A 71,263-nucleotide genomic window follows, 5' to 3' on the forward strand; every position below is an offset into this window, starting at 1 on the left:
TTGAGGTGATCATAAATCAGACTGATAGCCCGCTTTGTGGTTGATTTCCAAGTAAAAACTGTATCTAACAGAGAATTGGGAGGGGACATTGGGAAGCAATCCGAGTTTGAGGTTACAAAGTTCCGGAGCTGCAGATACCTATAGAAATGCGATCTGGGGATATTGTACGTCTGCACCAACTGCTCGAAAGAGGAAAAAGTGCCATTAGTGTAGAGATCAGACAGTGAGATCAAACCTCTTCTACACCAAACATCAAAAGAGTCATCCATCACTGATGGGGTAAACATATGGTTTTTTGCAATCGGTGCAGCCTGCGGTATGTCCTTAAGAAGGATCTTCTAAATTGATTCAAAATCTTAATAAGAGTGTATAATAACTGGGTTAGAAGTGAAGTGAGAGAGAGAAACAGTTAAAAAATCTGAATGAATTAAATTTATTTTCTTTATGCACCAGTATTACATTAATTACAGTCTTGATGCATTTGAAGGAACAGCCTAATTATCTGCTACTTCTCTGATGTAGCAGATGTCATGTTCTGGGTATGGGTCTCTGTAAAGCGTCTAGAGACAACTCTGTTGTATTAGACGCTATATAAATAAAATTGAATTGAATTGAATTGATGGCCTGCCATGATAGGATGACACTGGATATGTTATTTACTGAAAAAGGTGTTTTTGCTGTTTAGAGAAGATTGTTCTACATTTATTTTAAATAACTTTTTAATAATATGTCATAGGAGCTCCAGATGCCGTCAATACTGAATTGGCAACTTATAGTACTTTTGAACCTGATTGATAAAGACGGACTTCATTCGGGAATACTAAACATTGAGTGTGATTAATACTTAGAGGTGGAACAAAGAACTATTTTTTTTTTTTTTTTATTAGTTCATGACTGAATTTTTACAAAAACAAATGAAAAAAAATGCAATTTACAATCAATCATTTTGGGTATCGCAATATTGTTGGATAGACAGCTGAATAAATATTTACAAAAAATACTGTAATGATTTCAGAGTTTTTGGATTCAAATTCTTGATGCAACATAACACATTTCACTTTAATATGTTTCTACAGTTTCAGGTCATGAGTGGTGGGATGATTTATAAATTCTGCATTCTGCAAATTGTTTTTCAAAGTAATAAAAAAAATGCTTTGACCTGATGATTATAAAAGACAAATAAGCATGTTAACACCAAAAGACATTGACATTATTTTATAGATTTATTTATAATGCACATTTAATAAAGACATACATCAAAAGAGCTTGAAGTATAAAAGCCATTGGATGAGGAAAAAAACTAGGCCACTGTAACGTGGCCTAGTTTTTCAATGTAATAATGCCCGCAAACGTAATAAACCACAAAACGTAATAAAAATATGCAGCTTTTAATGTAATAATCCTGCAAATGTAATACATTTCCCACAAACGTAATAGTGCCTGCCTACTACAAACGTAACACGCGATTTCCCACAAATGTAATAACTATTACGTTTGTAGAGATTTATTACGTTTGTGGGGAAGTGAAAATCTTCAACTTTAATGTTGTAATAACTTCCCACAAATGTAATAATGCAATGAATAATGGTTGTTGGTATGTATATGTTACGGTTAATGTAGAAAAACGGCTATTTTGCAAACTAGCCGGTGAATGTGTAAATTATAATAAAACCCACTCTCGCAGCCTGCCCTAATGCTGTGGATGTGTCAGACACGACACTTTTTCGGGGAGCGTAACGTTAGGCCAACTGAACTGTAGGCTATTCTGTAGTAACTGGACTATATCTACCAAATGAATTACGTTTGCTTAGTTTGTTTTGGTTTAATCAATTTGTGCAAATGGAGGAGGAGGAGAGACCTCATCTCATCATGCGCTTCGGGTTTGCGCGATTCGGGTTTAGAAGCGCACCTTCCATGACAGAGATGCAACAACTGTTTGTCTGTTTTGGAGGTGGCAAACAAAGAGAAGAATAGATATTTCCTCACAAAGACTGTTACACTGGATATTTGCGAGTACATTACCCAGACCTATGGTGTGCCCAAATTCAGAGCGCACAGAGCGCACAGAGCAGAGAGCGCTTTGCCACCTCGGTGGCAAAGCTGTATTCTGGGGTGCCAATGACGTGATCTGTAGTTTGCATTATTCGTTTTGGAATACTCAATTTAGATATATACTGCATGGGATTTGGACTCAGAATAATGGCTGTACACAAGTATTTACAGCTGATAATGAATCACTGTGAATAGATCAATGTCAGTTACGTGTATTGAATGGATGGATGACAACTAAAAGCGTAATCAGACAAGCTGTTCAGTGTTATTTTGGACATAGACTAACATGACAGCTCGGACATCATTTTTAATCATCTCTCCAGTCTTGATGCTCCGGTCAGCTTGAGACAATTGTCTCGAGCTGACCGTGGCATGCCGTGGCAATTATAGCCATTATTCTGAGTATACATACCAACAACCATTATTCATTGCATTATTACATTTGTGGGAAGTTATTACAACATTGAAAGTTGAAGATTTTCACTTCACCACAAACTTGTCTCTATAAACGTAATAGTTATTACATTTGTGGGAAATCGCGTGTTACGTTTGTAGTAGGCAGCGACTATTACGTTTGTGGGAAATGTATTACATTTGCAGGATTATTAATAATTAATAATTAATTATAATTAATTAATAATTAAAAGCTGTAAAAGCTATTACATTAAAAGCTGCATATTTTTATTACGTTTGTGGTTTATTACGTTTGCAGGCATTATTACATTGGCGGGCGTTACAGGCCACAGAAATGGCCGGTAATAGAAAGAAGCATTTCTCTGAGGTTTTCAGTAAACATAAGTGTGCTTCTGTGCAACAGTTTTTCATATTATCCAACATAGACTGAAACAACTGTTTAAATGAAAACAGAGTAGACCGATATGAGAAAATACATCTCAAAAATTTGAATACAAGCAAAGATAATTTAATGGGAAAAATTTAACCTAATCTGCTAAAGCATTCAATGAAGTTCTCATGAAAAATAAGGTAAGTGGACAGATTGATGGGGGGGGCGGGGGGGGGGGGAGTATTTTAAGCAGTCAAAACTTTGGGAGACACATTCAGAATCCATATCTGATGTGAAACCTCTCCTTGCCTCAAGGAGCTTGAGGCAAGAATAAGAAATGAGACTCATTAGCGCCACAACGGCCGTCGGGGGTACTGCAGCCAACAGCGAAGCCGGCACGGGAGAACGGGGAGAACGCGCATGCAGCGTCATGTGACGTCACATCCGCAGGACAGCGCGGGAAACTCGGGCCCGGAATTGCAGCACATTTTGCAGCACAAAGCCTGTTCAAGGCAACGGAGAGATACGCTAGAGGGCTCATTCGTTTTGGTTTGGAACGCTTCATCTGACATTATTACTAGAAAACTTAAAACATAAACTCAATTTTTTTCATGAATCTGAATTGTATGTGATGGATCTGAACAAAATAGTCTTAAGTTGGTGAAGTGAAATGAGAGAAATATCTATAAAACAATAATTTAAAAAAATAAAACACTTAACATTAGCATGTGCATATGTATTCACCCCCCTAATGTCAGTACTTTGTAGAGCCACCTTTTGCGGCAATTACAGCTGCAAGTCGCTTTTCATAAGTGTCTATGAGCTTGCCACATCTTGCCACTGGGAGTTTTGACCATTCCTCAACACAAAACTTCTCCAGCTCCTTGATGTTGGATGGTTTCCGCTTGTGAACAGCAGTCTTCAGGTCAAACCAGAGATTCTCAATTGGATTGAGGTCTAGGCTTTTTTTTTGTTAAAATTTACATTATTCATTTTTAAGCAGTGGACGCAATAACAACAACCCTTCTCTGCATCTTGAGCCACAGCAGGTTAATATGGGGCAACTTTCTATTTCAAATGCACAGATCTAACATTAAGAAGAATAAATGACCACTTCCAGCATTTAGGGAAAATACCATCAACAAAAGAAACAACTCATCCAACCAATCTATGAATATTAACCATTTCAGCTGTATGACGTGTGGCGTTTCAGATTTATGCCAGTGTTTTCTTCGTACATTTGTTCATGCGAGGACTCGCCAACACACTTGTGGTATTTAAGCTCTGTGTACCAAGCAAAGCTTTTCTTGCACACATCACAACTGTACTTCCGTTCTGCAGTGTGGAGAGTCATGTGAGACTGCAGGCTTGCCTTATTAGTATACTTTTTATCACAAATTTGGCAACTGAAAGGTTTCTCTCCTGTGTGAGTTCTCATGTGAACCTTGAGATTTGAACTGGAAGTAGATTTATGACCACATACAGAACAAAAATACTTTTCTGTGTGCTGTTTCATGTGAATCTTCAAATAAGAGCTGTATCGAAATGCTTTACTGCACTGAATACAGCTATATGGCTTCAAGTCAGTTACATATTTCACTCCAACTTCTGAAACCTCCTGTTTCAATGAGTTTAAACTTGTTTGTGGTTTTCTGTCATCTTTCCAAAAGTCGCTATCAACACTGTCATCACTCTCAGGATGCAGAGACTCTGATGGCCTGTTATCAGAACAGCTAAACGGGTTTCTGCCAGAATCGCTTTCAGAGTGGGAACCTGACTGTGGTTTCCTTTTCTGTTTCCAACAGTCGCTGTCGTCCGTGTCAGGGTCAGAGGAATCTGAAGTCGTGCCATTCTTATCTGGGTCTGGTTCTTCAACGCAATTTCTGTTCTCTTCAGTCTGACGGTGAAGCTCAGAGGGCTTAGGCTTCTCTTCTTCATCTTCAGTCTTCACAGTGAAAGAAATAACTGAGAATTCGGTGATCTCATTTTCTTCAGGTTCCTCTTTAATGTGTGGAGGCTCCGGGTCCTCCTGCTTCACCACCTTCTGTAGCTCTGTATGACTCGGACCCTCTCCGTCTGTCAACTGTTGTATGTTTGACTTCGTTTCACTCTCAAACATTTCATACTTTCCCACAGAGGTAAAATCAGACTGAGGCTCTTTGGTTTCTTCCCAAAAGTCCTGCTCTTCAGTTTTAAAAGGTACAGTCCCCACATCAGTCTCTGCCTTTAAACACGTATCTGGGTTTGATTTGAGCGATTCTGGTCCTGAACAGTCCTCTCCATCAGCTGCCGTTTCTATCAGTCCATTCTCCTGGCTGTGAGAAAACTCTGACGACTGATGAATGGGCTTGTGTTTAGACAACAGATAATACGTATAAAATTCAGCAGCACAAATTCTACACCTGAATACTTTTTTCTTTTTCTTATGCACTTCCATATGTTTTGTCAGATGTCTTCTCCAGGCGAAGTCTTTACCACAAACTGAACAGGTAAACTGTGTTTGTCTTGTGTGGATCCTCATGTGCTGAATTAAAGAGTCTCGGTCAGAACAACATGCGCTACAAACTGAACACCTGAATGTGTCTCCCCTTGTGTGACACCTGAGGTGAACATTTAAATCTTCACAGCTAGAAAATGCTTCACTGCACTGAGAACAGTTAACCTGTTTACTGGTCTGATCGTCAGCTTGGCTTTGATGATCCTGAGAAGTCTCAACAGCACACAGATGACTCCGGAGCTCCGACTCCAAACCAAACGTTCTCTTACAAATGATGCAGCTGAGCAGCTTTTCTCCAGTATGCACAGACGTGTGTAAAGTCAGTAGTCCCCCCGTTACAAATTTTTTCTCACAAAAGAAGCAACTAAAAAGTTTGTCATCGGTGTGATTTCCCGATTCAGTGACAGATAATTCTTTTTTCAGGCTGTTTCTTCCCGACTGCAGTGGATTAGTCCATTTACAGATGTCGTTGCTTTTGTTGGCTGCTATATTAGAGGCCCCGTCTTCCAACTGCTGCTGGAAATCTGAAAAACACAAACATTATGAGGAAAAGAGTTCATGTTTGCATCAGTGTCAGTACACCGCTAAGAATTTTGGGCTGAACGGCTGGAGATGGTGGTAGTGCAGTTTTTAGTGTATAAACATTCAGGGTTCTCACTCTGTCCTGGAAATTATTTTCCAGGACATTTTAAGCCAATATTTTAATTAAAGGTGATCCTCTTCCCTGTGGTCTCTGTGAACATCTCACTCTGTTAACAAATACTTTGATTGGAAATTAATGATGTTAAGTGTACTTGAAAATTCATTGCACGGCACAGCGTCCACGTCACACACAGCGGGCCTGGCCGCAAAGATATACATAATAAAGGCGAATTGACGAATACCTCGTTTAACTTCAAAACCATTTGATGTTTCAAACTGCAAAAAAAAAATGGAACTATTAATATCTTGTTTAACATTTCCATTACGCTACAGAACCTTTCCCCAAAAACATATCCCAGTGTTTTTTTCTATAATGAAGTGATGTTCAACCATGTCAAAAGCTTTGTAAAAGTCAATCTGCCCTTAATCTGTCAGCAATCACGTGTGTAAGCAATTTGTAATCATTGGCTGCGTCCGAAATTCCATCCTTCCACCCTAATGAGTAGCAAAATCAGTATGCGAGATTTGCGTCCGAAACATTAGTACGTACACAATAGTCTGCTCTATCAATATACTCATTCTGGAGAAATGTATTAGTGTGGATTGATGGACACTAGCTGAGCAGAAACTTCCCACAATGCAATGCAGCGGCATTTGGTTGCTAAGTGATACGTATATGTCATAAGTATAATATTAAAAGGAGCTGTATGTAAGAGCAATAATAAAACGAATCATAAAATGACCCCGATATGTCAACAGACATTTAAAAATCATGTTCATTTCAAATACTTATGTCACTGACAACAGCACTCAAGCCAGAATATTCCAGTTTAAAAAGAGGAGTTGCAGCCCTCAACTGATGTTTATGTTGTCATTTTTTGTTTTGGCCTGAAGCTCCACCCTCCACCTATCTCCCAATCACGAAGTCAGTATTGTTTCGGCATCCGGGTTGCCAGCTCGGCTCTAATTATTGCAGCCATGGCAGCCTACGTTCCTGCTGCATTCTGCAGCCTACCTGGCAACCTTTGGTCGGGGGGAGGAGGGGGAGGGTACACGCCGCTCAACAATATTTTGAAAGTGACTGCAGTACCAGTTTTGGCCATTTTCTTACAGACGGCTCCTTTAAAGGAGCTTGAGGCCGGATTGTGGCAGGATTTATGAAAAAACTCCGTATACATTTTAAGTTTTCTAGTAATAATGTCAGATGAAGCGTTCCAAACCCAAAAGAACGAGCCCTCTAGTGTATCTCTCCTTTGCCTTGAACAGGCTGTGTGCTGCAAAATGTGCTGCAATTCGGTCCCAAATTTCCCGCGCTGGGCTGCGGATGTGACGTCACATGACGCTGCATGTGCGTTCTCCCCGTTCTCCCGTGCCGGCTTCACTGTTGGCTGCAGTACCCCCAACAGCCGTCGTGGTGAAGGGTGGCGCTAGAGAGTCTCATTTCTTAAAAGGAGCCTCAAGCTCCTTTAAGTATAATAATATTATTATTATATAATATTAATATTATAATTTTCGTATATAATAATATTATATAATGTAATCTTGTTTCGGCCAGGATAAACGGGAAAGAGCGGAGCGGAGCTGCTACTGCTGCTGTTACCATGGTAACATCTGCTACTGCTGCTGTTACCATGGTAACAGCTGCTACTGCTGATGTGACACGTCACCAGAGACGTTCTATAAACCGAGACAGCCCACTACGGTTGTGTTTTCTGTATCTGTGTCACGTGACTGCCACGCCCCCTTAGGAGACCGGAAGTAGGTCTTGAGTCTATTGAGTCCTATGGGAAAAGTGAACGTGAGCACAGATTATTACCAATTCCTTCGCCCCATAGTAACCTAAGTAAATATGGGACCCAAAATGAACTTTGTTTGAGACCTGTCTCTGTCTGAGCAACACACTCTCACGAGATTTGGCTCTCATTGTTTTCCCAACGGATAAAATGAAGTTTAAAACTAATATAAAACTTGCTTCTTTGGTTAATAATACTGTTATTTTTATTATTTAAGCCTTTTTTGGAAGAAAGTTGTACTGTATCTAGTGTTGTATGTTCCAAAATGATGTGGGGAGAGGGGCGGCCACGCCCACTTAGGAGACCGGAAGTGTATACCATTCCATACCATTGGCAGTAACGGCAATGCGCTATCTTGTGTATAGAGGATCTTTGACGTCACTTCCTCCCAACGGCAGGAAGTGATGTGTGCGCTCTTAATAGTATGTCCGAATTATTGCACACTATTGCGTTTCAGACGCACCGATTGTTCATGATCAAGCAAAACAAAAGGAACCATGTACGATCGCAACTGTTCAAAAAATGTCATTTTTTACCTGAATATGACTTAATCTGTCCCTTGGAAATCAGGGGATAGAGTTGCCATCTTTTGTTGACTTACACTGAATTTCAAAATTACATATTGCATGGTGTAGGTGAAGTATTTATGGATGTTTTAATGTTTTTTCAATAATGTGTTAATAGTTTGAATAATTGCATCTAAAAGGGAGAGAATGCCATTCATCTAAATGACCAAATCTGTTGTTAAAGACTTAAGATATGAAAAAATATCTTTCAAAAGTTGAGTTTTGTTTTGTTTTTAAACATCAACCCACGTCCGCTTGAACTGTGACGCAGTTTCCTGTAAAGATCCCCTGATCTAGAGTCCTGTAGAGACTATAGAGACTATAGGACTCTACCCTGATCTGAGTGAACCATCCTTCATACTGGTGGGCAGGAACGGGGATAAATACTGGAATAAAAACAAGGCTATCCCACTGGAAACAGTGACTTGTCATGGGTTTGTTTACACCTGAAATCTGCCATCACAGTCCACAAAGTACTAATGCTGGTAGTCATTTACCTGCCTTTATTAGCGTACAAGATGCTACACAGATATAATAAAACAAAAGAGTTTAGATATAACGCAGACACCTAATTTTGTCATTTGTAAACAAATATAATTGTACATTTATATCGGGGATGCTTCACGTTAAGACGTCAAGCTAACATAACAATGACTTAGAGGGGGGATTATTTTTGGTAGGAAAAAGACAACAAACCTGGTAAGCCACACTTCAACGGTTCAGAATATCGGTCCATCTTTAAAAAAATACTCCAAACATGAGCTTTTCTCCAGCCATGTTCAAGTGTCCATGAGTGCCACGCACGACACGCTAATAACTACTTCCGGAGATGGGTTTAAAAAATAAAAGTGAATAAGGGTCATCCGGAAATGCAGAGGAACACTTTTTTAGTTTAATCTTATAATAATCTAATCAAAATTAAATAATTTAAGTAACAATGTTTCTTTCATCAATGTAATTCCTTGCATTCACCTTTATGCAGAAACTGTGCAGTGTGAAACGTTGACTCAAGTGGGACTTTTTTATTTTGAAGTACAATTTAAGGCACACGACCCATGCCGCATGCGCAGCGTCCACGTGACGTCACACACAGCGGGCCTGGCCGGCTTTGGGCCTGGCCGCAGAGATGGACATAATAAAGATATACATAATAAAGGCCAATTGACCAATACCTTAACTTCAAAACCATTTGATGTTTCAAACTGCAAAAAAATCGAACTATTAATATCGTTGTTTAACATTTTAATTATGCCACAGAACCTTTCCCCAAAACCAAAATATTCCAGTGTGTTCTTATAATAAAAGGATGTTAAACCATGTCAAAAGCTTTGTAAAAGTCCAAAAATATAATAACCCCATCATCTTCAATTAAATCACTATAAACTAATACATCTAATACCAACCTTATATTGTTATGTATGGTTCTGTCTCTAAGGAAACCAGACTGTGTGTCACTTTTTTAACATATTTTAACAGGTCTGAATTAAACTTCCAATATTTTTTTTTAAATGTAGTCCTACTTTCTGGGTTTAATACAAGATGTATTACACAATGATCAGTTAACGGAGAAATACACACATTTGATACAAATCTAACAATTTCAGAAGTAGCCAACCTTAAATCTATTCTTGATTTCCAACTACCATTAAGTTTAACCCATGAAAATTGTGTAGCTGCTGTATTCCTATCCCTCCAAATATGTATTACATTATTTGAGTAAATAACATGAAATAAAATCTTATTATAATGGTTGGTATTGTATTTCGAGGGGTGTCTATCCTGCCATTCATCAGGCGTCAAATTTAAGTCTCCACCAATCAAAATAAACAGAATGATAAACTTCCTTATATTCAGAAATACATTCTGCCACTTTCAGTAACGGCAGTCTGTTTTGGTTATTGTTATTATATCCATAAATATTTATTAAAATTGGAAAAGATCCTTCAACTTTTAACACAACTGTAAGCCAATGACCATCTTCATCTACTCTGAAAGTCACTACTTCTCCCGGGCATCGATTGAAACATATGGCTACACCACCTGAACAGTTAGAACCTGCTTAATGGGATTTTTAACCCCACTGGTTTGACCACCAGGTGGTATCAATGTGGCACGAATGAGCTTCTTGTAATAAAAAGTACAATGTGCTCTTTTCCCTTTACAAAATAAAAATACAGCCTTCGTCTTCACAATGTCTCTGATACCGCTTGTGTTTAAATTAACTAAAAGATAAACTTGTTTTTAACATCAACAATGAACAAAATGCTGTTAAAACTCAGCAACAACTGCAGCAACAACCAAAATAAAATCTATAAAAGCTTACTGAACTTTCCTTTAAAAGTGAAAGATGTAAACAAGTGAGTGTCCCTCTAACATTAAAATTGACGAACAAAAAAAACACACCCTTGCCTTAAGGCTTGTGATTTTCACCTTCCTCCCATGTCTTTAGCCCTTCTTAACTTTTTTTGTTTGTCATAACTTATTCATCTTTAAAACCTTAAAACTGTGTAATTTATTTAATATATACCTGTACATAATCATCTTGTGTAAATTCTTTCCATCCAGTACATTTGATCTGTATTTTTTTTTTGTAGCCTAAATTTATGAATTATTTCCATCCTGACGCCTTTGTTAATTTTGTACATTTTTTTTACCTGTGCTGTTTATATTTTTATGCCCTCATGACTCTTCCCTGTAAGTGCAAGTAGCTCACACGAGCAGGACACTGTTTAGTTTCAGCAGGTTAGAATTCACAAGAATCTAGCCGTTATTAATGATGACGATGTGTTTTCTGTTAGTGTTCTGCTACCCTTGGTAACGGTCGGTAAAAAACGAGAGACTGGAATAAACAACACAAGTTTTTTTCTTCATCCACAAAAAGCATTTCTCTGCTCTTTTGTTCCCAAACTCCTGGGTTGTTTGGGTATATGTAATGAAGAGAGGTCACCAAGTAATGCTATAATCAGGCTTATGGGGATGCTTATGGGGATGCTGAGGATATTAAAGTCTATTCTAGATGCGTCTTTATATTTAATGTAAAAGGAATAAGGATTAAAAATGTTGACAATAATTCTTATATTTGGATACATTTCACACATTTTTAAGGGTTCCCAAAACCAGTGAGGAGGAGGAAGTGGGAACTTGCCCCAAGAAAGGATGGCTTGGTTGCCTCCGACAGGAAATGGAAATGGTATTAGAGGAAACTATGTTTTTTGTTTTTTATTTAACTTTGTTTCACAAGAGCTTGTAGCTTCATTACTTAGGTGTAGTTTGTGTTGGTTTGAGCTCTCTCCTACTCTGTCATGGCCTTTGTATTTGTATTGTGAAATCTTAAATTGGGTAATTTAATTGTATGTCAGTGTAACTTGGTGGATATACATACATATACAGTATATATATATATATATATATATATATATATATATATATATATATATGTACACATATATATATGGCATCCACCCCTGAAATAAAAACGGTCCAAATCATCCCCCCTGTAAAACTGCCATCCCCCCTTTCCATCCCTTATGTCATTTCATCAATGAATGTGGTTTTACTGCTATTTCAACATTTAGAGTCATCACCAGAAAAATAACACCAGAAAAATAACTTATTTGACAATTTTCACCTGTTTTAAGTACATTTTCACTTGAAATAAGTAGAAAAATCTGCCAGTGGGACAAGATTTATCTTCTCATTACAAGGCCGTTCGTTTACACGAAAACGGAGCTCAAAGTCACCAAAAACGATAATTTCTGAAAACTTCGGCCAAAGTGGAGATTTTCAAAAACTCCGTTTTCACGTTTGCGTCTAAACAGAGGAAAACGGAGATTTAGGCTTCAGAACGTCACATTATGAGACAGAAACGTCACCAGCATCATGTGTGCGACCTGTGTTTACAATTTGTTTGGCCACCGTCAATATTTTCTTGTATTTTACCTGTTTTATATTCTAAAGTCACACTTAAAAGTAACTCAATTTCTCTGTCACTCCAAACGAAAGACTCTCGTTCCGTTTTGGAAGTAACTGGCAGTCGAGGCTGATTTATGGTTCCGCGTTACACCAACGCAGAGCCTACGGCGTACGGTACGCGGCGACGCGCGCCGTACGTAGGCTACGCCGTCGATTTAACGTGGAATCATATTCAGGCTTCACACGTGTCATTTGTTGACGTTTTTTTCCAGGACTCTGATTGGCTAGCATGACTTTACGCTTCTCGTTACACTGCCCCCTGGAGGTTTGGCTGCTCATAGCACCCCTTAACAGCATATTTATGCGGGTTCGTGTAAACGAAGAGATTTTGAAAATTCAATTCAATTCAATTCAATTTTATTTATATAGCGTCTAATACAACAGAGTTGTCTCTAGACGCTTTCCAGAGACCCATACCCAGAACATGACCCCCGAGCAGTTATTACATAAACAATGGCAGGTAAAAACTCCCATAATGGGAGAAAAACCTTAAGCCAAACAGTGGCAAGGAAAAACTCCCCTTTAGGAGGGAAGAAACCTTGAGCAGGACCAGGCTCGTAGGGGGGGACCCTCCTGCCGAGGGCCAGACTGGTGGGTCAGGGACGGCAACAGCACAGCAGGCAGGTGGAAGCAGCAACGGGATGACCAGGGGTGGGGACCGCAGGCCAGCACGCAGCTCCCGAAGCTCCGGCCCAATCATCAGGTCCCAGGTTGGGGTGCAGGGTCGGGGAAGGGTTGAAAAGGGGCAGGGCCAAGGAGAGGAGTCTTGACGGACAAACCTTCTCCCCCGCCTGCCCGGGCTGTTACCCTGCCCCCCTCACTCCCACACTGCAGGTTCCGGTGTCCGGCAAAGGATGCTGCAACATGGACAAAAGAGAGAAAAAGGAGGAGAAGGGGGGGCCAGCACAAGAAACTACAGGAGCGACTCTGACACACTAAAGTTTACACTACCTAGAGATTTACCAACACCAGCTAGAGGTTTACTAAACACTAACTATAGGCTTTACTAAACAGAAATGTTTTAAGTTTATTTTTAAAGGCGGAGGTGGTGTCAGCCTCCTTAACCCAGATGGGAAATTGGTTCCATAGTAGTGGTGCCTGATAGCAGAACGCCCGCCCTCCAAATCTACATTTGGATACTCTAGGAACTACGAGTAAACCTGCACTCTGAGAACGGAGAGCTCTGACAGGAACATAAGGCACTATCAGGTCTTGCAAATAATGCGGAGCTAAGCCGTTTTGGGCTTTATACGCAAGTAATAAAATTTTAAATTGGATTCTGAATTTTACGGGTAACCAATGGAGCGACGCTAACACTGGAGAGACGTGGTCTCTCCTGCTGATTCCTGTCAGCACTCGTGCTGCTGCATTCTGGATCAGCTGGAGCCTATTCAGCAAATTACTTGGACATCCTGCTAACAACACATTACAGTAATCTAGTCTAGAAGATACAAACGCATTAACTAGTTTTTCTGCATCACTCTGCGAGAGGATTTTCCTAATCTTTGCAATATTATGGAGATGGAAAAAGGCTATTTTACAGACCTGATTGACATATGGTTTAAACGACAAATCCTGATCGAAAATAACACCAAGGTTTCTCACAGTTGCACTGGAAGCCATCGCAACACCATCTAATCCCTTCCTAAGATGCTCTGGACCAAGAATGATAACCTCTGTTTTATCTGAATTTAGAAGCAGGAAATTTCTGGACATCCAGTCCTTGATGTCCCTAAGACATGCCTGAAGTTTAACTAACGGTTCTGTTTCATCCGGCTTCATAGACAAGTAGAGCTGCGTATCATCAGCATAACAATGAAAGTGTATGCCGTGATTCTGGATTATACTTCCCAACGGCTGCATGTATAAACTGAACAAGATTGGCCCTAGCACTGAACCCTGCGGAACACCATAGCAGACCCTTGACTGTTCTGAAGAAACCTCATGTACATGAACAAACTGGAACCTGTCAGATAGATATGATTTAAACCAACATAGAGCTGTCCCTTTAATCCCAACAACGTGCTCTAACCTGTGCAGCAAAATGCCATGATCTATAGTGTCAAAAGCAGCACTGAGGTCCAGTAGAACCAGTATGGAAACTAATCCCTTATCTGAGGCCATAAGGAGGTCATTCGTGACTCGAACCAGTGCTGTCTCTGTGCTATGATGCATTCTGAACCCTGACTGAAAGACTTCAAACAGATCATTTCTATACAAATAGTCACATAACTGGCTTGAAACTGCCTTTTCCAGAATTTTAGATACAAATGGAAGGTTGGAAATTGGTCTATAATTAGCTAAGGTGTCTGGGTCAAGAGAAGGTTTTTTAAGTAAAGGTTTAATTACTGCGACTTTGAAAACCTGTGGTACATATCCTAAACTTAGGGATAGGTTAATTTGGTCCAGTATTGTCGTACCAATAAGAGAAAAAATATGTTTGAATAGTCGAGTCGGGATGGGGTCTAACATACATGTGGTTGACTTAGCTCTATTAACGAGTGAAGTCAGCTCAGGGAGGTCTATAGGATCAAAACAGTCTAGAGTCAAGTCAGAGCCTAGGGAAGTCGCTAAAGCTGAAGAAACACCTACAACCGGCTGGTTGATTTCTTCTCTAATTCTCGTGATTTTACTGTTGAAGAAGCTCATAAAGTCCTCACTACTGAGAGCTGCAGGAATGCACGGCTCAACAGAGTTGTGACTCTTTGTCAGCCTGGCTACAGTGCTGAACAGAAAACGTGGGTTACTTTTATTATCCTCTATCAACGTTGAATAATAAGCTGTTCTGACTTTGCAAATGGCTTTTTTATATACTATTAGAATATCTTTCCATTCACGATAAGAGTCTACAGACTTACAAGAGTACCACTTCCTTTCCATTTTACGCACGTTTTGTTTCAACATGCGGATATCTGAATTATACCAGGGAGTTAAGCTCCTGTGGCTAGAAACCCTCCTTTTCAAAGGAGCAACTTCATCTAAAGCTGAATGCAACAAATCAGCAGTGTTACTAGCAAGGAAATCAACATCTGTAGAGGTAGAACCCAGGTCACTGGCCTCGACTACATCAAAACGATCTCGTGTAAACGATGGATTTTTCAAAACGTAGAGGGGGAAATATCCGTTTTTGTAAATACCCGGCTATGTGTAAACGGGGCCGAGAAGCTCCAACACCAGCTCTCAGCCAACGACTCTGCGTCTGTCTGGAAAGTTCTCAGGCAGATCAAGAACCACAAGCCTAAAGCCCCCCACTCCATCAACAACCGACGCCTGGCCAACGACCTGAATAAGCATCATCCCCCACAACACCTCCCAACAGCTCCGATGCATCACCTCCACCCCCTGTCCATCTCTGTGACGACTCTTTCAATCCAGGAGAGGGACGTCAAAAAACTCGTCAGGAGACAGAACCCCCCCCCCCTTATTTGTGAAACACAATGTGGGTTACGCAACTCTCGTTGTTATTCAGCATGGATCCACCAACCCGCTCCATCTCCTGCATCAGCCAACTCTTCTGATAAATAAATGCATAAGTGATGCAATAGAGCAAGAATAAGCAACAAAGACTAAACTAAATAACAAATTGTAACAGTAGGAATATCAAAAGTGAAGTTGGCTATGTTGTTGACTGAGTAAAGTATTGTCATGGATCGCTTCATTGTTGTTAGTGTTAGTGTTGTTAATGTCATAGTTTCCCCTAATATGTCTGCATTTCTGGTGTTTGCAGAAAACAAGCAGCAGGTAGCGATCTAAGGCTCGCCGCTGGTGAGGAAGAGCTGGAGTCTAAGTTTTGACAGAGTGGACCAAAACCCCCCGCAAATTAAAGAGGAACAGAAACCCCAACACATTAAACAGGAACAGGAGACTGATATTAAGCTTTCATTCAGTTCCCTCCCTGTGAAGAGTGAACATGATGACAACAAACCTCTGTCCTTAGAGCTCCATCAAAGCCAAACTGAGGAGCACAAAGACTGGGAGAACCAGAACTAGATCCAGATCCAAGTGCAGAACCAGACACTGAAGACAACACTTCACAGACGTTAGTGATGGAAACTGGGAGGAGAGTTGTGGAAACATAAGAAAATCCACACGGGACAAAAACCGTTCATATGCTCCGTATGTGAAGCAGCCTTTATATGGAAACACGTGTTAGTGCAGCCCATGAGAAGTCCCAACGGAGAGAAACCTTTCGCCTGCTCAACCTGCAAGGAGACTTTCCTCTGGAAGCAAACTCTAAATCTACACATGAGAATCCACGCAGGAGAAAAGCCCTTCAGCTCCGCTGGCTGCAACAAGAGATTTACACTTTACAACATCAGCAGCGCCGTCCAGCCAGCCGCAAGCTGGCGAGCTTACTGTGACGAGACGCGTTTTAAAAACATACCTATTACTACTGTGAGGAATAAAGAAAAAAATCATTAAATAAGCCAAAAAATGCTTTGTTTTATTTTGAAAGTGATAACTAGGGATGGGAATTAATAAGATTTTAAGATTCCAATTTCATTCTCGATTCTGCTTAATGTTTTTTTTCCTTTATCTATTCCCTTATCAATTCTCATTTGGGAAGAAGGGACAACAATGAGGAAAATGGGAATGGGATTGTTATTGCATGCTATTTTGCAACAGTTTTTTGCATGTTGGTAGTATTTTCTCCATTTAATGAAATATCCACTTGGCAAGTATTGCAAGTCGGCCTGTAGTCATCTTTTTTTTACTGAAATGTAACCAGACTTTGGAGCGCCTGTATCGCTTGGGCACCATGTTTACTATTGACTGCTAGCTTATGCAACGTGCGTGATGACGTCATTTGTGCCCACTGGAATCAAAAAGGAAATGGTTTGCAAATTCCAAGAATTCAAACTCTGGGAACCGATTCTGAACAAGAACCGGTTCTCTTTTTTTTTTTTTTTTAATTTACCTTGTCTGCACACATATTAATGATTGATACCATGACGGTAGAAACCAAAAGTATATATATGTGCATTATTACTATATTTAATATATATACATATATATACGCACACATATGCGTACACATACATAAATATACACATACAAACCCAGTGTTGTTTTTTTTTTTTTTTTTTTTTGGGGGGGGGGGTGACGACATCCACTGCCAATCCAGGAAGCAGGAACACACGGAGACACACGTCAAGCACTGGAAATCTGCAACAAAAAACCACAAACAAAGCACGAAACCGGCACGGAGCCAACCAAAACAATAACAGCAATCGACCTAAATCTTGAGATCTGATCGTCGCAGTCTGAGCTAAGCTATCGCTACCTAAACCCAAAAACTAGAGAGCCAGCATGCAGGTGAACAAGCCAGTGTGTATGTCTATGTGTGTGTGTGTGTATGTATATGATCATGCGTGTGTGTGTGTGTGTGTGTATATGCATGTGACTAAGTGACTATATGTGTGTGTGTGTGTGTGTGTGTGTGTGTGTGTGTGTGTGTGTGTGTGTGTGTGTGTGTGTGTGTGTGTGTGTAATAAACCAAACAAAGCTCCACCTGAAGTGTATCTATAGTGGGGGAGGGGGGGGAGCAACCCCGCCACCCGCGAGACCAGAGGCCGACACGGAAGAGCCCGGAACCCAGGCCACCGGCAACCCCACTGAGGGGAGTAGTAGGAGGGAGGCAACCCACCGCCTGCGAGCCCCCGCCCCCCCCCCTCCAACGGCGCGGGAAGAAGCAGCCAGGGATCCTGCGGCGGCGGACCGCGACCCAGGCAATCCCCGGCCACCCGGTCCGGGCCGGACACGCGGCCAGGAGGCCCTCACCCTTCAGGCCAACGACCCCCACCCGGCAGGGGGCCAGCCTGCCCGGAGAGACAGAGCCGCCCCGGCCGCCGATGCGGGCAGGCGCACCCGTCCCCCACGAAAGTGGCCCTCCAAGACCAGAGGGGCGCCCCGCCGCAGAGGCAGCGGGGGGGACCGGAGACGGGCCCGGAGAGGAGGAACCCCCCAACAAGGCGACACCCGTGCAGGCCCGACAACGGAGGGCCCCAGACCCAGGCATCCCATTCATTCATCCATTCAACTATCCGATATCTATACATAATAATAATACTACTACTAATAATAATAATAATAATACTAATAATCCCAGGCCGGTGAGGGAACGCGGGTGATGTGGGACCCCCTCCCGCCCCTGGTGTTGAGTGCATGTGATTAATGCCATAAAAACAGGGAGGGGGGAGGGCCAAGTATCGATTGACACCGACCCCCCCCCCCCCTCCCGAACTACGTGTCCTTGTCAAATGTATTTATTAAGTGTTGATTGTGCAGTGTCTATTTTGCTGTTAAAACCGTGAGGCGGGGAGTGCCGGGCCACGCGGGACAGTGCCCCCCACGACCCGGACCCCCCGCCCTTCGCCTATGTGCGTATGAATTGTGTAGGGGGGGAAAGAGGGGGAGCGGAGGCCGAATCCAGGAAGCAGGACCAGCAAAGCCGGCCCTGATAAGACACCCGCGTCCCCCCACCGGCCATCCAGTAGACGGGGGCCGGCCGGGCCAGGGCCCCACCGTACCTCCACGGGCGCCCCCGGCGCTGCCGGAGCCCCCAGACGGAGGGGGAAACGGTCCAACATCCTCCCATTCATACTGACAACATAAGACATAGATACCTGGGAATGGTGCCACCCCGCCGTCGCGCCCGCCCGTGCACCCCCCGGTCAGGGGAGGCCCGATCCCCGGACCCGGCCCCACCCCCCCCCCCCAAGGCCACCCCGGCGGACACCCCAAGGGTCACGGAGTCCCCACATCCGCAGGGGCACTTGGCCCCCGCCCAGCGACGGAGGACCAAGGCAGCAATGCCCCCCCAGCGCAGACAGCCACCCCCCACCCAGGCAGGGCCGGGCCCTCCGGGTGGGACCCCCACGTCCACGGCCCAGCCCCCCCCGGGAGGCCCGGAGACGCCCAAGCCACAGCCCCTATTTACTAGAATGGTTTTCTTTGCGATACATAAGGCAGTGAGAACCCGGTGTGTCCAATTAGGTTCTATTTGAGTGTCTCCCAGGTGACCTAATATAAGAACCGGTTCTCAATTCCAATCCCTAGTGATGAGTGAGCATGATTAGACTCTTAAATTCACTTGAAAGAGCAAAGAGGTTTATATCTATGAACCCTTGAGGAAATTAAATGAAGCCGTTTCCTGACGTGTGTAGCTTTAAAGTACGGTATGCCTATGCAGCAGAGGAAACAGATCAAGAAATAACACTGGATTACAGGATTTTTCTGGAGTTAAATGTCCAGATGGTGAAGAGTGTGAACTTTTTTAAGGAGCAACATGAGACCATGTGAATCGAAGCAGGTTTGAGTTAGAATGTCTGTGTTTGCAGCATAATGGCGTTAACAAGAGTCAAGGGGCTGAATAGGTGACAGTTACCAGCATGGAACGCTCATACTGATCCAGTTATATGACGCAGCAGACATGAACTCTCTTTACTTTGCATCCGATGACAGCAGCAAATCCTACTTAATGTTGTTGATTAGTATGGGGGTTAAGATGGTGACAATGTTATAATTAATTTTTTTATGTGATAGTGATAGTGTGTGTTGTCAGAGGCTCAATTCAGTTTATTCTGACATCACCAACTTGCCCTCCAGGCAAATGTTATTTGTATTCATTGCATTCAATAACTAGTTAATGTCATAATTAGAAATTTGATGTCCTAACTTGCGACACAGGTACATTTGTGCAGCATGCTTTATTTTTTCTCCTGTCAGGAAGAAAGAATCCAAAACACAGGGATTTTACTTTACCATGATAACATGCTTAAATATAAAAGTAAGTTATGACCAACATAATATGCCTTATACCTCCTGTTTGATTTTTTTTGAGCTTCTTGTATCTTTTCCTTTATTTTGAATTTAAGTTGTATCCATTACTGTTGAATATTTGAAAAGGTCCCAACTGCTTATAAAAGTAACCTGGTTTAATAGAAAAACTCCATAAAACAAGTCCATTCATAATCCACAAACTAACCGCCTTTATTGAAATCAAGGTCACATGATCACATGATTTCTGGGAGAATGATACAAGACAGTAACTGAGTTCCTGCATTTCAGCATTACCTATTTGTCGGAGTGCTTCTGTCTGTGTCAAAGTTTCCACCACAGCTGAGATGCTCCATGACTAGAATAGGGATGGAATTTAATTAAGTACCAGTACTACTCTATTAATCCCCAGTGTGGCAGTTTCCAATCAGAAAGAACAACAGCACAGAAAACCTGAAAAAGCCAGAAAGACGAACTTAAATGCAATTTAAAAGGGTCCACTTTACAGTTATCGTATTTATAGAATTACATAAACTTTTACAAGCATTAATTCAACTCCAAGAGCAGATGAAGATGAATACACCAGCTTTTCATCTTAAAATGACCCTGCCTAAAATACCCCTGGAAGTCAATAAATAACCATCTGTGGGATTTAAAACTCAATGGTCTGAAAGCCAAATACTGATGGGAAAGTTGCTATGATGCATGCCTTACATGTGATTTTATAATATAATTAATTTCTATTTATTTTAATAATAATAATTTTAATAAGGTACCAAAATGCGTTATGTGTGCAGTTCTGAATTCACTTAACAAAATTAGGCAGGAACAAAAAATAGATGAATAGATGGACTGAGACGCTCCTTCCAAAGATCATGCAGCACTTCAGTAAACGCTGCGGCATTGTGGTCCAGTTTTGATGCTTTTAATTTGAAAATCAAATTGCACCGGCCTGCCACCGGAAGTGTTTACTGTTAGCAGCAGCCAGCATTTACTGCATCAACAATCTCTGTGACTGTAATATCCTATCTGAATCATTTGATCAACCATACATGTCACAAACCTGTCCGGGTGCTTGTTGATTTCCCCTGATTCTCAGCTGGTTGGAGCAGACTGGTGGAGCTGAGAGAAAGGAGAGTTTGATGGAGATCAGACTTGGTGCAGAAAAACTACCTGCTCCGAACACAGTAAGACCTTTTCCATAAGATGAGCATCTTGGAGAAGGAAAGACTAAATGCTGCGGACGAACCTGGCGACAGTGCTGGTAGTTGATCATATTCTTCCCCTCTTTCTTTAATTGTTGCTGACATTAAATGTGAAACACAGAAAGCTGCTGTAGTTGTTTACCGTTTACTTTCTAAAAGGCGTGACAACTGTTTTCAAAAGCAAAGGTTTGTTGTGAAGTTGGTAAGTATGTGTTGACAGTTTTTTGGGGATATTATAGGATTTTATAGGACATAAATCTGATGAAGTTTGAAGAGACAGTCCATCAACAACTAGTGATGTTGGAAACAATAAGACTTAAATATGAGCCAAAAAGTATATTTTTCAAAATCAGTGTTACTTTGGTCAACATTAAAAACATGATTATCTACAACTATAATCCACTGACTTTTGAAGCTTTTTCATTTACTGATAACTTCAAGCGGTTGAATTTTCTCCTGTCAATTTTAATCTCAGACAAACTAATAATGACTCCGGCCAACAAGACAAATGGAGGTAGAGTTCATCAAATAATCCCAGAAACACCATCTTGACCTCAATATTACTTGGGAAACCTTGCACATTAGTACAAGTATAGCCAGAATATGTGGCTATATATATATATATATATATATATATATATATATATATATATATATATATATATATATATATATATATATATATATTTTTTTTTTTTTTTTATTTATGGGAGCAATTTTCAATTTTCAATTCAAATTCAATTCAAGTCTTTCTTTTGAACATTATGGCAGTCTAAAGTAACTGATATGCGGAAACATACTAAAACCAGGAATGCAAGAGACATTCTTATTGTAGCAGCAACAGTCTTGATGTGTTCGAAAAGGAGTAGGAAGAAGTACAAAAACTCCTACTGCTAGAACTTAATATTATGTTGTCAGATGGCTGAAATGAAATGACTTCTGCAACAATTGATTTCCGTTTGGGGTTAAATAAAGTAGTCTGTTTATTTGAATTTTTGTAATTGTTGGGAGCCAAAATTTGAACTACGATGAAAATATGACTAATTAAACAACCATAATAATGACAAAAACATTACTTCAAAATATTGTGGCGAAGCTAGAGAATGTTGGAGCAAACAGTTATGTATCAGTAGGACTAAACAAATAATTAATTTATTGATATGGGAAGAAAAGACTGAAATGATATAATAGCACGCTAAAAAAGAGACTTGGCAATATGGCTCGAATTTGTGAATTACTTCATTTTCTCTTGCATGCAAAAGGGTGTAAATGTTAATTTCTTGTTTGAATGCAGGAGTGACACAGAGGGTCTCCAGTACAGCAGGTTTACAGAACAGAGCTGGATGCTCATAATAACACGCCGTTATCACAACAACATATTTGCATCTGTGTAACTGCACAGACACAATGTTGGTCTGGGTTGAGTGGACTCGTGATGAACTCAGAGTGACTGAACATTTTCCATTACAATTATACTATTAATATTAATACATACATCTATACATCTGTTTACAAACAGTCTGCAAGTTTTATGGAAATTAATTTATGCTCAAATCTAAGCCTGTTAAATTGAGCAAAACTCAAGACTTCAGAATGAAAGAATTGAAACCGGAGTCAGATTGTGTTTTTAGTCCGTTTGTGGTAAATCCGTGCGGACTAGACTGTAAAGGAGGTAAATTATGGGGCTTTTCTGGACATTTTCTTTGTTTTACTCAGAACGCCACAGGAACGTAGGTCGGTACACACTACAACAATGTCTTTACGTTTCAGTTCAAACTTAATGATTTTAGTGGGATAAACCAGTACAATCTAGATTTCAAAGGAATCATATTATGTTCCTTTTTTTTGGTAGGCAGCTACATGATGTATGTTTTTATTTGACTCTGCAGATGTCCAGCAGGTGGTGATCAAAGAGGAGCAGAACTGGAGTCTGAATCTGCACCAGGAGGACACAAAACACATTAAAGAGGAAGAGGAGGAGGCCGATATCATCAAGTTCACATTCAACCCTGTTAATGTGAAGAGTGAAGATGATGAAGAGAAACCACAGGCCTGTGAATTTCTCCACAGCCACACTGAGGAGAACAGAAACTCTCCGGGAGGACCAGAATTGGATTCATCTCAGTATTTAGAGTCGGACACAGATGACAAGATGTTGGATTCTTCGGAGACCGACGTGAGTGATGGAACTTGGGAGGCGGGGAGTGAACCCCAGTCGGGTTTAAACTCTGCTGGTAAAAGATGTGACCCTGGTAAGAAGCTGCACATCTGCGGCGACTGCGGTAAGACGTTCAGCCGCCGAGGACGTCTGTTAGGACACCAGAGAATCCACACGGGAGAAAAACCCTTCAGCTGCTCCGTCTGCAATGCAGCCTTTACGTGGAAAAATGCGTACGTGGAACACACACGAATCCACACTGGCGAAAGACCTTTCAGCTGCTCTGTTTGTAACGCCACTTTTAAAAGAAAATACACTTTAGTGCAGCACTCGAGGACCCACACAGGAGAGAAACCTTTCACCTGCTCAGTATGTGGTCAAAGTTACAGGCACAACGTGGGGCTAAGTCGTCATATGAGGAGCCACACGGGGGAAAAGCCCTACATCTGCTCCGTCTGCAAGGCGGCTTTTAAGTGGAAAAACGCGTTTGTGGAACACTCGAGGATCCACACTGGAGAAAAACCCTTCAGCTGCTCTGTGTGCACGGCAGCTTTCAGGAGAAAACAGGATTTTGTCAACCACACAAGAGTCCACAGTGGAGAGAAGGCTTTCAGCTGTTCAGTCTGTGGGCAAGGTTTCAGTAAAACTATATATTTAACTTCTCACATGAGATGTCACGAAGGACAGGAAGCTGTCAGGTGCGCTGTCTGAAAGACTGTCTACTTTAAATTTAATAAAGTTAAAAAGCAGCTGCATCACTGATATCTTTGTTTTATAAAAGCACTGTTAACCCCCCCCGGCCCCCCCTCAAAAAAGCAGATCTGGGTTTGTTTGTACAATGTTATTAAATTATGCAGACTGAGATTTCATGATTTGATGTTTGTGCAACTCACCACAGTGTGATCGCGGGCTCAGAAGAAATCTTTACAGCCTAGACTGTTAAACCCCCCCCCCCCCTCAAAAAAGCAGATCTGGGTTTGTTTGTACAATGTTATTAAATTATGCAGACTGAGATTTTATGATTTGATGTTTGTGCAACTCACCACAGTGTGATCGCGGGCTCAGAAGAAATCTTTACAGCCTAGTGCTCTGTTCGTATGGGACTATCACCCTGGAACCTGTGGTGATTTGTAATAATTACGGAGGATATCTGCGATATTAATCGAGCGGAAATGTGCCATTTGTAAAGTTGAGATTCCTGCACAAATGATCCACCCCATTTCAGCTAACACAGAGATCAAGGGAAACTTGTAATCCCGTGCAAATGCATGTCAATAATTTAGTGATTTGTGGTGGGAGTCACCTTTTCTGCCTCCTTCCTGACATACTGTAATTATGGCAGCTGCAGTGGTTGTAGCGATATAATATGATATGATCCTTTAAATGTGTTTAAAAAAAGATGAAGAAATGAGACCTGTTGAAAGCAGGACTCTCGGAGCCAGCAGACATGACTCTTAGCTGGCTAAAAAACTTTTTATCCTGCAATAAGCTCAAAGCATTTAGGCTACAATGAAATAACCAGTTAGTTAATATTCTGTTTACCGTTACCATGGCAACTTGAGCACGCAGGCTGATGTAATCTCCAGGTTTGGTAACCTGTCAAAATATGACGTGTTTTAACTGAAGTGGAGTGTGATCAGAGCTCGACTCCAATTCAATATCCAGCGTTTATATTAATTAAATAGTAATCAACTTGTTTACTACAGGGCCTTGGGATTAATATCTGTAAATTATAAAAAAAACATGGACTTAATTTATCCCGTGTGAACATGCTGAGCCACGAACCACAGATGTTGGGGTGTCATTTTTGAATTCCTGCATTTTGGGAGGTAATACATTTGAAGAGCATATACCGAGAACCCCGTTAAACTTGTGACGTTTATCGTGACTGTATGTTGGTGTTCGACTTCCAGTGTCTGTGTAAAGGATGAATCTGAAGATCTGATGTGAAACAAGTTTGCGTACTATTAGGTAAACAAATTAATTAATAAAATACACTGGGAGGAGAGAAGGCATCTGCTTCATCTTGTTGGAAACTTTTTGTCTGAAGTGTGACACAAGTCAGAAAGACTTATTTTTCTAAACCCTATTGAAATTTCAAATACAGAAAAGAGATGGCCACCAGCTGTTGTGATTTATGTGCTAAAAGAGTCCTATTTCAGCTTTAAAAATGTCGGATTTCATCAAAATCAATATTTCTGCACAAAAAGAAAAGCACCAAGTCACTTTCTTTCCAAGCCAGGAGAAAACTGGAGCAAAATCATAATCATTTGAACAGATCGATATGGTAATGTTGCTTCTTTTTTGTAACACTGGAGAAGTCAGGAGATGAAAACTGCTATATAATAGTAGAGGTTTCATCGAGGATCGGGTTTGTGGATGCAACAAGTAAAAGACTTGACACTTGATCACAGCAAATGAAAAAAAAAAAAAAGCTTTTTAGTTAAAGGAAAACTTTATTTTATCCAAACGCAAAACAAGAAAAGCAGGTATCAGTCACAGGCCCGCAGAGCACAAGAACCAGCTGGAGTTACAGAGTTACATGTGGAGAGGTTACAACATACACCGGGGTCTGTAGTGGACAGGTAAGGCCAGAGGGGGGCGCTGTTACACTATTAAAACTAACTAAGAGAGTTTTCTTGTAGCTTGTAGTAGAACCACTGCAGTGTTCAGGGCCAATCCCCTCCTTGTGAACACACTCGCTCATAGAGTGGTTTGGTGTCCGTGTGAAAAATAACTTGCTCAGTTATGAATATCCACCGTAGTTGCATTTGTTGGGTGGCCAGGGCTCAGCTGGTGGAGGAGATGCATCTCCAGAATGGAGGCTCAGTGGCTTGATCCACGTAAGCCACACTGCCTTTATTACGTGGGGGATAAAAGTCTTGCATACAAACTATATTTATGTGAATGAGATTTAGCTGGGGTGCAAACAGTGTCCTGTTAAGTGAATAATAAATCTATAATTTCCCAGTGCCACTCGTGTATAGAGAGCAGTAGGGACACAAAACTTTATAAATGTAATGCAAACAGCGTGTAGACACATTTGTGTGTGTGAGGGTGCCATCATGTGGCTGAGATCCAGCTGTAAGGACAGCTCGCTGACTCTCCTGTGTGTGATCCATGTGTCTGCTCATTCCTTCTCCCAGAATAGCTCTTGCTGCAAAGTGAGACACTGACAGGTTCCTCTCCTGCATGGCATCGCACCCTCACAAATACCAGTTTTACTGCAGTCATGTCTTCTAAATATTCTTCTGTCAGCCTGAGCTGTAGAACTGTGTGAAGTTTTACCTTCCGTAACTTGTTGCCTGCTTTTTCTCCATGGAGTGCTGAAGCTCTGCCCTGACATACTGGTGTTTTTGAGCTGATAAACCCAAGTACACCACTTGTCACAAGTCTTGCAGCCAAACCGTTTTTCCCCTGTGTGACCTGCCATGTGATACTTCTCTTTTGCTTTCTGTATTAATCTTTTATTGCCAATCGAGCCGCAGAACGGCCTTTTCCGAGTGTGGAATTTCAAGTGTCTTTAGATTGGAGTTCTGTCTGAATCTTTTGCTGCTCAGATTTGAGGCTTTATTTTCCAAAAAGTGTGAAGCCGACCGAGGTTCTCCAGCAGTGATATCTGACTCTTCCCTCAGTTTCAGAAGAATCTATCATTTTGTTATTAGCATCTGGCTCTGACTGGTGCTCCACGTTTCTTTCCTCCAACAGTGCTGCTGATATATCATGTGACGCGTCAGATTCACTTTCTGTATGAATCTTTTATTGCAAATGGAGCAGGCGAACGGTTTCTCTCCTGTGTGGATTTTCATGTGCGTCTTTAGATTTGAGTTCTGGGTGAATCTTTTTCCACACACAGAGCAGCAATATTGTCTCTCAGTCAGACAGCAGGCTTTATTTTTCATGAAGTTTGAACACGACTGAGGTTTTGTGGATGACTTAGAGTCATCGCTTACTTTTCCCTCAGGTTCAGAAGAATCTAGAATTTTGTTATTATCATCTGGCTCTGACTCTGGAGCTCTTATTTTCTTTCCTCCAACAGTTTTGCTGTGATGTTTCATGTGACGTGTCAGATTCCCTTTCTGTATGAATCTTTTATTGCAAATGGAGCAGCCGAAGGACTTCTCTCCTGTGTGGGTTTTCATGTGTGTCCGAAGATTTGAGTTCTGGCTGAATCTCTTTTCACACACGGAGCAGCAAAATGGTCTCTCGCTCCGATTACAGCTGCCATTTTTCATGAAGTTTGAACGCGACTGAGGTTTTGTGGATGACTTGGAGTTATCGCTTACTTTTCCCTCAGGTTCAGAAGAATCTATCATTTTGTTTTTATCTTCAGAATCTGGTGCTCCACGTTTCTTTCCTCCAACAGGGTTGCTGTGATGTTTCATGTGACGCGTCAGATTCACTTTCTGTGTGAATCTTTTATTGCAAATGGAGCAGCCGAACGGTTTCTCTCCTGTGTGGGTTTTCATGTGCGTCTTTAGATTTGAGTTCTGGGTGAATCTTTTTCCACACACAGAGCAGCAATATTGTCTCTCAGTCAGGCAGCAGGCTTTATTTTTCATGAAGTTTGAACCCGACTGAGGTTCTCCAGTGGATTCACACTGATATATGACTTTATTCTCTGTTTCAAAAAAATCTATAATTTCAGTTTGAGACTCTAGATTAAACTCTGGTGCTCTGCTTTCCTTTCCTTGAGGTTTCTCTTCATCTTCTTCACACTTCACAAGGAGATGATAAAATGCTGTGACTTCAGCCTCCTGCAGGACTTGGATCTGGTCTTGCTCAGCTTTAATATTTGGAGGATTTGAGTCTTCCTGCTTCAGCGGCTCAGACACAATCTCTTCTTTGCTCACAATAAATGTGTTGATGTTGATATCTAAGGGGAAAGTTGATAAACACACATATGCAGATATTACTTTAAATTCTGACAAGTCTTGATGATAATCTTGTAATTTAGTTTTATATTACTACACTTTAGCCTTTTCTGGTTTGCCTTAAGTCCTACATTTTGTAACCAGCGGGGCTTATGTTTGTCACTAATTATATACACCTACGGTTCAGTCGGGGATTTTCTGTTCCTCGAGGAAGCAAAGTTATTATCACAATGTAAAAAAAAAAAAAGTCAACAAAATCAATGGACACCAGAAATCTTTATGCAAAATTTAAGGGGAAACCTTCGAGCATTTACACAGCAGATCCTAATCTTTTAACGTCAGAATAAACTCCACAATAAAATGTATTTAGCCAACTTTTTTTTTCTGGAAAGCAATTACAAAGAAAAAACACATGCTATGAATATTAATACTTAATAAACATAATTGAAGGCTATAAAGTTGTGCTTCTCACTGATTATTTGTTACAGTTCAAGCTTTTATTTTGAAGGCCAGACGAGCTGGACATCCTGCCTCTGCATGCCAGTCGTACTGCACATTATGGCTCATTGTTCATAAATAGACATCTCATTTCTACAGTTGAAACTTCATGTGAGATAAATCCCTAGCATTGAGTTGAGCTGTAACAACATAAAAGGAATCAGAGAAAGAAAACTGACCTGCTTCAGCTCTCTTGGGCGCAGTGCAAGCTTCCAGCAGGCTGTGCTGGTGCTCTTTCTCTGCCTCGTACTCCACCATGGCTCCTTCAAACAGCCTGAAGATCTCCTCTGCAGCAGCCGCCAGTCGCTGCTGCACCACCGCTCTCAGCATCTGCATGTCTGGCATAATCACCCCCTGCCGTCTCTTTCTGCTCGTAGAACTTTGTCATGCGGTGGCTCCAGTCCCTTCCTCTCTGTTGCCTTGAGCTTCCCCTTTCAACAGAATAAAAAAATGACACACTTTCCCTTCACTTCAAAATAAACAAAGCTGTGCACACAGGCATTGTAAGAAAATGTAACCCTGGTGCAGGGCCGTTCCTGACCCATTTGGCGCCCTAGCCAAAATATTTGCTGGCGCCCCCCCACCCCGTTCCCGTCCCTTTACCGTCCCGTCCACTACCACCACACACACACACACACACACACACACACACACACACACACACACACACACACACACACACACACACACACACACACACACACACACAGAGAGAGAAACGGAATGGCAATTTCTTTAGGATGTATTAAATAATTAAATATATAATATGTAATAAATAAGTAATACAACAACTCAGTGCAGCAATTAAATAAAGAAACAAGCGCAAACACAAACAAAATTTCAAATGGTAAAATAGGTCAAGTAAAAGGTATTGCACACAAATAATAACAAGTACTACCAATAATAACTTGCCTTCATGGCAGCAAAAGCGGTCCAACGCTATTTCTAATTATTTCAAAGCGGGATCGATTTTCGAGCAAGCACCACGTCCCCCTTGGAGAATTCTTAACAAAACTCCTCCCTTAGGTCTTTTTTAAAAAACAGGGAGCAAGATACATCCAAATATGCTAAAAAATAAATACATATTTTTAAATGGAGGGGGGTGGGAGGGGGCACTTAACCTTAAGCCATCCACCCTTCTCTCGAGTTTCGCCGGTCTGTTTATCCAGGCGACAGCTGAGTGTCAACTCCGTGAATACCTGTTAAATCGACGCAGAGCCTACGCCGTAGGGTACGGCGCGACGCGCACCGTACGTAAGCGTCGCCGCGTCCCCTACGCCGTAGGGTGTAACGCGCATTGGTGTAACGCGGAACCGTAAATCAGCCTTAATTATGCGTGTTGGTGGCGGAATTCTGCAACGCGCTGCAAACAGCTTCACACAGCCACATAAGGCTACTTCGAGGTCCAAACGACAATCCTAGAGGTTTCTTTCACGTGAAGATATTAAAAAAGTCGTTTTTAATAGCAGCTAACGTTCAAAAAAACTGCACCAAACCGGCGGCTGCGTAAAAGAAAGCCAGCGTGAGCGCTCCTGGCTGTGGAGCCAGGTGCGCTGCGCGAGTTAATTAAAACCAAAAAGTTCAAATTATTTATGTTCCTTTACTTCAGCGTAGTTTCTGCAGGGTAAGAGTTCGTTTTTGGGGGATTGGTGAGACTGGTGGGAACACCAGGCGAACATTCAACAGAAACACCAGCCTCCACTTCGTTAAGTAGACTAAACGCGTCCTGTTTGTTGTGCGTCAGTTTGGACTCGAACTCTCAGCAAAAGCAGCCGTTGAGAGCCGTGTGGTGGAGGGGAAAACACGACTAAACTCACCACACGGAGGATTAGAGGGGAAGGGAGGAAAAAAGAAAATAATAACCTCAATATTTCTACCTAAAACCTCTACCATCCACTGGAGAAGAGAGAACCGCGCCGGAGTTTTTCTCAGGGTACTTATGCATTTAACTTGCTTAAATGCGTAAGTACCCTGACGTGCCCTACTTCATTATTATTTAAAGACTTATGGTTATATGTACTGTTGTTGTTTTTTAGTGTATTCATTTCTAATTTTTCAAAAGTTTATTAAAAAAAAACAAAACAAAACAAAAAAAAAAACAGCTGCCTGCATGACGCCCCCTGGCATGCTGGCGCCCCTAGCATTTGCCTAACCTGCCCTATGGGCGGCACGGCCCTGCCCTGGTGTTTCAAGTTCAGCCCCCGCTATGATCAGCAGACACTGACAGGATATAGTTTATCTTTGATAGGTAAATGTTATGCTATTATCAATCCTGCAATTTGTTTCTTTATTGATTAACATCAATTCCAGACCGAGTTTCAATGCGGAAACAAAGGGTTACACAGGTTTTCTGCCCCAAAGTTTACAAAAAACACTGTGAAACAGACCAGTAACGTAACATATCTGCAGGTTAGGACTGCATTTCCACTCCAACTACAACTACAATTAAAGCTGCAAGGAGCTCATCGCTGCCTGCAGTGCCCTCGCGCGTGCAATTTTCACCAATAAAGGTCAAGGACTCAAAACTAAGTCTGATGACACCACCCATTTCTCTCTATGTCAAACCATTCAAAAGTTATTGCAGAAAATAGGAATCATCACATATCGACCAATCAGAAGAAGGAGCGGGGCTAATTTTCACCAATTATGTTCAAGGACTCAAAACCGAGTCCGATGACACCACCACCCACAAGTCTTTATGTCATACCATTTAAAAGTTATGGCAGAAAGTAGGAATGATCAAATATGGACCAATCAGATGGCGCTTTTTGGCGTCTATCATGTACCATAATACAGGTACCATGCTGCTTCTGTTGAGAAGGAAAAAACTATAAGAAAAACCAGTGGGAAGTTTTTTTAAGTCAAGAAAATATACACGTGTAGCTCTAATCTACTGCTTTAAAAAAATACAATGCCTTGCCTTGCCCTCGCTGGTTCTTTTTTCTCTGTTTATCGCTTGTTTAAATCTGTTTTACAACCTTTTTTGGATACTGTAGATGGCGTCCTTCGGTGCTTGCTTTACCAAACAATTAACTGTATAATGTTCGTTTTCTTGATTCTTTGAACCCCCTGATTTTGATATGTACACATATTTATTACAAATAAAGATAGTTGAAAAAAATATACGGTAACGTACGGAAGCGTAGTGCTGCCCATATAAATACGTATCCGCCCCATGGAGCTGCTGCGATACGTCAACGTCGCCGCCATATTGGATGTTCAAGACTGCGCTGTAAACTAATACAAGTAAATGGACTTATTTTCATAAAGCGTCTTTCTACAAAGAAATTTACGTTTTACGTCTCATTTATTCATTCACACACACACTAATATACTTGGGAAACAGTCAGGCACAAAATATAATATATTTAATTTTCTTAGATGGCAAAAATAAGAACTTTATTGATCCCACATATAAGTAATTAATGTTATATCAGCACAAGAGAACAAGGTAGTGCAGAAAAACAATATATAATTCAAAGTGCTTTATATCAACATTAAAAGCGGAAAGACACAATTAAACAGTAAATAACAAATAACATGAAATAAAATGATAAGAAAAGAGGTAAAATAATAAAAAGCACAAGTTGTTAAAAAGTAAGGGCAGTAGAGTCCAGCAGGTAAGTATTTAATTTAAGAGTACGCTTCATATCAGTAAACAGTAATGTTTTTATCCTGATTTAAAGGATCTACAGTTGGAGCAGACCTCAGGTCTACAGGAAGTTTGTTCCACCGGTGAGGAGCAGAATAACTGAACGCTGCCTCAACTTGCTTGGTTCTGGTTCTGGAACCATAACAAACCAGATCCAGATGAACCTCAGGGGTCTGGGAGCTTCATAGGAACTAACAGATCCAGATGAACCTCAGGGGTGTGGGAGCTTCATAGGAACTAACAGATCCAGATGAACCTCAGGGGTCTGGGAGCTTCATAGGAACTAACAGATCCAGATGAACCTCAGGGGTCTGGGAGCTTCATAGGAACTAACAGATCCAGATGAACCTCAGGGGTCTGGGAGCTTCATAGGAACTAACAGATCCAGATGAACCTCAGGGGTCTGGGAGCTTCATAGGAACTAACAGATCCAGATGAACCTCAGGGGTCTGGGAGCTTCATAGGAACTAACTGATCCAGATGAACCTCAGGGGTCTGGGAGCTTCATAGGAACTAACAGATCCAGATGAACCGCAGGGGTCTGGGAGCTTCATAGGGAACTAACAGATCCAGCATATATTTTGGTCCAAGACCATTCAGGTCTTTGTAGACCAGCAGGAAGATTTTAAACTCTATCCTTTGACTCACTGGAAGCCAGTGTAGTGATTTCATGACCGGTGTAATATGGTACAGTTTTCTGGTGTAATATGGTCCAGTTTCCTGGTGTAATATGGTCCAGTTTCCTGGTGTAATATGGTCCAGTTTCCTGGTGTAATGTGGTCCAGTTTCCTGGTGTAATATGTTCCAGTTTCCTGGTGCAATGTGGTCCAGTTTCCTGGTGTAATATGTTCCAGTTTCCTGGTGCAATGTGGTCCAGTTTCCTGGTGTTTGTAAGGATTCTGCTTTAAAGCTGCTTGTGAAGATAAACATGATGAAACTTCAAATCTGTTGTTTGTTTGTTTTTTAGTTTTCTCATTGCACACTGTTAGCATTTATAATGTAATAATTACCAGTACTTGCCAGATATTTAAGGTATATTTTGTCTTGATAAAAAAAAGGGCAAAACTATTTACACAGACGTATTAATTGAAAAAGAGACGAAAAGGATCAGGCAGCCTTTTATAATTATAGTAGGTAAAGGAAGGCTGTTACCCTTCAGCGAGTACGAGGACAAAAGGACACAACTGACTGAAAACTTGGAGAGGATCAAAGTTAAGCTGCAGTTTACTGAGTTATCTGAAACCATTGGAAAGATAAACATTCAGGCCCACTTCTGGACATCGTTCTCCCAGCTTGGAGGTCACTGCTCCAAGTTATCCAATCTCACCACGGTTGCCTTCACTTTCCACATCTTTTCCATCTCTCCCTTAAGCACTTGGTATTTCTCCAGTTTATCATGCCCTTTTTTTTATCTTACTAACGCTTGGGGTTGCTACGTCTATCACTGAGGTTTTCTTCTGGAGTTTGTTGACCAGCACAATATACAATAATGCTCTTTCGTCCTTTTTTTGTTCTTGTTCATTTTGAGATCTTTTAAAAGCGCTATATAAATAAAATTGATTATTATTATTATTATTTTCCGTGTGCCTGGTTATTTTTATCCAATCATGTTAAGTACAGAGGATTGCACTTCACCCGATCATGTTCCGAGGCTACATCTGCACTCATCCATACTGTATTTGTTAGAAAACACTGTTTCAAAACAGTGTCGGACTGCATTTGCAAGTCAACGTCTTTGTCCACCTGAATTCAAGTCAGGTTAATGTTGCACGTTTAACGCTCGGCTGGACTGAAACATGTTTCCCACAGTTCCCACCCCTGGTTTTTAACTCAGACATTTGGTTTTTGCTGCCATTAAGCTAAACTGAGAGTTTATCTTTTATCTTTTGTTTTTTTGTGTGCATCATAGGTCAGCTGGAAGAACATTTTGCCTTTTTGATAGTAGTTATTAGAGTTTTGCTTCATTTTAAATTCACAAAAACAAAACAATTTCTTGGCTTCAAGATAATGATTTAAATGACTAAAGCTGTCATTCCTCCTGCGATCTGTGTGTTCGCTGCAGTAATTACTGTCTTATCTTCGATTGCTGCATGCTGGAAGCTAAATGCCACCCTGCCTGTGATGCTCATTGATAAGCTGCTTCTGTCTGATCCACGGTTGTATTAAAAGCTTCTATATATCAGCTCAGACTTATTGTGACGCTATAGGTGAGGATCAGCTGAAGCAAGTTTTCTGCATGCTGGGAAAACACAAATGAAGCTGGGAAATAGAAAAAAATACACTGGCATCAATTTATAGCTGCTTAAGTCACATCTGCACTCTTGCACTCATCTGCACTCATCCATACTGTATTTGTTAGAAAACACTGTTTCAAAACAGTGTCGGACTGCATTTGCAAGTCAACGTCTTTGTCCACCTGAATTCAAGTCAGGTTAATGTTGCACGTTTAACGCTCGGCTGGACTGAAACATGTTTCCCACAGTTCCCACCCCTGGTTTTTAACTCAGACATTTGGTTTTTGCTGCCATTAAGCTAAACTGAGAGTTTATCTTTTATCTTTTGTTTTTTTGTGTGCATCATAGGTCAGCTGGAAGAACATTTTGCCTTTTTGATAGTAGTTATTAGAGTTTTGCTTCATTTTAAATTCACAAAAACAAAACAATTTCTTGGCTTCAAGATAATGATTTAAATGACTAAAGCTGTCATTCCTCCTGCGATCTGTGTGTTCGCTGCAGTAATTACTGTCTTATCTTCGATTGCTGCATGCTGGAAGCTAAATGCCACCCTGCCTGTGATGCTCATTGATAAGCTGCTTCTGTCTGATCCACGGTTGTATTAAAAGCTTCTATATATCAGCTCAGACTTATTGTGACGCTATAGGTGAGGATCAGCTGAAGCAAGTTTTCTGCATGCTGGGAAAACACAAATGAAGCTGGGAAATAGAAAAAAATACACTGGCATCAATTTATAGCTGCTTAAGTCACATCGGTTTTGATTTATCTGTTAATGAATCAAATAACAGGCATGACTGACCTGCTATCTTTCTCCCACCAAACTCTTGTAACGGATCTGTTCTTCAGTTTGGTGACAGAAATGCTAATAAATCTAATTAATCTGAAGTTTAGTTTACAGACTTTCTTCCCTGATAGCAAAGAATGTTTTGCTCCAATCTAGTTTTTTTTGGCCCACCTGGGGCTTTGATTGAGTGTATTGACTCAAGGTGAGTGTGTCTGTCTAAATGCGAGCACTCAAGTCCCAGTTTCTTTTCTTTTCTTTTCACCTCAAAGCCCTCACAAGATCTGCTGTAATCCATGTCAGAACTGGCTCATGAAATGTGGGCCACATCTGGCCCCCACAGCCTGCCAGTCTCAGGACTGACATGCCCTGATTAGGCTCAAATGTGTCGGCTACATTGGTTATCAGCCTCATCTGCAAATCAGTTTGTTCACTGATACAGTTGCTTTTCTAATTAACCTCCTAATTACTCCGATACGTTAACTGTTGATCCGATCAAGGTGCTAGATCACCATCACTTGCTAACCCACCTGTTCGTTAATCACCTTTGGACTTAACAGCCCGTCAACTAACCTAACCATCTTGCTAATCAATCTGGTAACTGAGAATAAACAATTCACCGTTGAATTAACTTCATTCGACCTGCTAAATGCCAGCATGCTGAATTTAAGGGATCCTTGCAACAGGTTAATTCAATTCAATTCAATTTTATTTATATAGCGTCTAATACAACAGATGTTGTCTCTAGACGCTTTCCAGAGATCCAGAACATGAACATAAACATAAACATAAACATAAACCCCCGAGCAATTATTATATAAACAATGGCAGGTAAAAACTCCCTTAGTGGGAGAAAAGCCTTAAGCCAAACAGTGGCAAGGAAAAACTCCCCTTTAGGAGGGAAGAAACCTTGAGCAGGACCAGGCTCATAAGGGGGGACCCTCCTGCCGAAGGCCAGACTGGGGGAGTCAGGGACGTCGACAGCACACAGCAGGCAGGTGGAAGCAGCAGCGGGATGACCAGAGGCCAGAACGCAGCTCCTGAGGCTCCGGCCTGCAAACATACACAAAAGAGAAAAAAAGGGGGGCCGGCACAAGAAACTACAGGAACGATGGACAAAAATGATAGCTATGAGATATTTATAATAAATAAAAATGGTAATGGAGAAGAGAGGCAGGGAAAAGGAGAGGAGAAGAAGGGTGAGAGGCACCGCCCAGCGGATCATGTCGGTGCCCCCCTGCAGCATAAGCCTATAGCAGCATATCTACCGCGAAGCTATATTTGAGACTAACTATTATAGTTTTGTTCTATAGCTGCGACTATGACTACTGACTCTAACACACTAAAGTTTACACTACCTAGAGATTTACCAACACCAGCTAGAGGCTTACTAAACACTAACTATAAGCTTTACTAAACAGAAAGGTTTTAAGTTTAGTTTTAAAGGTGGAGGTGGTGTCAGCCTCCTTAACCCAGATTGGAAGTTGGTTCCAAAGTAATGGTGCCTGATAGCAGAACGCCCGCCCTCCAAATCTACATTTAGATACTCTAGGAACTACGAGTAAACCTGCACCCTGGGAGCGGAGAGCTCGGCCAGGAACATAAGGCACTATCAAATCTTGTAAATACTGCGGAGCTAAGCCGTTTTGGGCTTTATATGCAAGTAATAAAATTTTAAATTGAATTCTGAATTTTACAGGTAGCCAATGGAGCGACGCTAACACTGGAGAGACGTGGTCTCTCCTGCTAATTCCTGTCAGTACTCCTGCTGCTGCATTCTGGATCAGCTGGAGCCTATTCAGCAAATTACTTGGACATCCTGCTAACAACACATTACAGTAATCCAGTCTAGAAGATACAAACGCATGAACTAGTTTCTCTGCATCCCTCTGCGAGAGGATTTTCCTAATTTTTGCAATATTACGGAGATGGAAAAACGCTATTTTACAAACCTGATTAACATATGGTTTAAACGACAAATCCTGATCGAAAACAACACCAAGGTTTCTCACAGTTGCACTGGAAGCCATCGCAACACCATCTAATCCCTTCCTAAGATGCTCTGGACCAAGAATGATAACCTCTGTTTTATCTGAATTTAGAAGCAAGAAATTTCTGGACATCCAGTCCTTGATGTCCCTAAGACATGCCTGAAGTTTAACTAACGGTTCTGTTTCATCCGGCTTCATAGACAAGTAGAGCTGCGTATCATCAGCATAACAATGAAAGTGTATGCCGTGATTCTGGATTATACTTCCCAACGGCTGCATGTATAAACTGAACAAGACTGGCCCTAGCACTGAACCCTGCGGAACACCATAACAGACCCTCGACTGTTCTGAAGAAACCTCATGTACATGAACAAACTGGAACCTGTCAGATAGATATGATTTAAACCAACGTAGAGCTGTCCCTTTAATCCCAACAACATGCTCTAACCTGTGCAGTAAAATGCCATGATCAACAGTGTCAAAAGCAGCACTGAGGTCCAGTAAAACCAATATGGACACTAATCCCTTATCTGAGGCCCAGTAGAACCAGTATGAACACTAATCCCTTATCTGAGGTCCAGTAGAACCAGTATGGACACTAATCCCTTATCTGAGGTCCAGTAGAACCAGTATGGACACTAATCCCTGAGGCCATAAGAAGGTCATTCGTAACTCGAACCAGTGCTGTCTCTGTGCTATGATGCATTCTGAACCCTGACTGAAAGACTTCAAACAGATCATTTCTATACAAATAGTCACATAACTGGCTTGAAACTGCCTTTTCCAGAATTTTAGATACAAATGGAAGGTTAGAAATTGGCCTATAATTAGCTAAGGTGTCTGGGTCAAGGGAAGGTTTTTTAAGTAAAGGTTTAATTACTGCCACTTTGAAAACCTGTGGTATATATCCTAAGCTTAGGGATAGGTTAATTTGGTCCAGTATTGTCACACCAATAAGAGAAAAAACATTTTTGAATAGTCGAGTCGGGATGGGGTCTAACATACATGTGGTAGACTTAGCTCTATTAACGAGTGAGGTCAGCTCAGGGAGGTCTATAGGATCAAAACAGTCTAGAGACAAGTCAGAGCCTAGGGAAGTCGCTAAAGCTGAAGAAAAAAAGGTTATTTGATTAAATATTTATTTCTTATTTGGTATCTATGTTTTGTTTTTATCATGCTAACTAATGGGATTGATAATAATTTCACTTGATTGTCCTGCAGCAGCTGATGTAAATTGTTATACATTTCAATGAGAAGTTAGCGGCTGCTGCTGCTGCTGCTAATGTGTCTTTTTTAGAAAGTTTGCGGCAGGTGTCGCGTGATGAGGCCCTTGGGCTAATCGCTCTCATCAGGGGTCTGATTAGGAAGGACTGATCAATCATCCATCATTGACTGGGTTTGTTGTTTCTGCTTGTTTACATCCATCTGCAGCATAAAACATATTTTTAGAATGACGTCACAGAAAACTCTTATAGCGACTCAGTGACCTTTGTTAGGGTTCTGCTGGTCAAGACATCAAACATGATTACATTTTACCTTCGATCAGTTCTTCACCAGATTTGACATAAATGTAATTATACCATTTGAAAGACCCAACTTTAATCTGTGAATTAAGAGTGGTAAGAAATCAATTTTGTGATAAACACCTGCTCAAATACGGTTTGTGCTGCATATCTGCTTCCTTCTTAGTAAAATGAACCAAGCTCACCATTTTGTCTCCAAACAGCCAACTTCACAATCTCAGTGTCATATTTCAGCCCAATTTAGCCTAATTGTCATTGTCTTGATCACCTTTTAATCAAATATTCACCTTGGACTGAATGAACTTTAAAAACATCTATTTTCTGCATCCTCTTCATATGGTTGAGGCCCAGTTCGTTCCCACAGGGGCAACCAGAGACCAAGCAATCATGCATGTTCACCCTCAACTCTATGGACAATCACCAGTTAACCCGACATGCATGTTTTTGGACTTAAAGAAACTATGGTTCCCACAAGCATGGGGAAAACATGCAAACTCAGACTGGCAGGGAATCAGAGATGATAAAGGGCCTTTGGAACCTTAGCTTTGTTGTACAAGGAGCTTTACAACATTTCTCATTCACCATTTCAGTCAGCTGCCATGCAAAGGTCTTGTCTGCCAAGAGAGCAGCAAAGTATTACACGACTGCTTTGAACCTTTGGCCAATCTGATCTTCCAACGTGTTTCTACAAAACACAGAAACTATCACCGGCTATTGCTGAGACTTTTATTTCGTCCCCTCCCGACCGCCAGCGGCAGTAAACAAAGTGGACACGTCTTCTTGCACTCTATGCAGGTACATAGTCACATATGTGACGTGTCGGTTACCGTTGCACTGGCATAATAAATACTGCGTAGTGGCAGTCATCCATGGACCATAGTTTCTTATATAACTTCTGTTATCACCACTCTTCTCAAATATAATCAGATTTGACCGCTGGGAGAGAGTGACCCATTAAAACAATATTATGGTAAGATTATGTTGATTTAACGATGCAAATAAATCACTCAGTACTCTGTTATTGACATCTGATTATTGGGCACGTGGGGTATTTGTGTCTCTAAAGAGGTGCTGTATAAATCATCAATTTCCTGGAGTCACAAAGCTTTGTGGAGAATCTTTATTAACAAAAATAAATGATTCTGAAGGACGGACACGGACACTTAAAAAAAAGACACAGTCATGCAGAGAGACAGCCAAATGTGTGTGATGGTGTGCACCTCTATCCTTGTGAGGACAAACAAAAGTGTGGTCTCTTTAAAACTGAAGACCTGACTTTAGGTTCAGGGCCAGAGTTTTAAGTCCTCATAAATATAGAAGTCCTAATGTGTGTGAGTGTTCAGTAGCAGCGCAGGAAGAAAGTGTTGCAGGCCGTTCCTCTCAGACAGTCACAGAGTCGCCCGATGCGAGGTCCGTGCTTCATCGCACAGCGCTCACCCACGTCACACTGAGAGGACAGAGAGCGGCTTTAGTTCAGAGGGAAAGCATTAGTGTGAAAATCTCACCACAGTAAATTCACAATGTAAATAAAAAACAACATTTTCTTTGTTGTGACACAGGATTTGTCTTCCTGATATCTGCCTTCACTGTTGCTTTGGCTTGACTATTTACTTTCACTTGAACAGAGGGCTTAAGAGATGATTTACTTCCTACCACATCTCTGGAAGCAGCAAAGATGAGGATACAATCTACATGATTACCATGAAAGGTGAGGACAAAGATCACTATAATACTTTGAATGGAGCTGCAGTGGTGTTCCAAACCATGCATCTCTTCTCTTATGTATGAAATTACATCTAGGATTCTTTTCTGATTTAATCAGATGGGGACCTGGATTGTTGCAACTGCATGGAGGCATTTGAATATGGGTCATAAAGAATTACATCTGACCTGAATGGGCTTAAAAAACAAGAACAAAAGAAAAGAAAAGAAAAGAAAAGAAAAGTTAACTGGCTAAACCCAAACAGAAGTTCACATACAATCAATAACATCAGTGATAGAGCGAGTTTGTTAATGGCTATATTGTTTCTGCATCCGCCCTGCCGTGCAGATGAAGGTGTAACATTTTGTTATGTTGCTGTTTTACCTCTTTTATTTCAACAGAATCATAATGGATGCACGATCAATGCTGTGTGAAATGGCAATGTGACTGAACAAAACAGGGTATGAAATCAGTCCATCACAAGGATGGAGGACAGATAGCCGGCGCAGTCAGGCTCACTGTTCCAACGCCTAACCAACTGATGAGCAACCAATACATGCTGCGGGAATAAAATGCTATACGTTTTCCATGATTATAGAGGCCAAGACCAGCTGCAGTGGCTGTAGTTTGAGTCCCCACCCGCTTAAACCCAACCCCAGTCTACCTGTATCAGCTGAGCTGAGACGATCTTATCGTATATCTTTATACAACCCTCTCTGTGGAGAAAGTGTCATTTTAAAACTCTGCTTTTGTCACCTTCCATTAGCAGTACTCGTACTATTACTATCAATACAACTAATATTAGTAGTGGAAGTAATTGCAATCATATTTGATGGCTACGAGCCCGGTTCTCACCCGTGGGATGACGCTGGCTTTCTTCTCCACAGACAGAGCCACTCTGCTGTCGGCCTCGTCCAGCAGACCCTGCAGAGCTTCAGCCTGAACACACAAACACACTAACACAGTCACCCACAAACACACACATGGATGCTGTTTGCACCTGTAATGAATATATGCTCCTTGTGTCATCGGAGGGCAAGAGAACATCTCTTAGTACGTCTGTTTACATGTGGGGCCACATCCTGGGTTTCTTCAGGTCAGCTGGTTTTTCTTACCCAGATAATGGAGACTGTTCTACATCAATGTCACAGCACGTCTGATGATTTATGGTTGTGCTTCTTATCACATGCATGTGTAAGCTACTGATAAATGTGGGAAACCTTCCTCTTTATTCAATCAGATACAATCCAGAATGCTTTAGATGCTCTATGCACTAGACAAAGAACAAATATAAAACATCCACCTAAGAGTTAATTTCCTGTCAGGTTCTTGAATCTTAAATAGACAAAGTTTCAGTTGCACATTCATTTTATTTAGGTTTTAAACTATTTCTTAAAATGTATGTGGATATGATTGTGGAAAAGCAAAAAATATTTGATGCTGTTTTGCAAGAATGAAATTCAGTGCTCCCGTCCACCATCCCAGATCTCCGACGCACTCTCTTAATGCATCTTTTTTGCAGGAGTTTTGGAAAGTTTGAATGAGTGAACTCTCCTGGCAGATAGATTTACCAACAGTTTGTGACATTGTTTCAGTCTCAAAGTCAAAGATTCAACAAGTGTTGCAACTCCAAACAACTTTCAATGGTTTTCTTTTCTACTACTGGCTAAGATGAGCATGTTGAGCATTACAACATCCCCCAGGAGGAGTTCAGGCTGCAGAGCTGCTGTCCAACTCACCACGGACAGGAAAGCTAGAGTATTCAACTGAATTGAATTGAATGCCTTTTATCATCATTATACAATGTACAACAAAATTGTAGAGGTTCTCCTGTGCTCTGTGCAAAACAATTCAAGTAAAAACAACAAGTAAGTAAAAAGTGCAAATATGCAAAATACGCATAAGAATAAAAAGTATAAGGTCTTTAAAAATGTATGGTAACTGCACATCCTGTATCTTGTATTTGTTCAGGATGTTGATGGCTTTTGGAATGAAATGTTTCCTCAGTAGTATAAGTTAAAAACAAACAAACAAACAAAAGCTTCAGTTTTTATACAAATATGAGTCATGACGAAGCAGACGGATTAAGTGTTACATAAAAAACCTGTTTTATCAGATTCTGAAATGTCCTCTAATAAATAGAAATAAAGCTGGACCTTGGTCGGTGTTTCTGTGTTTCTTAGGTTTCCTGCCTCAAGTAATTGGACTTCATTGACCTTTTAATTACATTTTCAAAGCTTCACCTGACCAAGATCGTATTAATATGACGTGAACTTCATTATCATGAAGGATTCTGCTCATTGACATTTCATCAGTGTGATAGTCTAAAAATAATAAACAGTTTTACTTCAATCATCAACTTCTCAGACTTGATGTCTCATCCAGGTTCACTGTTTCCTAAAAGTTACTCTAACTTTCATTTTAATTTCATTTAAATTACTTTCCTTTTTTCCAACAGCATGTTTCAACTTTATTAGTTATAGATTTATCAGTCAATCTTTTTATTAATTATCTTTTTATTAATCTGTAATGAATACATTTAATTAATCTATTTTATCAAATTTTCCCCTCTTTGATATGTTTGATCTGATTTTAAATATTGTATCTGTTTTATTTTGGCAAACTCTCCATTTTGAGGAATATTCACATTTTAATATTTTTAACCTTGACCACATCTTAATTTTTTTAAAGCACAGTTTCTTCAAAAATATTTTAATTTGACAAGCTTTCAGTCTGAGCTTAAAATATTTCCAACCATTCACCATTGAAATTCATATTCTAAAAAAAAAAAGGTTATTAATCCCAGAAGGGAAATTAATTAATATATTAGAATACAATAATGATTAATAATAATATTGATAATAATATATAATAAATATGCTGTAACATTTTAAATTATGACATTTATTTTTAAAAGAAAACATAGCATTGACTTTGAAACACTTGACTCCTTTCATGGTAAAACTGATTTTGTTTTAATATCTTTATCCATTTTATTGTATTAAATGTTTATAATTGACTTAACTTCACATATTTCATTTTTTTATTATAAAAGATTATTCATCCATTAATTTAACATTAATTTATAATTTCATCTCAAGTAGTATAAATTATATATCAATGTGTACAGCCTAATGTAACATTATTAACTTCAGTTTGAAATAGTGTCTTCACGATTTGCTCTTCCGATGTAATAAACATCGGAAGAGCAAAAGCTTGAGGACAATTTCAACTTAATTAAACTGTAAAACATTTTGCTCACAGTTTACACCTTTTCCCCCTAAAATGACTTCACTCAATGGTAACAGCAGATAAATATAATGAAATTGTTTTTGTTTCTGAATAAAGACGTGGGCTCCTGTCAGAGGAGGAAACACTCACCAGTTCGCTGGTGGACAGTCCGATGATCGGATCATCCGGCACAGACTGCAGCTGATTTTCAGATGACCTTTGACCCTGACAAACTGATGTCATCACAGTCAGACAGACAGACAGGTAGACGACTGCTCGTATGCTCTCCATCTCCAAAAACAAAATAACAATAAATCATTATAAAAATTAATTAAACAGACACAGAAACTAAATGCATTAAAAACTGAATCAATTTATTCAAGAACTTACTTGAAATGCTGCAGAAATTACTTCACAAAACTTCTAGATTTGTTTCCCTTTTGTCTTCTTCGTCTTCTTCTTCTTTGGTGTCTGGTTTGTTTCAGCACCTTTTCTCCTGTTTTCCTTTGGGTTTCTTGTTTTTTTCTCGTGTTCTTCATAAGCTGTGGTTTCTCCCCCAGCTGTATTTATACCGCTGCCTCCTCCTCCTCCTGCTCCTCGCCCTCCTCCTGCTGTGATGCTGTTCGCTCCGATTATTCATGCATTCAGCTCATCAGATAAAACATGTGGATGTGATTGATGGTGTGTTTGTGAGTTAATATTAAACAGGCTGTTGCTGAATGTTTATATGGAAACACCTGCTGTGCGGAGGTCAGAGGTCAAACCGAGACTCCCATTTGAAGGTGAGGAGAGATGAGATGAGCGGAGTGAGCAACACTTTGTCTATAATGATCAGAGTGAGATTCAAATCAACAGCTGATGTCTGTGTACATCATGAGATAGTGACGTCAAGGTACTACAAACACACGCATGGAAAACAGAAGATTTAAACCAAGAAGCACAAAAACATTTAAAAAAATTGATTGTTTTGTATCTGAAGGTTGTTGTCTCTCTCTCTCTCTCTCTCTCTCTCTCTCTCTCTCTCTCTCTCTCTCTCTCGGTGCATGCTGGGAGTGTGAGCTGTGAGCAGGTGGAGGTGCGAGTGTTTGAGTGACTTTTTTTCCGTTTTTTCTTATGGTGATGGGTTTTGATTTAACATAGTTTATTTGTATAGTTTCACACCGTTTCACATTTAGTTTCTTTTGAGGGGTTTGGGGTTTTCTTTTCTTTTTTTTGATCCCTTGTTTCGGCGTCTCGCCGTCGGCGTGGCTGACGCCATGGCCGGCGCGGATTTTAAATCCCTGACGCGGAAACATGGGATTAAAATCAGCACTGGGTTCCCCTGCAGCGTGGAGGAGATCGGGTTGGCTGTAGGGGAGAAAGTCGGACACAGCAGTGTGAGATCGGCCGCTCGGATGAACAGCGCGGTGGTCATCTTCCTGGACCAGGTGGAGAAGGTGAACCAAGTCGTTGAGACGGGAATCACGGTGTGTGGGAGTTTGGTGCAGGTGCTCCCGCTGTCGCTGCCCGCAACTAGGGTGGTCCTGAGTAACATCCCACCATTTATTACTGACGAGTTCATAATTCGAGAGCTTTCTAGACACGGCAAGGTGGTTTCACCTGTCAGAAAGATCCTGTCTGGATGTAAGTCTCCGTTGCTGAAACACGTTGTGTCGCACCGCCGACAACTTTATATGATACTTCACAACAGAAACGAAGAGTTAAACCTTCGTTTCCAAGTGAAAGTAGATGATTATGAATACGTGATTTTTGCCACCACGTCAGTAATGAAGTGCTTCGGCTGCGGGAAAGGGGGACACACCGTGAGCTCCTGTCCAGACAAGGGTGATCCGACTCCGCCTGGCCCGGGAGAGACTCCCGCTGCTCGGCCGGGGCCGGAGCGGCGGGGAGCCGCTGCCTGGGGGGCGGCCCCCGTGGCGGCGGACCCCGCGGGGGGGGTCCCCCCCCCCCCGCCCGGAACGCCGGTCCCCGGGACATCGGCGCCCGGGACGCCGCCCCCCCCGGTGGCGGCTGCGGCTTCCGAGCGGCCGAGTACAGCTCCGCGGATGATGACGCGGGGATCCGCTGCTGTGTCCGACCCCGACGGGGTGAGTTCTGTTACACCGGGTGTTTGTGTGAATGATGTGAGTGAGTGTGGAGCACAAGGTGAGAGGGAGACAGCAGGAGAAAAAAAGGTGGAGGAGGCAGGAGGACAGAGTATGGGTGAAATGGGAGGAGGAGAGGTGGAGGAAGTAGCGGGACAGAGTGTGGATGAGACAGGAGGAACAGAGGTGGGAGAAAAGAAAAGAGTGATGAATGGAGAAAGTGTGTGTGGTGAAAATTTAAAAAAAAACAGAAAAAAAGGGTGAGCAGGTGAAGACGACTGGTGAGGAGGAGGGACAGGCAGGTGAAAGACTGGAGGGTGGACACAGTGAAAACAAAGGGTCATGGGCAGAACAGGTGGAAGAGGAAATGGAGGGAGTGGCAGAAGGACTGAATGTAAGGGCAGCAGCAAAGCGAAGGAGAAAGACAAAACATACAATTGAGACGAAAACAAGTAAGGTGGGAAAAACAGAATCCCAGAAAACATGTAGTGATGATGATGATGATGAGGACAGCGAGGAATGGAGTACAGACAGTGAAGCAATAACACTCAGTCAACGAAAGAAGATGTACTCGGCAGGGAAAATAAAAACATTCCTGCAACAAACAAAAAACCAGCACAACGTAAAAGTTGAAGATGGGTTTCCTGACCTTAAATTGTTTTGTTCTTCGGCCAGGCTTCACATGACTAACAAAGATAAGTCTGGACTTACAACTCAGGAAATTTTTAGGTTAAAAAAACTAGTGCTGAAAGCAAAAAAACAAATAAATGATGATGAAAAGAATAAGTGTTTTAATTAATTTATTGGTTTTTACACTTGTTTTTATCATCTCATTTAACATGGATGTTTTTAAAGTGGGGGTTTTAAATGTTAATGGTGCAAGAGAAGCGAAAAAAAGAGCAGTAATTTATGAAACAGCTCGAGCAAAGAAAGTCGATGTCCTCTTTTTACAAGAAACACATAGTGATTTTAGAAATGAGACGGATTGGAGGAGGGAGTGGGAGGGGGAGGCCATTTTAAGTCATAACACTTCTTTAAGTGGAGGAGTGGGCTTCCTCCTCTCCAGGGCTTTTAAACCCAACTCACTGGAGGTCCAGCAGCTCGTTGAGGGGAGATTGCTTTTACTTAAAGCTCAGTTCGACCATTTTAAAGCTGTTTTTATTAATGTGTATGCTCCAACAACCGGTGCAGAGAGGAAGCAGTTTTTACAACACATCGATGGTGTTTTAGATAACTGTGCGTCGGAGGATTTTTTATTCTTGGGTGGGGATTTTAACTGCACGGAAGACGCGACTTTAGATCGCAACCATGCAGAACCTCATCCAGTCTCACAGCACGTCTTAAAGCGGCTGGTCCACTCTCATGGCCTGGTGGACGTTTGGAGAAGGACCCATGCAGACTGCAGGCAGTACACCTGGTCCCACCTCAGAGAGGGCAGGGTTTCTTTAGCCAGGTTAGATCGTATTTATTGTTTTAAACATCATTTTAATGTGTTCAAACAGTGTGATATTTTACCTGTTGGTTTTACTGATCACTCACTGCTTTTATGTAATGTTTTTATAGGAAACATTTCACCCAAAAGTGCATATTGGCATTTTAATTCAGTTTTAACACTTGATAAGAGTTTTAGGGAGGCTTTTATTTTTTTCTGGGATGTTTTTAGACAGAGGAAGGGTGATTTTAGTAGTCTTAAGCAGTGGTGGGACCATGGTAAGACTCAAATCAGACTCCTGTGTCAGCAGCACACCCTCAATGTTACAAGAGACATCACCAGATCTATGAGGGATCTGGAGACCGACATAGTGGACCTAGAACGCTTAAGTGAGTCCACAGGAAATCGAGGTTATATTGAAAACCTCAAAGTAAAAAAAATGGCGTTAGCGGACCTGTTAGACAGGAAAGTACAGGGTGCACTGGTCAGGTCCCGGTTTCAGAACATCAGGGAGATGGATGCTCCCTCTAGCTTTTTCTTCAGCCTGGAGAAAAGGAACGGACAGAAGAAGGTAATCCACACACTGCTATCTGACGCGGGGCAGGAACTCATGGAGCCAAGCCAGATAAAACGCCACGCTGTGAGTTTTTACTCCAGTCTGTACAGAAGTGAGTACAAGGAAGAGCAAGCTCTCCTAGAGGGGTTCTGCAACGGACTGCCTCAGGTCCCCGAAAGGACCAACTCACAGCTGGAAGCCCCCCTGGAAATGAAAGAGCTAACCGCCGCCCTGCAGGGAATGCAGGGACGGCGGGCTCCAGGCATTGATGGACTCACCACGGAGTTCTACAGGGCGTACTGGGACATCCTCGCCGAGGATGTCCTAGCTGTTTTTAACGAGTGTCTGGCCTCTGGCTCCATGCCGGTGTCCTGCAGAAGAGCAGTCCTCACACTGCTGCCAAAGAAGGGGAACCTGCGGGACATCCGGAACTGGCGCCCCGTGTCGTTGCTCTGTGTGGATTACAAGATTCTGTCCAAAGTACTGGCCTCCAGGCTGGGGAGGGCTATGGAGCAGGTCATCCACCGGGACCAGACCTACTGTGTACCCGGCAGGTCCATGGTGGACAATGTCCACCTGATTCGGGATGTTTTGGATGTCTCCAGTTCATTGGGTTTAGATACTGGTCTGATTTCTCTGGATCAGGAGAAGGCTTTTGACCGCGTTGAACACAGCTTCCTCTGGACAGTAATGGAGAAGTTTGGGTTCAGCGCTGGTTTCATAGCTAAGGTCAAGGTGCTGTACAGTGATGCTGAGGGTGTGCTGAAGCTGAACGGCGGTCTGTGTGCTCCTTTTAGGGTGTGTAGAGGTGTCAGACAGGGCTGTGCTCTGTCTGGGATGCTCTATGCACTCTCCCTGGAACCTCTCCTCCATAAGTTACGCTCTAGCCTGCAGGGTTTGGTTTTACCGGGTTTTAATGAGAACATGATTTTATCGGCATATGCAGATGATCTTATTGTTTTTATTGGAGGCCGGAGAGACACAGACCTTTTAGCCGACATTGTGAGGGATTTTAGTACAGCTTCTGCAGCGAGGGTAAACTGGAAGAAAAGTGAAGCCCTCGCTGTAGGTGAATGGCGTGGCGGTCTCCCAGCTCTCCCCCAGAACCTCCAATGGAAGAGAGGAGGTTTAAAATACCTGGGAGTGTTTTTGGGGGATGAGAACAATGTGAAAAAAAACTGGGAGACCGTCACTGAAAAGATAGAAGGAAAAATGGCCAAATGGAAATGGCTACTCCCTCACATGTCTTTTAGAGGAAGAGTGTTGGTTTTAAACAACCTTGTGGCATCCCAGCTGTGGCACAGGTTAAACTGTATAGACCCCCCCTCTGGCCTGCTGACTGAAATCCAGAGGAAGATGGTCGATTTCTTCTGGGGGGGTCTGCACTGGGTGCCACAGGGGGTGCTGTTTTTAGCCAGGGAGGAGGGGGGACAGGGCCTCGTCCACCTGGCCAGCCGGACCGCCACCTTTAGAATCCAGTTTATACAGAGATACCTCACAGGTCCGGCGGATCTGGTGTGGAGAGATGTGACCAGCTGCATCCTCAGACGTGCCAATAACCTGGGGTTGGATGATGTTCTGTTTTTAACTGATTCTAAATTTTTAAAATTAAATGGGTTACCTCCGTTTTATCAAGGTGTTTTTAAGTCTTGGGCTCTTTTTATTAAGAACAGATGTCCCGCAGCCGACTCTCTGCACTGGTTGTTGAGAGAACCACTGATCCACGGAGCCAGACTGGACGTCAGCAACGACGCGACGCCTGGATTGACGGCGGCGCTGGTCCAGTCTGGAACCCGCACTCTGAGGCAGCTGGTGGATGCAGTGGGGCCGGCGCTGAGCGATGCCCGAGCCCTGGGCTCTTTGCTGGGGCTGCAGTCCGGTCGGGTGGCCCAGAGGATCCTGGAGCTGTGGGCAAAAAGGTTTTCGGGAGAAGAGAGGCGTCTCCTGGTGGACTACTGTGCCGAAAAGGAGAAACCTGACCCTGCAGACCCCTTCCCTGACATCATCCTGAGCCCGGGGCTGGGGGAGCTGACCGGCCCCCTACTAAAGACAACCAACGAAAAGAAGATGACGCTGCACAGGGCTGACAAGAAAGCAATATATGCAAACTGTGTGAAAAGCATCCACAAGGTCGGACTGAGCAACAGACCCTCCACTATATGGACACAAAAAATGGACAGAGATGCACAGTGGAGGGTCTTATACAAACCTCCCCTCAAAAAACGAGCTGGTGATCTCCAGTGGAGGATTTTACATGGTGCTGTTGCTTCCAATGCTTTTATCTCTGTTCTTAACCCTACTGTTTCTAACAAGTGTTCTTTCTGTGATTTTAAAGAGACTGTTTTCCATGTTTTTACAGAGTGTTTGAGACTTACTAGTTTCTTCTCTCTTTTAACCATGGTTTTTAGTCTTTTTAATGTGGCTTTTAGTAAAGAGGTTTTTATCATGGGAGCTGGCTACAGGCGGAAGGAAAGGCAGAAGTGGCAGCTCCTAAACTTTTTAATTGGTGAATCAAAGATGGCCATATACATAAGCAGGAAGAACAGGGTTGAGAACAAAGGAGGGCAGGAGGCCAGAGAAGTGTTTTTAACCAATGTCAGAGCCAGGCTCTTTTTAGAATTTAGATATTGCAAAAACATTGGTAATTTGGATGATTTTAGAGATTGTTGGTGTTGGGAGGATGTTTTATGTTCTGTGACGAACAATGAGCTGCTACTTGCACAGTTTTTAAGGGACTAATTTATTTTAATTTATTTTAAACGTTTTATGCATTAACACTTTAATGTGAAACGTCTGTAAGTTTCCGAATGTAAATAAAGTGTTTTTGTAAAAATCAAAAAAAAAAAAAAAATCTCTCTCTCTCTCTCTCTCTCTCTCTCTCTCTCTCTCTAAACTTATTTGTCTCCGTATTCATTTAGTATCTTTATTTAGATGTTCTGTGTTTATGTTTATCTACTTTCTTTAAAGTTGATTTGTTGTTTTCTGTATTACTTTGCAATTATTTTATGTCTGTATCCATTTTTAAGTTTTATGACTGTTGAAATCATCCGTCTTACGCAGTATGTTCTCATGACATTTTAAAAACGAAGAAATTGTCGCATTACAGTTTTTCACAATTGTTTAAACACATTTATTGGAACATCAGACACAATGTGCACAACCTGAAACTCATGTTTCAGGTGGCTAAACCAATCCTGCTGAACTCCAAGCACATTTACTGCTCTAGACTCAAATTCCCATTCCATACCACACATTTCTCACAACACTACACACAATTCCCAATACCCTGCACACTCTTCCTGAATTCCCTCTCTTGCTGTTCACACAGAACACACAGTCAATCACATTTCTAAACTCCAAAGTCTGCTGTGCAATATGCAATCAGCAATTTGCCATTGAATTCATATTCATTGATGAAGCGGGGTTCAACCTTGTAAAAAGAAGGCGCCGAGGGAGGAATATCATTGGCCAGCGTGCCATCACAGAGGTCCCTGGCCAACGTGGAGGGAACATAACAATGTGTGCTGCCATCAATCACCACGGCGTCCTCCATCACCATGCCACCGTTGGCCCCTACAACACTGCACTTCTTCTAGCATTCCTGGACCAGCTCTACAATATCATTGTCCAGCCAGACCAGATGGAGGACACAGAGGTGGTCAGGGTCGTTGTTATCTGGGACAATGTCAGTTTCCATCGGGCTGCTCTGGTCCGTGACTGGTTCAGGGTCCATCCAGAAGTTGATGTCTATAACTCCCTCCATACTCTCCCTTCCTCAACCCAATTGAGGAGTTTTTCTCTGCCTGGAGATAGAAGGTATACGAGAGAATCCTCAGACACGGATCCCACAACTGCAGGCCACGGAGGACGCATGTGGCGATTGTCACTGCTGAGGCCTGTCAAGGCTTCATGCGGCATTCTTCCCTCGCTGAACATCGCCTGCGACGTGGATGAGGTCCTGTGGCCAGCCAGGGATGAAAGGCAGGATGCAGCCCAATACTTTTGTTCTGTTTCTATTTTCTGTCAAGTTTTCATCCCCAGCTTGCTGTGATGTCCAGACGACTGCTCATTTTGAGTCCAAGTACTGTAAAATATTACAGTTTTTCTCGATCGTTTTGGCCCATTTTTCCATTCACAGTTTACTTTTTCAAAACAGCTCACACAAAGCCCTTACTGTAACAGAAGCTGAAATAACCAAAACACTTTATGATGTTTGCAGAATGACACCACTTTCTCAAAACTTGTCACACATCCATCAAAACCAAACTTTTCCATCAAAACCTACAATTTTTTCTCAATTGAACATGTATGTTTTCTCATTTATTTAACAATGGATAACAAAATTGAAACTACAGCTATCAATATCAACTTTTGTTCAACACCCTCATAGTATTGACTATTTTACAACTGAGAACATACTACAATTTGGGTTTTGTATTGAGCACTCTAACTTAGTTATATAACTTAGAAATATACTGTCACAGAGTATTTACAGTAAAATCAGAAAATGTGTATACAGTAAAATATTGTAGATCTGTTTTTGTATTGCTGAAGTACCTGTCAACACCATTGATTTACATTTGTTCTACTGTGTACAAAATGGCAAGATTCTGACCGAAAAATATTTATTGCAGTACTTATCACATGCACATACTGTAAGCAATCAAAATGACAGGGTTCAATATGCACTACAACAAAGGTCAATTCTCAAAGAAAGTACTGTAAATGAAACACAATGAAATGAAACCCTGTAAATATGAAAAAAAATAAAAATACAGGAAAATTATGCATTGTCGACACGGGCCTGACGATCAGGCCACATGTTCTCGTCCACGTCCTCCTCGATCTATGCTTGGTGTCAACTTCAAGCTATTGACCTCTTTGATAGGTTGAGGACTACTTGCTTTGTTTTGCAAAGAGAGTTCACACAGGTGCTGATCATTTTTAGAATTGAGAGAGCAGTTCCAATTGGCTGCTACAAAGTGTCTGCAATGTGTTGCCATGGTAAATCAGTTATGTTTTGTGTCTCTTTGTGAGACGTGTGTTAACTGTTTTGAAAAGTGTATTAAAAGTCAAAGAAAATTGTGTGAAAGCAATGAGAAATAGTTAACTGATTCGCCAGAGAGGACTCTTGCTGTGCAAAGAAGGTGTGAGCATTACCCAGAAGTAACAGAAGAAGTCAGCACAGGGACACTGGACACACAACCTGCTTAGAGATGGACCAGCGTTGTTCATTAGCTTTGACTGGGATGATATCAAGCAGTCCTCAGCTGAATTTTAGGCCCGTTGTGTTTAAAGCATTGTAAGAAGAAAAGGAAAGAACAATTTTTCAGGCTTAATGCCATCAGCCAATTCCATAAGGTTTCTAGCAGCAAAAAATGTGATTATTTATTGTTAGGACGAAGGCATAGCAAGACACGATCTGAAGTCTCAGACACTCCGACAGGTCCGAGGTGAAGAGTTCTGAGGGCTGTTTGTTTGTCACGTGAATGGTATATATTGACAACGTCACCTTTTGCACCTCACCTGCAGGGTATTTGTTCTGATGCGGCTGACCTCACGTCAGGCCCGAGCTTAGTGGTGACGCAGGACTAAAAGGACTGTGCCCTTTCCCTCGTCTGATTTTCATCGTGCTGGGACCTGCAGCTCGCTTCATTGGCTCTGCTTTCATCCCAACTCTCATTAACGTCTAAATGTCAGAGCGCTGAAAAGTCGCTATCTCCACACCAGCTCAGCTGAGGCTGTTTTCACATCTGACGGAGTCTCTCTTTGGACGGCTTCCAAATCTGGAACATGCACCTTCTTCAACGTACATCCAGAAAACTAATGAGAAAGAAAATCGTCACGTTCTTATGATGCCAGTAATCTCATTTGTGCATGAAGCGTTGCTGATTCACTGAATTAGGCCAAATTAATACTTTGGTGTGTTGATCCGTTGCTGGGAAACATCTGTAGCGCCGTTCAATCAAAAGTAATAAAGTCTTTGATCACCAAGTAAATGAAACATTTACCAACATAAATAACAAGAAGGAAATACATTTTCCAAAAAACTTAATTAAGAACGAATACAATTATTCCCTCATCAGCCTGGGGTTGGGGTGGTCGCGGTGTTGCCTGGGGAGGCTACCTGGTGGTGCTGGACCCCCCCGGGGAGTGGGAAATGGAGAGTGAATGAGTGTCTATGTCTTTGTCGGTGAGTGTGGGTATGAAAGGGTCCTGCGATGGAAGATGCACAAAATTTTGGGCCTCCATCAGCAGGACAAAAAAAATGATAATTTATTATTATTATTATTATATATATATATATATATATATATATATATATATATATATATATATATATATATATATATATATATATATATATATATATATATATATATATATATATATATATATATATATATATATATATATATATATATATTTATATATATATATATATATATATGCTTTAGGTTTTTACCAACATGGTATTAACCATTAATTTATATGCAGACAAGGTAAAAAAAAAACAAATACAACTTTTCAAATCAAAAACCATTTTTTAGGCTAATCAGGCAAGATTATTATTATTTGTACATCTTTCAGAGATGAAAAAGAAAGAGAAAAAAGAACTTGGAGGCAGTTGAAGAAGAAAGGAAAAATAAAGAAACAAGGAAACAATCAAGAAGGAGGTTCGATGAGGACATGGAAACCTTCACTACACAATAACAGTGGAAAATCCTGAATTCCCTTACTCACAGAAGTCTGAGCAGATGTACAGTACAATAAAAAAATATTATTGTAAATCATAAATTACATCGATTTCGAAATCATGTAGGTTACCCTAGATTTGTTTGAAGTTCTTCAGTGGGTTTGTGGCCATAGAAAGAGCTGCTGTAGAGATTCTAGAGACTGCTTTAAAAGAAATCTCATCAAATATGTAAAAGACAGACAGACAGGCCGGTTCCTCACACCTACCTGTACCTGCCACACAAAGCCACTGAAGTGAAGAAAGACCTGGGAATGTTTGTAATATATGGGCAGATATCATCATGTACGCACACACACACACACACACACTCACACACATACACACACACACACACGCACACGCACACGCACACGCACACGCACACGCACACGCACACGCACACGCACACACACACACACACACACACACACATACACACGTGGACAAAACCCATTTAATTAAAAAAAATTAAAATAAACTGAAATAGCTTGAAACTGACAAAAGTAATAAGAAATGATAGATGGCTGAGCACTGACGAAAGAAAATCAAACATTGTTTTTCATTATCTCATCTTATCTTGTTTCAGTATCTTATACACGCTTCTCTGGGATTGTCTTCTGGTCTCTTACAGTTTTTTCTGAAAGCTTAGGCGCTAATTATGTTCTTGTAGCACAATTTCTAAAACTATTAACACACATAGCAAAACCACTCACTGAGTTAGCCAAACTAAAAGCACAAATACTGCTTTGCACTCAGTTTGTAATTTTGTAACACACACTTTTCAAAACTGTAGGCACAATTCGCTGCTTACACTCAATTGCCAAATTTCCAAAACACTCCTAGCAAAATTATACACATGTATGGCTATTATTTACACTATTTTGCCAACTGTCTGGCACACTTTCACATGTGAAAACAATTTTAAAGAATTAGTTCACTTTGAAATCAGCCTAAGCACTATAAATAAGCCACAGGTAAGCTGTCTGTGTGGAGTACAATGGAAGGAGCAAGAAGAGCAAGAATCAGAGGAGGCCGAGGAAGAGGACGTGGAGGTGAAGGAGTTGGAGGAAGAGGACGTGGAGGTGAAGGAGTTGGAGGAAGAGGATGTGGAGGTGAAGGAGTTGGAGGAAGAGGACGTGGAGGTGAAGGAGTTGGAGGAAGAGGACGTGGAGGTGAAGGAGTTGGAGGAAGAGGACGTGGAGGTGAAGGAGTTGGAGGAAGAGGACGTGGAGGTGAAGAAGCGAGAGGTTTAGAGGAAGTTAGAGGAAGAGGACAAGGAGCAGCAAGAGGAGGACGAGGAGGGGTAAGAAGAAGGGCCAGAGCAGACCTGATATGTCATCATATGGGACAATGTTAGTTTCCATAGGGCTGCTTTGGTCCACAACTGGTTTACCGATCACCCACTCTTCATGGCACTCAACCTCCCCCCATACTCTCCATTCTTACTGTAAATCCGATTGAAGAGTTCTTTTCTGCCCGGCGCTGGAAAGTCCACGACCGCCTTCCCCATCAACACGCAGCCCTTTTACAAGCAATGGAGGACGCATGTGGAGATATTGAGCAGGCATCATGTCAGGCCTGGATACGGCATGCAAGGAGGTATTTTCCCCGGTGCCTTGGACTGGAGGACATCGCATGCGATGTGGATGAGATTTTGTGGCCGGACCCAGAGAGACGGCATGATGTAGGCTGATTGTCTTTTTTTTGTGAATGTATTATTTTGTGTTCTGTGCTGTGTCTTTGCTTTGACGAGTGTGAATAAACACCAATACTTGAAGTTTGGATCCCTGTGTGTTTACAGAACTATGACAAAAGTATGACCTCAAACTGACCTAGCCTACCTTGTGCACAGAAAAAGAAAAAAGCCAGATGTGTTTTGTATTCATACCATCAGTGTGTAGTTGGCACATTATGTGCTTAGTAAATGATGGCATGTGTTTACTGTCTGATATGAAAACACCATTTTTACTAAGGTGTGTAGAGTTAATCAAACTGTGTTTGCTTTTGCAAGAGAACTATAAAGTTTTGATAATTTGGTGAAAGGTTTTCTCATTTGTGTGTAGAGTTTAGCAAAAATAGCCAATGTTGCAAAAAATGTACTTAAGGATTCAGAAAAAACTGTAACTCTCTCCTTTGCTTTCTCTGGTCCACGTTCAAAGTGACACCATGATACCAATGATACCAAACAATTCTTAGGGGTACCAATTACTTTGTCCAGACTAGATTAGTTCATTTGGTTGGTGATAAATGTCTAACTTTCCTTAATCGATGCTCAGAAACAATGTGTTTATTATTCATTATCTTAATATTATTAAAATGTGTATTTATTATTACTTCTGTCAGTTTCAAAAAAATTCTGACAATTGGGTTTTTTTCTTTTCTTAATGAAAGGGTATGAACACATTTGTGTAAGTGCGCACAAACGTGGTACACGTCATTGGTCATTGTTCACAGACCTCCAAAATGTGCGTCATATGATTGAGGACCTGACCAAATGAAACCCACTTTCATTAAGAGGAAGAAGAGGAGGGTGAAAAACCTGCTCTAGTGAGCATCAGAGAGAAAGTTACCATGGTAACTGCTGCACGTAAAAGTTTCTGAAACGTGTTTAAGTTAATCCTGTCTCTCAGATTGAAGTTCTCTTGCTCTCTTAAACTGAAAACGTAATTTCAGCTGTAACATACCTGCTTTCTAAAACAGCCCGCTGGAAAACTTGTCACCGAGTCAAAAATGAACCGCTCTGTTGTTCCTGGATTAGGCTACATTATAACTACTGATTTTTATTTATTGTTCATTTTCTTTCTTTTTTTTAATTTATATTTATATATTATTTAATATCATGCCTTTTATTTGTGTGATGTTTTAATGTCTCTGTAAAGCACTTTGAATCCCCTTGTTGAATCGTGCTATATAGATAAACCTGTCTCATCTGCGCGACAGATTTTGATGTAAAAGTTCTCAGGCACAAGTGAAATAGAGTACAGAAAATAATATACATACTGTATTTCACTGCCATCATTAAGGGAGGTTCTACACACTGTTATGTGTCTACACAGAACTCAAGTTCCTAATACAGTTAATTATAAGAGCGGTGTGTTGCATTCAATGTAAATCATGTTCAATACCCATTACGGTAGTTTAATTACGTCATGTTTGATGATGTTTTTTGGGGCTCGACAGAACCATCCTGCTTGAAGTTATCTCTCCTCTGTCTTGGTAATGAAACAGCACGCTCAATCCTGCGCGTTATGTTGAAAATTGCCTCCTTCTGATCTTTTCAATTTCCTTAATAGGCTGTTTTTATTTTATTTTTTATTTTTTTTACTTTCTATATGTCATCTACTGAAAAATGATCAATAAATATGCTAATATTATTCTTCTTTATTCAGTCCAGTTTGACCTTACATAGTATTACAATATTATTGGTTTGTTTGTTACAGTCATCTGAGTTTCATCTGCGTCAGAAATGGTGCAAACCTGCAGTCAACGATAAATCTCTGCTTGGCAGTCGAGGCTGAAGCTGACGTCACAAACGTACTGTTTATTCAGAAAGAGCAGAACACAGAGGATAAGATGACCTCCAGCCTCAGTGCTGCAGCTTTAACCTTCAGGAGAAAAATGAGCAACAACGGCTGGTCCAGAATAAATCAAACCACAGCCTTCCGCATTTACAAATACTAAAAACTAGAAGAAGAAAAACCCCAACCCGTGTCTTTTTTTATTTATTTAGATTTACTTAGAGGTGTTACTCAGTTCTTTGAGCTGTTTGGGTTCATTTCATTTTTGTGCTGTAGGATGCAGATCTGAGGGTGGAAGATACTGGAAGGAGGATCTACTTGTTCATCTACTTGTTACCAACATACTGAAGTTATTACATCATGGTCGTTTCACCATCATCTTTTTGCCTGTCCTACTCCAAGGCCTCTCACCGATATCAGATGTGATCTCAGAGACATCCTGAGATCACAGTCACAGACTGAATGGAGTCTTGTGTTCATCCATCCATCCATCATCTTTCCCCACTTTGTCAAGTGCAGGGTCACGAGGAGCTCCTGGAGCCTCTCCCAGCTCGCTTTGGGAAAATCTTGTATTATCTATAGTCTTTATGTTTTGCAGAGGATTAAGTTGTTTTTTCCTCTTTGAGTCAGTAAAGTTTGATGCATTGATCCTCAGACGGGCTGCTTAGATCTTATCCACCTGATTCTAGTTTGTAAATAAAGTGTTTTCAGGGTGTTTCGGAAGATCAAGTGTCACCTCGCTGCAAAATTTCTCATAGATTTCTTTCAAAGTTTTGCAGAAAATGGTTGAATTTTGATGATTATCTTTTAAACTCTTCAGGATTTACATACAAATATGACAAAAACATCTTGTTCTCCCGGACTCTTGGATCTCTGTATGGTATGATCTGCAGCTCCCAGCTTTGAAAACCCTGTGTTTCTGTGTTTGTTGCCATTCTTCATCATCTTCTTCTGGATAATTTGTACTTGCAGAGGCGTATTGCATCTTTCAGTTTTGATGCATTGAAGCCTTGATGCTGATGTAGTGTCTAAGTTTAACCTGCTGACACTGAAAGTCACTGAAGGTCACTTACAACCAGAACATCAAAAACACCTTTCATCCTCTCTCTCTCTCTCTCTCTCTCTCTCTCTCTCTCTCTCTCTCTCTCTCTCTCTCTCTCTCTCTCTCTCTCTCTCTCTCTCTCTCTCTCTCTCTCTCTCTCTCTCTCTCTCTCTCTCCACTGAGAAAGGTCCTTTGCTTAGACTTATGTATCCTCACAACTGAAATATTCTATAATGAGATAATAAAAACTATAAATCCAAATTAAAAATCTGGCATTTACCATCAGATAAGTGTGGGATGTGTACTGTTGTGCAAATTCCTGCCTCACTGAAATAACTGCTTTCCCTGAGGCGTCCATCACCTCCTCCTTTCAGTTTTTATCAACACTGGCTGCAGATTGTGACACTGATGGACTGGTTCTCGTTAACAGACACCTTCGATCACGATCAAACCTTTGTCATATGACAACTGTATCCAGCACAGACACCATAAATAAATCCCTAATGTGTGAAGCTGCAGGCCTCATGCAGACACTAAGAAGAAGTCGAGGTTTCTTTATAACATGCAAAAAAGTAAAAGTTTGTCAGAGTTCAGCTCTGGATCTGCTCTTGTTCAGAACTCATCAATAATGACGAGGACAGATTTTGATGAGGATCTATTTATTACTTTAGAGAAATTCACAAGAATACATGTTGGCTTTAGTTCTTTTCCAATGTTTAGATTCAGTTTATAAAGATCAGTACAATACATATATAATATATATATATATATATATATATATATATATATATATATATATATATATATATATATATATATATATATATATACAGATATATATATATATATATTATAACAATTAATATCAATTTACCAAGTCACCTAGAAAAAGAAAAACAATTTAATTTCTGTATTGTTTGGAGTTACGAGCTCTTAGTTATCACTACAGTGCAGATGGCAAAGCATGAAATTGTTTTTAATAAATAAAAACACAAAGTCATGTAGAGACATTAATAAAAACATCTTTATCATACTTTCAAATCCACAAATTCAGAATCTGCGGTTATAAATCAGATGCCATAAATCCATTGTCACTTTTGCTGTGATGATTGACCTCTCTGCACGACAAATATGAATACTCAAAAGCCACATGTGATCTCAAATAGATGAGAAATTAACTCAGTCAGTCATATCAGGCAGTTCAACTCTTAGATTTAAAGTTTCAGGAGTGCAGGAGCAGGTAAGCCTGAATACACTGACACAGATATGACGTTGGCTAGTGAGGATTATTTCTGAAGATGACTAGAGCTGCAAATCACAGACACACACACCAGATATTTTGATTCGGTGTGTCCGTATTTAAGAAAACAACAGCTACTTTGAAATACATGGCTGTTTGGTACATCCTGACAGACCAACATTGGATTCACTGAGCGCTCCAAGCACCAAAAATGCTCCATGTCCAAATTATGCACCGAGTGCAATCTGGATACAGTACACCAGGAACTTTCTCCACTGCTGAATATTTTGACAGCAATCGAAGACACTCCGACTAGTCTACTGAATAACTAATGTCTTTCATTATCCCCTCTCTCACCCCAAGCCAGTCCTCCCACAAATACTTCTTTCACACAATTACATTAAATGTGAACTGGACTTTACATTGCTGCAGCACTTCCTCCACAACGCCAGAGAAGTTACTAGATGTAAAACGCCTGCTGCAAATATCATTTATTGGACTATGGGATTCAATCTATTCTGCATTTTGCTATGCCAGTTTTGCAGAGATACTTGACTACTATCATATTGTTGTCTACAATGACAAATAGTATAACTGAAGTGAATTGAACGTACGATAATTATGCAGTTTTCGTAAACCTAATTGAAGCTAATTGTCAAGGAAAAGTAGATTGAGTGAGATTTATGTCCTACTCTTGTTAAAACCTACCTGTATCAGGTGTGATCAACATCTAGGAAAGAAGACCTCTGGTGGTTGTTGATGTTAAACCACTGACACAAAAGTCCTTATGATTGTGGTTTAAAGGTTACATGACTTTCTTACATCATATAGGGGTTTGACACCAGGTTAAACTCAACAAATCTACTGACAGTGCAATTACTCAAAACACCTGAAAGGTGCAACAATAAACTCGGAGGAACGGTATGAAGAAATGTTAGTCTTTTATTGAATTTTTATCAATATTATTTATGTTAGAAACGGTTGTTTTACTTTAAGCTGTTCTTATATGCCACATTCATCTGTACTCACTGGATAAAGGAAGATCAAGCATTTGCATTGCTAAATGCTTTATGTCATATGGTATAACTGTCATATGGTAGAGCAGTGTGAGGTCAGTGGGCACCAGGGAAGGTGTGTGGTTTTTACCAGCTTCAGTATCAGCCTTTGGACAGAATCAGAGCCAACATTTCAACATCTTGCTGTATTGTTCATAACAGGTTTATGAAATGCCAAAAAATGCTGTTGCTTGTCTGGACATCCGCCTCATTCCATCCTGCGGTTCCTATCTGATCTGCGTTAGAAGCGCTTACTTGGTGCCTCTCAGTGGTCGTTTGAATTAGTTGTTGGAGACAAATAGCCATTACAGTCATAGTAGCACAATGTAGTGTCGGAAATACTTCACCTAATGGTGTTATTATTATGATGTCATTTTCAGTAAGATAGTTACCAATGTAGGAATATTATTTCTCTGGACACTTGGTGTCATTGTTCGTCCACTTTGACGGACGGAGACTGGACATTCCTCTATCATAATAAATCAAATTTTGTCTCGGTAGTGCAGGCATCCGTGGCTCGCCAACAGAGGTGGAAAAAGTACAAAAATATTGTACTTAAGTAAAAGTACAAATTTTCTGCTTGAAAATTACTTAAGTAAAAGTAAAAAGTACCCATTAAGAAAATTACTTAAGTAAAAGTATAAAAGTACCTCAACTTAAATATAATAAAGTACAACAAGTACATGGGTTAAAATGTACTTAAGTACAAAAGTAAAAAGTACAAAAGTAAAAAGTAAAAAGTACAAAGTACAAAGTACAAAATTCAAAGTACAAAATTATTTTCAAAAGGATTGCAAAGAAATGAAGAATCCAAGAATTTGCTTACAACTCTAAATAATGGTGATATTATTCTGACCCCTTTAGCGTTTGTTTCCATTACCCCATTTTAATGTCTCCCTTTGCTCATCACTGCTGCTGTCCCCCTTTGGCCCCGCTGACAGGTCCACCCAGCCTGGAGTATGCAGTGACAACATTAAGCAACCCCAGCTGATAAAGGATGAGACTTTTGAACTTTTAAATGCCAAAACCACCTTAGAAGTGGTGGAATCAAAGAATGGTGCGCATGGACACGCGTCGGCTGCCGCTCAAGGCTGATTTATGGTTCCGCGTTACACCAACGTACCCTACGGCGAGGCTCTGCGTCGATTTAACGCGGACCATAATTCAGGCTTCAGTCCTCCTCGGTACTCGACGCGACGGCGGTTCCTCCGGCGAGAGAGAGTTGCGGCCTCTGCGGCGCAACTCTCCCGGGAGCTGTGGCTCCTTCTCGGTATATTCACGCGCCCCCCTTCCTTCCCGTCCGCCTCATGGTTCCGCGTTAAATCGACGCACACCTTACGCCGTAGGCTACGGCGTAGAGTGTGCGTCGCCGCGTACCCTACGCTGTAGCTCTGCGCCGGTGTAACGCGGAACTATAAATCAGCCCCCGCTGTGCTGTTAATTTGTAGCGAGTAACGACGTGTCCAATTTTAAATGTAGCGGAGTCAGAGCTCTTTTCTCAACAAACATCTATAGACCACCATGTGGTCAGAAGTGATGTTGCTGCATAGAGTGGCTTTAATAATAATCATTTATAATCCTTCAATGTATCAATGCCATATGCTTCACTGCAAAAATGCTTGATTTTATATATATATATATATATATATATATATATATATATATATATATATATATATATATATTTTTATTTTTATTTTTTATCTTTTATTTACTTAAAAACATTCAGAAGGAGATGAGAAATATTGGATGACTAAAAAAGTTAATATAAGGTAATTTATGAAACAGCCACAAAGCCGAATCTTATCTCTGCAACAGCCCTGCAGAGAAAATAGATTGTATTCCTCTCGTGAGACAAGACTTGCAGCATAACAATTGCGCACAGTTGTGTCTTTCCATTTTAATACAGATAAGCTTGAAGAACATTGTTGTTCTTAGAAATCAGCAGCTGGGAAAAGGAAAAGGGCATCTGTGCAGACAGAACCATCGTGTCTTTTAGAAATGTGGTTATTGTCTTGTTTTGTGGATTTTATTTGATGATTTTCTTAAAGTTTAATGTCTTTAAAGCTTTTTTACACACACACACACACACACACACACACACACACACACACACACACACACACACACACACACACACACACACACACATACACACATACACACATACACACATACATACATACATACATACATACATACATACATACATACACACACATATATACATACCTTAAAGGATACTTTGATTGGGATCTGGGTTGTACAAAACCAAAGGAAATTGATGATGCACATGTTAACGTGCAAATGTTAATCTTTTTGCCTTTGTGTAACTATACAAATTTAATTTGATGTGAAACATTTATCATTTCTCTCAGTTTGAGAGTGGATGTTCAGTAAATTTTCATACCGTAAAAAAAATTAAACAGCATTTTGCAGATGTTTTAAGCATTTTATTGCAAAACACAAATATAAATGATAAAGCACATATACATCTTTCAAACATCTCTCTGCAAGCTGCTTGCAAGTTTTAAAGGTTTAGTGGGAAAACTTTACTGGAACATGTACTGTTGTATTTCAGCATCATTTCAAAGGCATCATGCATCTGTATGCTTTGGAGGAGGCAGCTCTGAAAAAAGGAGTACTTTTGATTTGTGTGTACTGGATTTTAACATCTACCAAACCTGTAAGAATGTTCTACAAGAGTAAAATGAACTTAGTAAGAAATGTATACACTATTCAAACCATTATTTTTTAAAACCATTAACCAAAAACACAACTGTTCAAAACATTTTACACAATGAATTCAGCACTATTGGAAAAAAAAAGATTAATGACAATCAATTCTTGATTATCTAAAAGTATAGATCAAAATGATATTGATGGTGGAGCCCAGATCTATGTAGTGCACATTTTTTCATTTTGTTATCATTCTTTACAGCCTGCAACAAGGAAAACATGAACTGATAAGTGCTGCTTGTTGAAAAAGTGCTGGTCATTTAATTCACAGTGTAACTACAGATTTAAAAAATGATGTGAAATTATTTGCAGAGATAAACTGGTTGAAAGAGGCTTATTATAATATGAAAAAAAGAACTAATAGAGAGAACCATACAGTCAGAGCAGGACAGTTTAGATTTGAAGTGATTTGAAGTGACCTTTCTGTGTCGTTTAACATTTTCGTGAGCTTATATTTGATCTCTGTGAAGAACATTTAGCATTGGAAGGTGCTACTGGCCCAGAGGAAGTGATACTAGCTCTGAGAGGCCATGAAAGTTAATTTATCACAAAACAAAGACATATTCGAACAAACATTACTAAAGAACAATGAGTTCAGTACCAGAGCTGGAATGAAAACATGATAAAAAGGTAATAGTTTTTTTCTGATTTGAGATGGTCGGTTTTCATTTAAAAAAAAATAAAAATAAAAATCCATCTAAAAAGGTTATGATAAATGATTTCTAAGTGAGCTTTTTAACAGCTTTTTTTTGGTGTAGTTTTTGTGTGTGTGTGTTTTTTTTTAAAGCACAATATTCAGAGTCTTTAAAGTGTGATTCTGCTCCATGCTCGCAAAACTCTGTCAGCCACAAAGAAACTTTTTATTACTATTTATTTCCACTGTTATGTTCAGTTGTAAGAAAACAAAACAAAATACCATATCACATTTAGGAAGATGTTGAGGTGAGTGAAACCAGAGACTTGTGGTTCACATCCACCTGCAACAGAAGCCCTTTGGTTCAGGAAAGATGCTGGTTTTGGTTTGATGTAAGTAAGTACATTTTATAGTAAAGTCTTGTCCTTTTTTTTAAAGATAAGTCTTGGAATATGTTCACATTAGAGGAGCTTTACAATAGGCCAAGTATGTATTCATTATTGTATTTATGAGTGGCAGTAGCCTGACAGATTGCATATGACAGAGTTTTCTTCATTAGTACTGTGGCTCCTTTACACTGGTCTACCATTTACACTGATTTCCACCGATTTAGCAAACTACCACTTCCACTGTTTTGCAATCGCCAATAAATAAAAGAGGAAGAAGATGGTAAGGAGAAAGCATGTCAAAAGCATACTCAATCTGCACCATGTTTTATATTTGTTGGAAAAAAAGAAAACGACATCAAGTAAACCCGCGACCACACAATACTTTTTCGGGGCCACACTGAATTTGATAAAGGTTCACCATCTATTGATAACTTAAATAAACAATTTGATCCATTTCTCAACAATGGAGGCCAACATAAATTACAAGAGTTTCAATAGAAACAAAAGATTTTCTTACTGTTCCTTTAAAGTGAAGGAGCCATGAAATGGAGGATATTGGGTCCGATATACTTAATTTTGAACCTTTGTAGGAAATATTTCCAATAACTTTCATGTTGACAAATAGCAGGTAAATCTGTTCCTTTTGGAAACCCTGCATATCTTGGTTCAGAGAGGATGTTTGAATGGAAGACTGAGGATTTCATGGAAAATTAAAACATTGTTACATTTTCTTGCATCAGCATACTTGAAATTTAAAAATAATCATTAGATTAACTCCCTGATATTTTTCCTTCAAAGACAGACTTTCTTTCTCAAATATAAAAGTAATTTCTAAAAGAAAACGTTAAATACGCAGTTTTGGCATCAATAAACATCCATACTTTCATATAATTCCAGCATATACATACAATGTAGAAAATCTTAGGCCTGTTTTCCCTCCGAAAATATTCCGTATGTGATAAAGCAAATAGAGTTTGAAACAGTGTTATAGTTGGACACAGTTGGACTGCTGAGAAGCAAAGGTATGTGATTGGCTGAGCTTCACCCGGTCCCTCGCTGGGCAGCCGTGATCAGGGCTGAGATTCAGTCAACGCTGAGCTGGAAGTCTCATCCACCAACATAGACCAACAGCTGGAAAACAAACCAACAAAAGGCCCAGTTTTTTCCACAGTTAGACATAAATGATCCAATCCTGCTGTGTGAATGTAAGCTGACTGGTCAATGCAGATAACTACAGCTAATTTAGAGGTAGTTTGTTTCTGCATTTGTGGATGCAGTGAAGCCTGTTGACTGATGATGCTTTTTAGATGTGTGAGCAAATGTAGAGATTTCCACAACTGCACTGCGTCTGTTTTTTAATGCAGTGCTGTCTGACGCTCACAACCAGTGGTTTTCAGCCTGGTCCCTTTATTACAGAGACTTCTGGAGACTCTGAATCTGCTAACGATATGATGATAATTATGTACAGATGGAAATGAATGCTCTGTTTAGACCCAATAATGTCCTGTCGAAACCTCCTTATGATGTTTCCTGGCATCAAAGTCTGTACACTCTTTAAAAAGTGAATGAAATCTCTTTATTCCAACATTTTGCATTTCTTTTTTACTCTCTTGAATGTAATTTATGGCTTTAAATTATTTTCAAATCACTGTGCTCTGTTTTGACTTGACATTTTACACGCTCTTACAAAAAAAAAGAAGTCATCAGCCAATGAGAAGAAAGCTTAATCACATTCTGGCTCCACATCTAAAGGAAAAGAAACCTTTTGTCCTGTCATCAGGCAAACTTTTTGTGTGAGTCGCTTTTCATTCGGGAGCTTTTATCAGATTTTTGTGTTTATTGTAAATGTCACGAACATTAGAGAAAGGCTGATTTTTTTTCCTACAAAGTGAATCTGTCTGCTCGCAATGGAGAAACTTTGAAATGAGCTAATAACATGAAGTGAAACATTTTTTTTTTACATGAAGTGAAACATTTTCCATTCAAACAAAGTAAAATGACCTCATCTGTCACAAAATTGGTAGGAGCTGAACATTTGCAGCTTTCTTTTGAGCTGATAATGGGAGCTTTAATACAGTATGTTCTCTTTCAGCGCAGAAAACACTGGAAACCATTGTTTATGAAAGAAAATCCAACAATTCCTTGTGGTGGCAGTGTAAAGGAAATTACTTATTTTTGCCATCTCTGAACAACATTATTCCTTTATTGCTTTTGTGAAGTGCTTGTGTAATTATTTATGCTGTCTGATCACTTGTGTTGAATCATAACAGGACAGAGTTGAGTATATTCTGCCTCAGTGAGTGCAGAAAGTATACAGCCTTAGCTTTTTATTTTCCTGTAAGATAGTGAAACAGCGTGAAGGACCGTGGCGTCTCAGATCATCACATGTGCTGCTGGATGTGCGGAAGGGACGTGTAATCTCAATGGTTATAATGCGGCTAGAATCTGCATGGCAGAGTCTCATTCAGCACTGTGTGGAACTGTCCTTTTGCATGCAATAGAAATAAACGTGCTTTGCTTAACCGGGACGTCTCACTGGTAACCAGAAATGCCCACAACACCAAACAAACATAACTATGAGTGGATTCATTTTTCAAAAGTCCCTACAAATTAAAATGTTTTTTTTTTAACCTTTGTAGGAAATATTTCCAATAAGTTTCATGTTGACAAATAACACCAGGTGAATCTGTTCCTTTGGAAACCCTGCATATCTCGTTTTCCAAGAAAAGGTGCTGGAGATCTATCACAGAAACATTTGCTTAACATCCAGGCTTAAGGAATCTTCATATTTGACAGAAGGATCCAGATAGACTTTTATAGAGAATAACAGTCTGTTAAACTGCTGTATTATGATACTTCATACTCTCTGATGCACTCTGATGCTTCACTGCATTACACACCAGTGTTACATGCACAGAAATGATTATTCCCTCACAGAAAATCCCTGTAAAACTTCATTCCAGGTCGCGCCTGGGAGAGTCTGATATAAGATCTTTAAATATTGAATTATATATTATATAATGATGATTTAAAATTAGTTCGATTTAAAAATTAGAAATATTCATTATCATTAATATTGATTATCCACTTCAAAACTAAAATGCACTGTTTTAATGTTTAGTTTTGTGCAAAACCTTTTGTCAGTATTCTGCGACCGAACTTCATCTGAAGTTCGACTAGTTAAAGGAACATTAAAAAGTTAAAACAAATCTAGGTCTATTAAAGGTTCGTACAAGGTCATGTCCTCAGCTTCCACAGAACTGTCTTCCGTTGCACAACATTGGTAGTTGACTTGTACAGACTTTTTGCCCACTTACAGACGTTTTCTTTAGTTTTCTTTATCTGTAAGGACATAACACCATCACTCAAGTGGAATGAGTCTTGTCAGAGGATTAAAATAGCAAGTTAATTCTGTTACACTCTGTCCAGACACAATCTCATTCATGTCAGACATTTTACTCTCCTCATCATCTGATAATAGACCTTGACTTAATTTAACTCTGGATTTTTCCTTTAAGTACGCAAACTTCTGGCCTTCAAGGATAAGTACTCCTCTTTGCTGATGTTGACATTTCGGAGCATGAGAGGAATATAAAAAATACTGGAAAAAACTGGGAAGAAAGCTGGCACTTGGTACAGAATATTAAACCATTCAGCTTTGACTCAGGTGCTTTTACAACATGTCACACATCAAATAAGCGATCAAAATATCTGACATGTTGGCCAGGTGGGTGAACGAGGGACTCACGGGGACAGGGCACAGAGCACGACCCCCCAAATAAAGCACCTGAACTGATCAGGCGTTTTAACCTCATGATCACCGACTCCTGCTGGCACATTTGTCCTGGACCTGGACCTCACCTTTGAGCATGCGTGCGGGCTGGCAGCTCACAACAGTTGTGTCTTCAGGACCATGAGGATCACAGGAGTCCAGACCAGCATCCTGAGCTCCTGAGATAAGATAAAATAAGATACTCCTTTATTATTCCCTCAATGGGGGAAACTCCTGAAACACCAAGAAACACAGATACACAATAAGACCAAATCAGACGTCTGTAGGAGGCAGAGATCTAGTTTAAGATGATGCAGTTAGTAGCACAAGGGAGGAACGAAACAATGTGGCATCAAGTTTTCTGCATGAAAACAATTTTAAAACACAGAATATGAGGACATTTATTCTTAATTTGGGCGCCTCCTGCTGGCAGACTCATTAAAAACATCTGATGAAACTCAGCTGTAATTTACTACCTGTCAGTTTTAATTTACACCGTCTAACAGAATATAGTTTGTTGCTTTACTAAGTTTCTTTCAAAAATATATATAAAAAAAGTGTTTATCTGCGTAGATTCTGGATTTTGTGTCACTCATCCTCTTCTAAAATGTTTGAGGTCTGCTCAACTATTTTGGTGCTTCACGTGTTAAGTTCATATTTGTTCCCGTTATTGTATTTGACTGCATTCTGAACCCAAACCAGCCAGAAGAGGAACCAGACGGGAGCACATCCCGAGTTCTGCTGCAGTCAGCAGAAATTCTGCTTCCAAACTGAGACTGGAGGAACGGCGACGCTAAAAACAGGATTCAGTTGGGAGAAGTGTCCTCACAGAGAATTCAAACTTCCCCTCTGAGGTTTGAAAACAAAGACGACAGTTGATAAAGTCACTTCCTCCAGTGTAGTGGAGTGTATGGTGGAGACACGCATGCTCTTCTTTGAAGTAAAACACACAGAGACTCATTCAGCTCCGAGATGTTGCTGAATACCAAACTGATTGAACACACAAATACCAAAGAAGACCACAGACCACAGATCAGCAGAACATCACATTCAATCATACTTCCAACATTTCAACTGTATGTTGTTGTCCCGGTTATGAGAACCATGCGAGGAGATTACAAACTTTTTTCCTCTTAATCCCGCCTCTCCTTTCAGTTTACGCATTCATCTGGAATATTTTCCTGTTTTGTGCTGCCAGAGCTTGCTCATCCTGATTATCCGTCTCTCTGCAGAGTCTTGACAAGCTGTTTGAGAGCATTTTGTCTCTCAGATACGAGGAGTGTCATGTTTGTTGATGCCGGCCGAGATCAGAGCTGCACTTACAAAAAGCAGATGGACTCCGGATTTTAACAGAAACCACCTGCTTGCTGCTGCACAAGCACTTTTATAAATAACCCCAGACAGAAAACCACTTTCATCTGGATCATCAGCTCGTGGGGTTCATGATGAACTGTGGGGGTCGCTGCCGTGTTCCCAACCATGCAGGGAAGACAGGAAGGACTCAGCGGGAGTTTGCACATTGAACCAGATCATCACATTCATATAAACTGTATCTGGGTCATTTGAAGGCGTTTAAGTACGCCGCAGGTTTTTAGGGTGTGGTCACACCTGCGGCCCAGAACATTTAGCCTGGAAAATTATACATTTGGTGAAGTTCACCAGTGAAAGGCTGCTTTCATGTGGCATTCACATAACAAGATCCACCAGAGACCAAACCCCACTTTTCCAAGTTGGTACGCTTGTTTGGAGCAAACCAAGCTTCACATGTCGGGGTGAACGGCACCAGCAGCTCAGCTGCGCCACAATTCCCTTTATTTGAACCAGAGATGGCAAGTATGTACTAACCCTTCAATCAAAGCCCACATTTGAAGGGTTTCACATTGTTTTTCATCTTTGCTTTGACAGTTTTAGAAGATAAATTGAGACCAACTACGTTCTGCTGAAATTTAGAAGAGACTAGGACTAACTGTTACTAACATTTATCTTTTCATTTTTTCGCATGTATCCAAGAGGATGTTAACAGCCCTGCTATGTGGTTTAGTTAAGTGTTATTTATGACAGTTTGTATGAAACATTTGACTCCTGGTTTGAGTCCATGTGGTTTAACTCACACCTTAATCAAATCTGATCTT

At 40.6% G+C, this 71,263-nt stretch overlaps 6 protein-coding genes across 8 annotated transcripts in view; 1 reads left to right on the plus strand and 5 right to left on the minus strand.

Moving 5' to 3' along the window:
• Nucleotides 1-1,322: 1,322 nt before the first annotated feature.
• On the minus strand, nt 1,323-9,144 carry LOC133460982 (zinc finger protein 431-like). Its single transcript, XM_061741706.1, has 2 exons — nt 9,031-9,144; nt 1,323-5,857 (listed from the first exon to the last, which is right to left on the minus strand). Exons 1-2 carry the CDS (start codon nt 9,068-9,070, stop codon nt 4,023-4,025), a joined length of 1,875 nt encoding a protein of 624 aa, XP_061597690.1. The 5' UTR covers nt 9,071-9,144; the 3' UTR covers nt 1,323-4,022.
• Nucleotides 9,145-12,924: 3,780 nt separating this feature from the next.
• LOC133460983 (zinc finger protein 84-like) lies at nt 12,925-29,394 on the minus strand. 3 transcript variants are annotated; one of them, XM_061741710.1, is made up of 3 exons: nt 29,000-29,394; nt 21,149-21,207; nt 12,925-13,163 (listed from the first exon to the last, which is right to left on the minus strand). In XM_061741710.1, exons 1-3 carry the CDS (start codon nt 29,163-29,165, stop codon nt 13,110-13,112), a joined length of 279 nt encoding a protein of 92 aa, XP_061597694.1. In that variant the 5' UTR covers nt 29,166-29,394; the 3' UTR covers nt 12,925-13,109. The 3 variants fall into 3 exon arrangements, with proteins under 3 accessions (XP_061597694.1, XP_061597693.1, XP_061597691.1); XM_061741709.1 differs by lacking the exon at nt 12,925-13,163 and adding an exon at nt 20,402-20,538; XM_061741707.1 differs by lacking the exons at nt 12,925-13,163; nt 21,149-21,207 and adding an exon at nt 25,917-28,324.
• LOC133460984 (gastrula zinc finger protein XlCGF8.2DB-like) lies at nt 21,072-25,448 on the plus strand. The gene is made up of 2 exons (XM_061741711.1): nt 21,072-21,349; nt 23,180-25,448. Exons 1-2 carry the CDS (start codon nt 21,292-21,294, stop codon nt 24,157-24,159), a joined length of 1,038 nt encoding a protein of 345 aa, XP_061597695.1. The 5' UTR covers nt 21,072-21,291; the 3' UTR covers nt 24,160-25,448.
• A 10,753-nt stretch (nt 29,395-40,147) lies between the features above and the next one.
• LOC133461437 (cocaine- and amphetamine-regulated transcript protein-like) lies at nt 40,148-44,463 on the minus strand. Its single transcript, XM_061742348.1, has 4 exons — nt 44,325-44,463; nt 44,085-44,225; nt 41,559-41,642; nt 40,148-40,448 (listed from the first exon to the last, which is right to left on the minus strand). Exons 2-4 carry the CDS (start codon nt 44,223-44,225, stop codon nt 40,341-40,343), a joined length of 333 nt encoding a protein of 110 aa, XP_061598332.1. The 5' UTR covers nt 44,325-44,463; the 3' UTR covers nt 40,148-40,340.
• cart4 (cocaine- and amphetamine-regulated transcript 4) lies at nt 40,341-44,225 on the minus strand. The gene is made up of 3 exons (XM_061741685.1): nt 44,085-44,225; nt 41,559-41,642; nt 40,341-40,448 (listed from the first exon to the last, which is right to left on the minus strand). Exons 1-3 carry the CDS (start codon nt 44,223-44,225, stop codon nt 40,341-40,343), a joined length of 333 nt encoding a protein of 110 aa, XP_061597669.1.
• Nucleotides 44,464-64,034: 19,571 nt separating the features above from the next.
• si:ch211-191i18.2 (uncharacterized protein LOC564095 homolog) overlaps nt 64,035-71,263 on the minus strand; it is a 15,595-nt gene continuing 8,366 nt past the window's right edge. Inside the window, exons 4-5 of the mRNA XM_061741712.1 lie at nt 69,221-69,310; nt 64,035-66,490 (exon numbers count right to left, since the gene is read on the minus strand). Coding sequence (XP_061597696.1) covers nt 69,248-69,310 — 63 coding nt within the window. The 3' untranslated portion in view covers nt 64,035-66,490; nt 69,221-69,247. The remainder of the gene's footprint in view (nt 66,491-69,220; nt 69,311-71,263) is intronic.

The sequence above is a fragment of the Cololabis saira genome, chromosome 15 (genome assembly GCF_033807715.1).
Source record: "Cololabis saira isolate AMF1-May2022 chromosome 15, fColSai1.1, whole genome shotgun sequence".
NCBI lineage: Eukaryota > Metazoa > Chordata > Actinopteri > Beloniformes > Belonidae > Cololabis > Cololabis saira.

What these genes read in the sequence shown, in the direction of transcription:
- LOC133460982 (XM_061741706.1), bottom strand. Translation starts at nt 9,070, where the DNA reads ATGGACCGATATTCTGAACCGTTGAAGTGTGGCTTACCAG. An exon ending in GTTGAAGTGTGGCTTACCAG is followed by an intron (nt 5,858 to 9,030) that starts GTTTGTTGTCTT and finishes TGTGTTTTTCAG; the next exon opens with ATTTCCAGCAGCAGTTGGAA.
- LOC133460984 (XM_061741711.1), top strand. Translation starts at nt 21,292, where the DNA reads ATGAGCATCTTGGAGAAGGAAAGACTAAATGCTGCGGACGAACCTGGC. An exon ending in CGAACCTGGCGACAGTGCTG is followed by an intron (nt 21,350 to 23,179) that starts GTAGTTGATCAT and finishes TTGACTCTGCAG; the next exon opens with ATGTCCAGCAGGTGGTGATC.
- LOC133460983 (XM_061741707.1), bottom strand. Translation starts at nt 29,165, where the DNA reads ATGCCAGACATGCAGATGCTGAGAGCGGTGGTGCAGCAGCGACTGGCG. An exon ending in GCCCAAGAGAGCTGAAGCAG is followed by an intron (nt 28,325 to 28,999) that starts GTCAGTTTTCTT and finishes CTTTCCCCTTAG; the next exon opens with ATATCAACATCAACACATTT.
- LOC133461437 (XM_061742348.1), bottom strand. Translation starts at nt 44,225, where the DNA reads ATGGAGAGCATACGAGCAGTCGTCTACCTGTCTGTCTGTCTGACTGTG. An exon ending in GACTGTCCACCAGCGAACTG is followed by an intron (nt 41,643 to 44,084) that starts GTGAGTGTTTCC and finishes TTGTGTGTTCAG; the next exon opens with GCTGAAGCTCTGCAGGGTCT. An exon ending in AAGCCAGCGTCATCCCACGG is followed by an intron (nt 40,449 to 41,558) that starts GTGAGAACCGGG and finishes CTGTCCTCTCAG; the next exon opens with TGTGACGTGGGTGAGCGCTG.
- cart4 (XM_061741685.1), bottom strand. Translation starts at nt 44,225, where the DNA reads ATGGAGAGCATACGAGCAGTCGTCTACCTGTCTGTCTGTCTGACTGTG. An exon ending in GACTGTCCACCAGCGAACTG is followed by an intron (nt 41,643 to 44,084) that starts GTGAGTGTTTCC and finishes TTGTGTGTTCAG; the next exon opens with GCTGAAGCTCTGCAGGGTCT. An exon ending in AAGCCAGCGTCATCCCACGG is followed by an intron (nt 40,449 to 41,558) that starts GTGAGAACCGGG and finishes CTGTCCTCTCAG; the next exon opens with TGTGACGTGGGTGAGCGCTG.